Source organism: Zingiber officinale, chromosome 6B (assembly GCF_018446385.1).
Source record: "Zingiber officinale cultivar Zhangliang chromosome 6B, Zo_v1.1, whole genome shotgun sequence".
Classification (NCBI taxonomy): domain Eukaryota; kingdom Viridiplantae; phylum Streptophyta; class Magnoliopsida; order Zingiberales; family Zingiberaceae; genus Zingiber; species Zingiber officinale.
Genome location: NC_055996.1, coordinates 132,367,285 through 132,439,373, shown reverse-complemented (window position 1 = coordinate 132,439,373; position 72,089 = coordinate 132,367,285). Strand labels below are relative to the sequence as shown.

At 38.4% G+C, this 72,089-nt stretch overlaps 1 protein-coding gene and 1 long non-coding RNA gene across 2 annotated transcripts; one reads left to right on the top strand and one right to left on the bottom strand.

Annotated features, from left to right (window-relative positions):
* Positions 1–25,933: 25,933 nt before the first annotated feature.
* On the top strand, positions 25,934–26,155 carry LOC121990680. Its single transcript, XR_006114663.1, has 2 exons — positions 25,934–25,983; positions 26,049–26,155. It is a non-coding gene; the product is annotated as an uncharacterized LOC121990680 (long non-coding RNA).
* Positions 26,156–29,644: 3,489 nt separating this feature from the next.
* LOC121989576 (UDP-glycosyltransferase CGT-like) lies at positions 29,645–31,412 on the bottom strand. The gene has a single exon (XM_042543701.1). It carries the CDS (start codon positions 31,336–31,338, stop codon positions 29,941–29,943), a length of 1,398 nt encoding a protein of 465 aa, XP_042399635.1. The 5' UTR covers positions 31,339–31,412; the 3' UTR covers positions 29,645–29,940.
* Between the last annotated feature and the right edge of the window lie 40,677 nt (positions 31,413–72,089).

Sequence of the window (72,089 nt, the reverse complement as noted above, 5' to 3'; positions counted from 1 at the left end):
AAATGTTGTCTACCCTTGTGCCTACTAGTACCGTGTCAAGTGTGTCAATGTGTTTGACCAGACATTGACTTGAATGAAACTCAATTGTGTAACCCGTATCACACAATTGGCTTACACTTAGGAGATTAAAGGTCATCCCCTTGATTAGAAGGACATTTTTGATTTGGAGACATTCGGATATATGAATATCTCCAACTCCTATCACCTTAAGACTACCATTATTACCAAAGGACACATTACCTCTATTTTTGTTTTGAAGGGTAGTAAAGAGTGACTTGTCCACGGTCATGTGCTTGGAGCATCCACTATCAACAAACCAAGTTGATAGATGCTCCCCCTTGACAAATGCCTACAAGACACGAAAGATAGATGCTTTAGGTACCCAAATCTTGGGACCTAGTGCATCTACAATGAAAGACCTAGGAACCCATGCCTTGGTCACACCCTTCCTAGTCTCATGAACCCTAGAAGCATGTGATTTATGAAATTGGGTTCTAGACACTAAGGAAATGAAACTAGACTCCTTAGGTTGATATCCTAACCCAGCCTTGTTGTAGACCGTCCTTTGGGCATTTAGAATCATATCTAAGGCCTTAGAGCTAGTTGAGAATTTCTCAAGCATTTTCTTGAGTTTCTCAACTTCACTCTTTAGGGCTTTGTTTTCATCTTCAAGAAGCTCTTGATGTAGGTCATCAACCTCATCTTCCCTAAGAGTCTTCAAGTGTTCTACTTCATCTTTTAATGATTTAATTTCTGTTTTTGATTTCTTAAGCAAAGTAGATAAATGTGCAATAGTTTTATAGCATTTTTCTAAGTGAGGAGAAGTTACCTCTTCATCATCCGAAGATGATGAAGCCGCGGCTGATGTATCACTTCTGGAGTCCGATTCCTCCCTTGCCATGAGCGCTAATTGGCGAGTGCTTTTCTCCTTCTTCTCTTCCTCCGATGAGCTTGAGGAGGATTCATCCCAAGTAGCTTTTAGAGCTTTCTTCTTCTTGGCCCTTTCCTCCTTCTTCTTGAGTTTTGGACACTCGCTCCGATAGTGTCCTTTCTTGCTACACTCATAACATGTAACATTAGTCTTATCAACATTTTGATCAATATACTTACCTTTCCCTTTGTATCTCCGGCTCCTTCTCATGATTCTTCTCACGAAGTTGGCCATCTCGCTTGATGATGATTCACCTTCATCATTGGACTCGGAGGAGGATGAGGATGTAGGAATTTCTTTCTCCTTCTTCTTTTCTTTCTTCCTTCTTCCATCCTTGCTCTTTTCTCCTGCAACTAATGCAATACCTTTCTCTTTTTGACCCTTGTTAGCAAGTTCATGAAGTTCCATTTCACAAAAGAATTCATCTAATTTAACCATTGAAAGGTCCTTGGAGACCTTGTAGGCATCTACCATAGATGACCACAAGGCATTCCTCGAAAAGGCTTTGAGAGCGTACCTTACAAGATCGCGATTCTCTACGCGTTCATCTACGGAATGAAGACCATTGATGATCTCTTTGAACCTTCCGTGTAGTTCACTTACCGTTTCATTCTCCTTCATGGTGAGATTTTGTAGTTGGTTTAGGAACAAGTCTCTCTTAGCGATCCGAGAGTCTCGGGTTCCTTCTTGGAGCTCGATGAGCTTGTTCGACAAATCTTTTGCACTCACAAATGGACCTACCTTGACAAGTTGATCTTTGGCTATCCCACATTGTAGAGTGACCACCGCCTTGGCATCGGCTTGTCCTTTGCGAGTTTGCTCGGCGAACCACCTTGACGATTCTAGTTCCTTACCTTCTTCGTCCTTCGGAGGTGTGAACCCTTCCTTGACCAAGAACCACATGGAGATGTCGGTCTTGAGATAGTACTCCATACGACTCTTCCAATATTGGAAGTCCGCTCCGTCGAAGTAGGGTGGACGATTGGTGCTAAAACCTTCCTTCATAGCCATCTTCTTGCTCTTTAGGGTGTTAATCCGGATGAAGAGCGCCTTGCTCTGATACCACTTGTTAGGACCTTCGGATGGCTAGAGAGGGGGGGGGGTGTGAATAGCCTCCACTAAAAACTCAATCAATTCCTCACAAAAGCTTGTTAGCACAGCGGAAATAAACAAAAAGAAAACTGATGCAAGGAAAGAAACACAACACACAGCTTACACAAATATGCACGAGGTTCGGGGATAACTTGCCCCTACTCCTCGGCGTGTCCGTAAGGTGGACGATCCCTTGATCTTTCGGTAGATCACACCCCGGACAAATTTCGACTAAGTATTTCTCCTTCTCGGTGGAGTAACCTCTCCACAAAGTCACAGAAAAGATTTGAAATGAAGCACAAGACTTACAGAGTTCAGTGGCCAAAAGAAATTAACAATTAAACTTACAACCACGAAGCAGAACGCAAAGACAGAAGGGATTCCTCAGCCAAGAGCTCAACAACACAGCACCCTTGCTTCGGTCGACAGAGAGTTTCAAAAATCTTACCAAACCTCTCTTCTGTCTTCTTCTTATTCTGCTTTCTCACTGTCTTCAGCCAAGCCGAATCACTGTCACCTGTATCGAATCACTGCGACCAACTCAGACGTCGCCAATCACTCTTCCTCCTCATCTGGTTCTCTGAACTCACACCAATACCATCCATGGTCTTCACTGGTGTCTCTGAGCTCGAACCAATAAGCAAGAGTCAAGCTGTTGCCAACTGATCGCAGCCAGTGAACGTTGACGCTCCAATTGTACCATTTGCAGCGAAACACAGTAGAAAGAGCATTTGGTCTTATTCTTTTGATGGAGCTTAATTTGAAATTAAGCACTAACACGACACCTGCAACCTGTAACTCAAAAATCTCACAGCAGATGATTTGATCAGGTGAATCAGAAATTGCAGAGAAACAGCAGAAGACAAACGACATTGTTGTGGATCGGTCAACAGACTGATCCATAGCCTTCCGGACCGATCAGGACACACCCTGATCGGTCTGGGATGATTCTGATCGGTCTGTGGACCGATCAGCCCTATCGCTCTGAATCCCATCGCATCCTTCTGATCGGTCCAGGTCCCGATTAGATAGCCCACAGATCGCTTCTGTGTGGTTACTGATCGATCACGAGACCAATCAGATAATCCACAGATTATTTCTGTGTGGTTACTGATCGGTCACGAGACTGATCAGATAATCCACAGATTGCTTCTGTGTGGTTACTGATCGGTCACGAGACTGATCAGATGACCCAGGTATCACTGGATCGGTCGACAGACCGATCCAGTCAACCAAAGTATCACTGGATCGGTCAACAGACCGATCCAATGTCTCTGTGTTAGTTTTAGAGCTTCCCAGCCCTAAACCCTAACGTCTTCCTGGTCCAGAGAACGAGCTACCGAGCCCTCTCTGACCTAGTCCGAAGAACGAGCTATCGAGCCCTCTCCGACTTCGTCCGGTCTAGAGAACGAGCTACCGAGCCCTCTCTGACCTAGTCCGAAGAACGAGCTATCGAGCCCTCTCTGACTTCGTCCGGTCCAGAGAACGAGCTACCGAGCCCTCTCTGACCTAGTCCGGAGAACGAGCTGCCGAGCCCTCTCCGACTTCGCGTGCCAAGTATCCGTGCTTGGACTTTTCCTCTCCACATGATCAACCTTGATCATTAATTAGTCTGAGTTTAATTAATATCTGATACAAACTTAAATCAGTGTCAACATCAAAACAACAGTCAGGTCAGACTGTATTAACACAAAGTGCAAAGATTAACCTCAGATGAACAGTGTCTGAGGCGCCTCCATGGAGCTTGGAGGCGCCTCGGGTGCAAAACCTGAGCTGGCTGCGAAGCAAGCTTCAAGGCGCCTTGGATAGGCTTATGGCGCCTTGAACAAGTTGATGAAGGCGCCTTGGAGAGGTTGGAGGCGCCTTGAACAGGATAGAATTCGACCAGGTCGGTTCTGATCCACGCGGGTGATGCGGCCAGCCTGGAGGCGCCTTGGAGGGGTTTAAGGCGCCTTGAACATCCTTTATAAGAGGGGTTCGAGTAGCAGCAAGTTACAACGAAAAAAAAAGCTTCCTAGTGCTGTGTTCTGCTCAAGTATTGCTTCCGAAGTGCAGTTGCAACATTCCGACGACCCGGAGCTCAGATCTTTCTACCATTGTTGTCAGTATAACTTTAATTACAGTTACATTTGTAATTAGTTTGTAATAATTATACGAGCTTATAGTTGTTGCCCACGGAAAGCGATCAAGGATCACGGGCCTTCGAGTAGGAGTCAATCAAGGCTCCGAACGAAGTAAATCCTCCTATCTCTGTGTGCTTGTTCTTTGTTTACTTTCCGCTGTGTTTTTACTCGAGTGTTTTACGAATCGAACGAAATAGCCGCGAGCGCTATTCACCCCCCCCTCTAGCGCGTCTCGATCCAACAATTAGTATCAGATTGGGGTCACTTTGAACTAGTGCAACCACCATTCAAGCATTTTTCGTGCCTTTCATTTTTTCCCTCCAAAATTATTTTCGAAAAATTCATTTTCATCCTTTCACGGTTTATTAGTATTGATAAAATATTGAATTTGGAAAAATTTGAAATAATATTTTTTAAATATTTTTTTAATAATATTTTATTATTTTTTCTCGAAACTGGTGAACTTCTATTTCTATCCTTTCATACCGCACTGCTAATCCAGGATCAAGCCCTGGTACATTTTTTTTGCTATTTTTTGTGTGCAAGGTTATTTTAAAATGACATTCCAAGAAGGATTCTGCATCGTCCGACCGCCGCTCTTTTCTGGTGAGAACTTTGGATATTGGAAGAACCGGATGGAATACCACCTCAAGATGCAAGTTGAGATGTGGATCATCATCCAGACCAGACTCGAACTTCCACATGACGACACCGGAGAACTTATCTCATGCATCAACTGAGATTCTAGCACAATAAAAAAAGTTGAAGTCGATGTCAAAGCAACCTGCATGCTACAATGTGGCCTAACCAATGAAGAACTGAACTGCATCGGCCCCTTCGCAAGTGCAAAAGAGTTGTGGCAAAAGTTAATGGAACTACACGAGGGAACTTCCGACGCTCAAGTAAGTAAGCATAATTTAATAAATGATTTATTTGAATTAGATGAGCAGAATAATACTACTTCAGCCGAGGAAGGTATTACGATGGTTGAAGGTACAAGTAAGACAGCGGAAAAGATATGGTCTGAGTCTTCAGATGAATCCGGGTCCGACGGAGAAGAACCGACGAGCTTCCTCGCTCTACCAGTACTAGCTATCGTGGCGGAAACTGAGTCCGAGTATGAGTAAGAAACCGAGAGCGAATCCGGGACTGAGTCTGATCGAAGCCACGAATCCGCATTCGTTTCCGAAGGACCAAAATCCACTGTAAGTTCACTACTCGCAGAATTTCAATTAGATAACCTGCATGAATTATTACCTTACTTAGTAAAAAAGTTGGCTAAATCCAACGTCCGGGTTAAGTCGCTCCAAAAGGAGGTAGCAACCCTTAAGGAAGCGACTGACTCGAGCTCTTTAACTGAGTCAGTTCAAATTGGAAGTTCAACTCAAGTCCAACAACTTGAGGAAGAAAATTCCAATTTGAAAGCTCAAATTAAAGAACTCAAGGACACGTTGGAACGGTTCACCTTGGGCTCAAGGACACGTTGGAACGGTTCAAATTAAAGAAGATCAAGATTTTAACCTGGTTACAACCAAGAAGGTTGTTAATCCAGGGCAGTAGAAAAAGCGCAGTAGAAAAATTCTCCTTCTCTGAAGGCGGAGAAGCATTTTACACTTTGGAAGCTCAGAACTATTGCTAGGAAACACTACACAGTTGATTGCTTGAGTTGTTGTTGAATTCCTAGCTCTAGAGGCCTTTATATAGGCCCTGGAAATCTTATCTCGAGAGTCCAAGGTGCCTCCAACAGGATTCAAGGCGCCTCCAACTCAATCTGCGGATAAAACTTTATCCGCAGCGCAAACGGTCAAACTGGCCTGCTCAAGGCGCCTTAAACAATCCATTCAAGGCGTCTTCAATGTGTTTAAGGCACCTTCAATGTGTTTAAGGCGCCTTCAAGGTTCCTGCTACAGTAATTTCTGCTACAGTAACTTCTAGCCTCTTTTGACTCCTTTTCTTCTTCACTTTGTCTTCTGAAGCTCCGTTTGTTTGGGTGATTTCGGCCAACCGAAATAAGGCTCACCCGAACCCAATTTCCGGCCTTCTCCTCGAGCAGCCTTCCGTCCCGGCTTCACGTCCCTCGAACGCCGCGCACGCTCTTCACGCCCACCGGAGTACTCTTCCGCAGCTCTCTCGTCCTTCGGACGCACCGAGCCCGTTGGCTCCCTTCCCGTGCCGTCCTTCTCGCTAGCTGCGTCTTCCACTCGACTTCCTATGTTCCTAAGCTCCTGTACACTCAGACACAGGGATCAAATACAGCAGGACCTAACCAACTTGGTTGATCACATCAAAACTACCACGGGGTCCAACAAGAAAGTGGTCAATCATTTATCCTATACAGGGTTTTCATAATTATGCATAGAAGAATACATCTTAATCGGTGAAGGAGGGAAAGGCCTCCTAGGGAAGCTCCTTGAAAAGGCAGGTATGATCCAAAAAGTCGTCAGGAAGGGTTGATCGGAGAAGGCCTTTCTCGTGAAGCTGACGCACGACACCCACACCACCATAGCATATCATCCGGTCAATGAGGGAGCATATGTTCTTCCCAAACTTGGGGGAGACAAGGTAGGCAGCCTTATAAGCTTCCAGGCGCATAGTTTCACCTGCCCGATATTCTGTCAGCTGCCCCTTAACCTTATCTGCATCCACACGGACCAGGGACAGGTCTTGTCAAGTGGCAGCTACCTCATTGGTGATTTTGGATAGATCCGCTTGCAGGGACTTAATGGTAGCTTTGCCGACTTCCCATTGTTTCTGAAGGGCGGCCTCCAGATCGGTATTTGCAGTAAGGTTAGCCTGGGTGGTGTCCAGGTCTTTCTTCAAAGTATCATAGGAGGTCTGAAGATCTTTCAGTTGCTGAGAGAGGGTGGCCACTTCCACTTCTTTTGCGTCTAGGTCGTTTAAAATCTGAATCTGTCGTAGCCCTTCAGAGTTGAGTTTAGACTCGCTCGTCTTCAAAGAAGCCTCCAGGACCTTTATCCTCCCTGTCTCAACCTGAGCCATGCCTCAAGCAACTTGGGTCCTTTCTTCGACAGTCTGAAGGAGGGGAGGCGATGAAGTATTCGAGGGGATCGGATTGAGAGTGTGGCTAGGGGTCTTAGGTAATTCTAACTCCCGAATATGATCCCTTAAGGACTCATTTTCTTGCTGGAGATCCGCCATATATTAGGATATGCTCAGACCACTAACGCAGACCTAGGAAATGCAAGAGAAGATCAGTAATATCTCAAAAGGCATGCAAAGATAAGAAGAAGAACCAGAGAAGACTCACCAATAGCAGTCGTTGTGAGAATGAGTCCGCTAACTCTAAGGGGGAGCCTTCCGAAATTTCTTCTGCAATGTGTTGGTGCGGGAAGCATCCGACGATCGACCGTTGTTTTGATAATGGCAAAGGAATTCAAAGTTAAGTTGTTTTGTGATCTAATGCACTTAATTGAGTGTTTCAGGAAAGTCCTAACTGCGGTTAGGCAGGTAGAAAACCCTAGGGGTAGTAACCCTAGGTCATAGGGGGTGGTAACCCTATGCGGAAAGTCTTGGTGGGTCGAGAGCTTCAGGCAAAAGTCCTAGGGGGGGTAACCCTAGGTAGAAAGTCCTGGTGTCGCGAACCAGGTGAAAGTCTGGACTAGCCGGGAAGCGGAAGTCCAGTAGAAAGACCGAAAGCTCCGAACGCTGAGCAAAAGTCTAGTCGATCTGGAGGATCGCACTGGCATCAGGTAAATCTCCTGAGTGGAGTAGGTGAGGACTCGTTCCCTGCAGAGGGAACAGTAGACATCGGGTCGACCTAGGGTTTCCGATTGGAAATCCGAAGTCAGACCCGGACAGTCCGACGACTATCAAGTATATTTATCATATTATCCATGTGCTAATTTTGTTTTGCAGGGTTTTGTGTTTGGGACTAACACAATTTGCAGGAACAAAGGAGCATCTTTAACCTCAGATGAACAGTGTCCGAGGCGCCTCCATGGGGCTTGGAGGCGCCTCGGACACTAGCCGAAGCCAGCTGTCCCGAGACACTGGAGGCGCCTTGGACCAGGCGTTGGAGGCGCCTTGGAGCAGCTTAGAGGCACCTTCAGTGGGATAAGGTGAGACCAGATCAGAGCCGATCCATGCATGCGACTCGACAGCCTAGAGGCTCCTTGGACAGGCTTGGAGGCACCTCCAGCACTGTTTATAAGGGGACTTTGAACAGCAGCTCAAGAAAACGATTTCCAAGCCTTCTTTCTTCAACGTGTTGCTCCAAAAGACGCCCGGAAGTGCTGCTACAAGATCCTGACAACCCGAAGCTCCGAAATACTGTTCTTGTCGTCGGTATAATTAGTCTTATTGTTGCTTTCACTTAAATTGTACTTTAAAGCTGTAATTCTTCTTGCGATACTATAGTTGCTGCCCACCGAAAGCGGTCAACGACCGCGGGCCTTCGAGTAGGAGTCGAGATAGGCTCCGAACGAAGTAACCTCTCGTGTCTTCTGTGTGTTTGTGCATTTTACTATTTCCGCTACTTTATTTTACGAAATCGACTGTGAAAGCCACGAGCGCTATTCACCCCCCCTCTAGTGCTTTCGATCCAACAATTGGTATCAGAGGGGGGTCGCGTTGACCTGGTGTAACCACCAATCACGCAATCTTTTTGTGGTATTTTCAGTTTTATGGAGTCAATTAGAATTAGCTTAATAGGTATATTCTAATTAATTTTTTCGAATCGGTTTTTGCTCGAGATTGGTGCAACACCACTCGAGTTTCGCAAATTCTTAACTTTACTTCCCGCACTGCTAATCCAAGACATAGTCTTGGGATATTCCTTTTTTCTTCTTTTTGTTGTTGCATATCGCTAATGGCCCAACAAGAATGGTTCAGCACCGTTCGCCCCCAACTTTTCTCCGGAGAAGACTTCGGATATTGGAAGGGGCGAATGGAAACATTTCTCAAGACACAGTTCGACACGTGGATGATTATCAAGACTGGACTAGAACTGTCATCCGACGAAGACGGCAAGCCGACATCCTACGAAAAATGGGAACCGACCCTAATCAAGAAGATGGAAGCTGATGCCAGAGCAACCTGCACCCTCCAGTGCGGACTGACCAAGGAGGAACTCAACAGAGTTGGACCATTCTCCAGCGCAAAAGAACTTTGGGCGAAGCTGATCGAACTCCACGAGGGCACCTCCTGTTGGTGCGGTTAGCACTAACGGTCTAACTCAGGTTTTGATGAATGACAAATCAGGTTAAGTTAGGTTTGTTGTTGTCTGACACTTTAATCAAGTGTGCAGGAAAAGTCCAGCTAGGTCGACGGACTGACCGGATAGCTGGCAAGAAGTCCAAGCGGGTCGACGGGCTGACCGGACGCTTGGCGAGAAGTCCAGCTAGGTCGACGGGCTGACCGGATAGCTGGCGAGAAGTCCAAGCGGGTCGACGGGCTGACCGGACACTTGGCGAGAAGTCCAGACGGGTCGACGGGCTGACCGGACGTCTGGCAGGTAAGTGATGGAGGGGAGTGACTGCGAGGACGCGTTCCCGGGTAGGGAACATTAGGCGTCGATCCGACTTAGATCCATTTCGGATATCTAAGTCGAGATCGTGACTAGATTCCGGTCTCGGAAAGACGGAATCTAAGTCATACTTTGCTCATCTATAAAACTGTGCTAACATTCTTTTGCTGCAGGGTACATTTGCCTCGGACTAACCTTTTCTTGCAGGAGAAGGACTTTCTGGAGAAGAGGGGTCCGGGCGCCCGGAAGGCAAATTTCATCCACCAGGACGACGTTGAGCACATTCCAGGCGCCCGGAAGGGATTCAGGCGCCCGGGACAGCATATAAAAGAAGCCCCAGGCAGGAGCTTCAAAATCAATCATCAACTGAGAACTTTCGACCGCTGGTCCCACTGCTCTACGTTCCTGCGACGCTAACAAAGCTCCGACAAAGTGCTTCTTCATTTTTGGTTAATTTTCTTGTCGGTATTACTTTGTTTCATTAAGCATTTCCTGTATTCATTCTGTAATTATATTCGAATTGCTAGTGATTGCCCAACGAAAGTGGTCAAGGACCACGGGCCTTCGAGTAGGAGTCGTCACAGGCTCCGAACGAAGTAAAAAACAACTGACTTTCTTCTTGGAGAAGGGTTATAGATTCATCATGCTTTATCTTCAAATAAGTGATAAAGTGAGTCTGACTCTCCAGATCTAAATGAGCCTTATGCTTTAAGGTCGCCTCAACCCGAGTCCGGGACTTAGCGGCTAGCCAAAGTTCTTCCATTTCTCGACGAAGAGAAGACTGAAGGTCCCGGTTCTGTGTCATCTCAAATAAGGCCTCATCCTTCTGGGCAAGTAACTGAGTCAGATGAGTGAGCTGTTCGCGCAAAGATAACACTTCATCAGGATTCATGGGGGATCCCATGATGTGAAGGAGTATAAGGAAAGCATAAGGGTGTAAGAGGAGTTAGCTCTTTTTAAGGAGAAGGATGCGAAGGGTCACCATTTAGGCGCGTAGCGACATACAGGACATAGTATCACATTTAAGGATGTGCTACCTATCCTAAGATCTGGGAATTGATGCAGCAGCAAAGACGGTCGTGCAATGGCTCAACATCTAAGGACATGGTAAATTCCCAAAAGCCTCGGGAAGGGAGGCAGTAGTTAAAGTCGCAGTGGCAAGGCTAAGTGAAATTGGAGTCTGGTCTAGTCAGTCGGACCTGAGCCTCCTTCGACTAGACTTGGGGGGAGGCTTGTGATACGGTGCATAAGGGTGGGGCCTGATCGTTAGAAGTCAAAAGGACGGGACAGTCAGAAGTCAAGGGAACGTGACAGTCAGAAGTCAAGGGAACATGGCAGTTAGAAGTCAAGGGGATGTGGCAATCAGAAGTCAAAAGGACGTGGCAGCCAGAAGTCAAGAGAACGTGACAGTCAGAAGTCAAGGGGATGTGGCAATCAAAGGTCAAGAGGATGTGGCAGTCAGGAGGCAAGGAGATGTGTCAGTCAATATGCGGAGTAAGACTACCCCTAGGCCATCCGGCATATAAGGTCAGGGCAGGATCTACCGGTCAGGAAGCCAGGTCTGCTGCAAGAAGTGTGATCAGGACCAAGCCCGACTTGGCTTTATCGATCGAGTGTTTTCAAACTAGCCTATGTCAGCAGACTTGTCATTCTCGGTCGGGTCTGAATCATAAAGGTCGACCAAGAGGGACTCTGGTCGCGCCCTTCCGTCTATCCATTCTATTCATCAACACTCAGCAGATCAACCCGAGCTATTTCGATTGCACCCACGCAAGATAGAAGGTGCTACGCAACAACAGGTTAGGGAATCATAACTACCTGTCAGAGAATATCTGCTGCATGTCAGGGAATATGTCAGTGGTTGGGGTCATCCGTAAATAGAACCTTCCTCCAATCTATAGGAGAAGACCACATGTCCTCCACCACTCGACAAGTCTTGCCACCCGACACCCTTTAACAGGGCTCAGTCTCCAAAAGGTACGCACTGTCATATAAAAAGGGGCGTCCTCTCCCTTGCATAGGTACTCTCACTCGCACACTTGTCGTCTACTTTTCTTCTTTCTTCGTACACTATTATACTGGGGAAAAAGTGCCTAACTTGAAAGTCGGAGGGCCTGCTCCGGGGACTTTTCCCTGGTTCTTGATCTCTAACGTTCTGTGTGCTTGTCTGAGTGTGTGCAGAGTTCTCGTACCCCATATATATATATATATATATATATATATATATGCATGGTTCTTGTAGGATTGGGTAATTCGTGATCTCTCTACTACATATTGGTAAGAAGAGTACAGTGTCGTTATCCAATCCCCTATGGAAGATCTGTGCCTATTGCTTTTTCTCCGGATCACCAGATACGTGAATGACACAAAGACGATGTCAATTCCACTCTACTCAGGTTTATCCTCTAATTTTAGCAATTCAATTTTATTGCACTGTAATTTTTGATAATACTAGATCTTGAGCATGTTTTCTTTTATTTGAGTTAATACAGATTTAAAATTCACGTTTAGAAACTAATGCATCAATTGGTATCAAAGCTACATGTCGTTTGATCGATCTTATAACAATAAAGTTAGGATTTTTATCGATTTTCTATGTTTTATGTTAAATTTTGATCTAGTGCAAAACAATGTTTAATCGTCAAAAAATAGATAAGAAAACCTAGGATTAGGCTTTAATCAAGTTTTTCATATTTGTCCATAAAGAAAACAAAAAACAACAGCAATCACTGGTATTTTTTGGGATAACCGTAGCGTTTGATCCGAAAATTGGATTTGCATCGACATCAGTTGACTGTTATGATTTAGCAATCCACTAATACGCCTATAAATTATGAACTAAATGTTTTGCAATCGATTTGGGACTTGATTGAGTTATTACCAGTCAATTGTCATTAAGTAGAAATTGACTATTGACGTAAACTCGGGCACAGAAGGTTTCATAATAAAACAGAGCACTCCACTGATTACATTAATCAATTTCCATACAACTGGAGTTACATAAGGTTTATTAATTGATTAGTGAGTTCGACCACTTTTGTTGGAAAATTGATTTTGAACCAATTAGTGTGTGAATGAGAAATCATCATATGGATTGGTGACATGGCTTAATTTGGATCTTTAGATTAAGATGGACAAATCAGATTCATCCAAATGAGAAAGTATAAGTGTCCCTTCGGATGGATTAATCTCAACCATTGATTTCAAAAGGAAGACATCCAAATGAAGTGGGATTGTGTCTCTTGGGAAGGAATACAATCTAGATCATCCAATTCAAGTTGGATAGATGAGATCTAATTGATTTAAGAGATTCTTTTACCCCCCTTCATTTAGTATAAATAAGATCTCTCACATTCTTATTTCATTCATTCCATTTCAAACCAAAGCAAGCATTGCATTCCATAGTTACATTTGGAGAGTTCAAGAAACTTCTTTGGTTCGGAGGTTTTGTCATTTGTAGTGCTGCTCTCACAAGATAATTTCATTCTATCTACGGAGATGATTGTCGTGTTCCATGAGAAATGTGTGTGGAGCAAATTTGTATTAAAGAGATAGAGCTCAACTCCAGTATCAACTTTGCCAAAGCAGTGTTAGATTGTCATTTTGCCCACGCTCAAAGTACACCACCACCAGATCGAATAATTTTAAGACGAAATTTTTTATACAATCTTGATGGATTCATTATCAACGACTTCTATTCCATCAATGCATGGCGAGAAACCGAAGAAGTTTACAAATACTGATTTCAAGTGGTGACAGTAAAATATGTTGTTTTATCTAACCACATTGAACCTTGTGAGGTTCTTAAGTGAAGATGTCCCCTCCATATATTAAGGCGAGACTAATAAAGGAAAGAGGACGACATATAATGCTTGGGAACATAGTCACTTCTTATGTCAAAATTATGTCCTCCAGTTCACTTTGGGTAACTAGTCCGGTCTCACAGACTTTTTCCACCTGCCACGAGGGATAAATCGAGTTGCCGCCCATTGACCAACCCAGGATCCTCACCCCATACAATACCATCTTCGTCATTGAGTTCTAACCGTAGTAGCTTAAGAAGCCTCCCACCAACTCCCACGGGCTTAGCTGAGTTGGTAAGTGGCAGGTTGATTGCCACATAAGGTATTAGGGTAGAATCTTGGGATTAACAGAGCTTATATCCCTGCAATTCATGTAAATTCTCCCCATCACTACAAAAAAACATAACTTTGGGGACAAAAGTTTGGAACGAAAATAATTCGTCCCAAAATTGGGACAAATTTAGGGTCGAAAATAAATTTCGACCCAAATAACCAACAAAACTTGCAACAGACAAAATTCGTTTCAAGTTTGCAACATAAAAAAAATTCGTTGCTAAATTCGTCCCCAAATCTGGAACGAAATAAAAATTTGTCCCAAATTTAGGGACAAATCCTGGATTCGTCCCAGATTTGGGAACAAATCGAGAATTCGTCCCAAATGTTGGGACGAATTCCTGAATTCGTCCCAAATTTTGGGACGAATCCAGGATTCGTCCCAAAACTGAAAATAATTTTAAATAAAAAAAATCAAACACCTAAGGCCTAAATATGGACCTAGAGACATCGGAATTTGATGAAATAAGTTTCTATGTGTTTGTATCGTTGAGCTAATCGTAAATACGTCATCATCCATAATTTTTAATTAATATTTTCAGCGATTTGAATTTTTAACACCCAATTAGGTCAATTTGAGATTAAAAAATTCCAAAAATATATATATTTGGTAAAAAATATTTTTATTGATATATTTATGATCAGGATAATGATACGAGTACATAGAAACTTGTTTCATCAAATTCCGATGTCTCTAGGTCCGTATTTAAGGCGTCCAAGTTTGTTTTTTTATTTTTTAATAAATAAAATTTTGGGACGAATCTCTGGATTCGTCCCAAAGTTTGGGACGAATCTAGGATTCGTCCCAAAACTGAAAATAATTTTAAATAAATAAAATCAAACACCTAAGGCCTAAATATGGACCAAGAGACATTGGAATTTAATGAAACAAGTTTCTATACGTCCATATCGTTGAGCTGATCGTAAATACGTCATCATCCATAATTTTTAATTAATATTTTCAGCGATTTGAATTTTTAACATCCAATTAGGTCAATTTGGGATTAAAAAATTCCAAAAATATATATATTTGGTAAAAAATATTTTTATTGATATATTTATGATCAGGATAATGATACGAGTACATAGAAACTTGTTTCATCAAATTCCGATGTCTCTAGGTCCGTATTTAAGGCGTCCAAGTTTGTTTTTTTATTTTTTAATAAATAAAATTTTGGGACGAATTCCTGGATTCGTCCCAAAATTTGGGACGAATCCAGGATTCGTCCCAAAACTGAAAATAATTTTAAATAAATAAAATCAAACACCTAAGGCCTAAATATGGACCTAGAGACATCGGAATTTAATGAAACAAGTTTCTATGCGTCCGTATCGTTGAGCTGATCGTAAATACGTCATCATCCATAATTTTTAATTAATATTTTAAGCGATTTGAATGCTTAACACCCAATTAGGTCAATTTGGGATTAAAAAATTTCAAAAATATATCTATTTGGTAAAAAATATTTTTATTGATAGATTTACGATCAGGATAATGATACGATCACATAGAAACTTGTTTCATCAAATTCCGATGTCTCTAGATATATATTTTTTAAAACATATATAGGTTGATATTAACAAAAAAGGTGTTTGTAGTGAATAATTGTAAATTAGTGTCCGAAAGCTTAAATATGGACCTAGACATCGGAATTTGATGAAACAAGTTTCTATGCATCCGTATCATTGAGCTTATCGTAAATACATCATCTTCCATAATTTTTAATTAATATTTTCTGTGATTTGAATTTTTAACACCCAATTAGGTCAATTTGGGATTAAAAAATTCCAAAAATATATATATTTGGTAAAAAATATTTTTATTGAGAGATTTATGATCAGGATAATGATACGAACATATAGAAACTTGTTTCATCAAATTCCGATGTCTCTAGGTCCGTATTTAAGGCGTCCAAGTTTGTTTTTTATTTTTTAATAAATAAAATTTTGGGACGAATCTCTGGATTCGTCCCAAAACTAAAAATAATTTTCAATAAATATAATCAAACACCTAAGGCCTAAATATGGACCTAGAGACATCAGAATTTAATGAAACAAGTTTCTATGCATCCGTATCATTGAGCTGATCGTAAATACGTCATCATCCAAAATTTTTAATTAAAATTTTAAGCGATTTGAATGTTTAACACCCAATTAGGTCAATTTGGGATTAAAAAATTCCAAAAATATATCTATTTGGTAAAAAATATTTTTATTGATAGATTTACGATCAGGATAATGATACGATCACATATAAATTTGTTTCATCAAATTCCGATGTCTCTAGGTATATATTTTTTAAAACATATATAGGTTGATACCAACAAAAAAAGTGTTTGTAGTGAATAATTGTAAATTAGTGTCCGAAAGTTTAAATATGGACCTAGAGACATCAGAATTTGATGAAACAAGTTTCTATGCGTCCGTATCATTGAGCTAATCGTAAATACATCATCTTCCATAATTTTTAATTAATATTTTCTGCGATGAATTTTTAACACCCAATTAGGTCAATTTGGGATTAAAAAATTCCAAAAATATTTATATTTGGTAAAAAATATTTTTATTGATAGATTTACGATCAGGATAATGATACGAGTACATAGAAACTTGTTTCATCAAATTCCGATGTCTCTAGGTCCGTATTTAAGGCGTCCAAGTTTATTTTTTTATTTTTTAATAAATAAAAGTTTGGGACGAATCTCTGGATTCGTCCCAAAATTTGGGACGAATCCAGAGATTCGTCCCAAACTTTGGGACGAATTCCTGGATTCGTCTCAAAATTTGGGACGAATCCAGGATTAGTCCCAAAACTAAAAATAATTTTCAATAAATATAATCAAACACCTAAGGCCTAAATATAGACCTAGAGACATCGGAATTTAATGAAACAAGTTTCTATGCGTCCGTATCGTTGAGCTGATCGTAAATACGTCATCATCCAAAATTTTTAATTAATATTTTAGCGATTTGAATGTTTAACACCCAATTAGGTTAATTTGGGATTAAAAAATTCCAAAAATATATCTATTTGGTAAAAAATATTTTTATTGATAGATTTACGATCAGGATAATGATACGATCACATAGAAATTTGTTTCATCAAATTCTGATGTCTGTAGGTATATATTTTTTAAAACATATATAGGTTGATATTAACAAAAAAGGTGTTTGTAGTGAATAATTGTAAATTAGTGTCCGAAAGTTTAAATATGGACCTAGAGACATCGGAATTTGATGAAACAAGTTTCTATGCGTCCGTATCATTGAGCTAATCATAAATACATCATCTTCCATAATTTTTAATTAATATTTTCTGCGATTTGAATTTTTAACACCCAATTAGGTCAATTTGGGATTAAAAAATTCCAAAAATATATCAATTTGGTAAAAAATATTTTTATTGATAGATTTACGATCAGGATAATGATACGAAGACATAGAAACTTGTTTCATCAAATTCCGATGTCTCTAGGTCCGTATTTAAGGTGTCTAAGTTTGTTTTTTTATTTGTTAATAAATAAAATTTTGGGACGAATCTTTGGATTCGTCCCAAACTTTGGGACGAATTCCTGGATTCGTCCCAAAGCTAAAAATAATTTTCAATAAATATAATCAAACACCTAAGGCCTAAATATGGACCTAGAGACATCGGAATTTAATGAAACAAGTTTCTATGCGTCCGTATCGTTGAGCTGATCGTAAATACGTCATCATCCAAAATTTTTAATTAATATTTTAAGCGATTTGAATGTTTAACACCCAATTAGGTCAATTTGGGATTAAAAAATTCCAAAAATATATCAATTTGGTAAAAAATATTTTTATTGATAGATTTACGATCAGGATAATGATACGATCACATAGAAATTTGTTTCATCAAATTCCGATGTCTCTAGGTATATATTTTTTAAAACATATATAGGTTGATATTAACAAAAAAAAGGTGTTTGTAGTGAATAATTGTAAATTAGTGTCCGAAAGTTTAAATATGGACCTAGAGACATCGGAATTTGATGAAACAAGTTTCTATGCGTCCGTATCATTTAGCTAATCATAAATACATCATCTTCCATAATTTTTAATTAATATTTTCTGCGATTTGAATTTTTAACACCCAATTAGGTCAATTTGGGATTAAAAAATTCCAAATATATATATATTTGGTAAAAAATATTTTTATTGATAGATTTACAATCAGGATAATGATACGAGTACATAGAAACTTGTTTCATCAAATTCCGATGTCTCTAGGTCCGTATTTAAGGCGTCCAAGTTTGTTTTTTTATTTTTTAATAAATAAAATTTTGGGACGAATCTCTGGATTCGTCCCAAAGTTTGGGACAAATTCAGAGATTCGTCCCAAACTTTGGGATGAATTCCTGGATTCGTCCCAAAATTTGGGACGAATCCAGGATTCGTCCCAAAACTAAAAATAATTTTCAATAAATATAATCAAACACCTAAGGCCTAAATATGGACCTAGAGACATCGGAATTTAATGAAACAAGTTTCTATGCGTCCGTATCATTGAGCTGATCGTAAATACGTCATCATCCAAAATTTTTAATTAATATTTTAAGCGATTTGAATGTTTAACACCCAATTAGGTCAATTTGGGATTAAAAAATTCCAAAAATATATCAATTTGGTAAAAAATATTTTTATTGATAGATTTACGATCAGGATAATGATACGATCACATAGAAATTTGTTTCATCAAATTCCGATGTCTCTAGGTATATATTTTTTAAAACATATATAGGTTGATATTAACAAAAAAAAGGTGTTTGTAGTGAATAATTGTAAATTAGTGTCCGAAAGTTTAAATATGGACCTAGAGACATCGGATTTGATGAAACAAGTTTCTATGCGTCCGTATCATTGAGCTAATCGTAAATACATCATCTTCCATAATTTTTTATTAATATTTTCTGCGATTTGAATTTTTAACACCCAATTAGGTCAATTTGGGATTAAAAAATTCCAAATATATATATATTTGGTAAAAAATATTTTTATTGATAAATTTACAATCAGGATAATGATACGAGTACATAGAAACTTGTTTCATCAAATTCTGATGTCTCTAGGTCCGTATTTAAGGTGTCCAAGTTTGTTTTTTTATTTTTTAATAAATAAAATTTTGGGACGAATCTCTGGATTCGTCCCAAAGTTTGGGACAAATCCAGAGATTCGTCCCAAACTTTGGGACGAATTCCTGGATTCATCCCAAAATTTGGGACGAATCCAGGATTCGTCCCAAAACTAAAAATAATTTTCAATAAATATAATCAAACACCTAAGGCCTAAATATGGACCTAGAGACATCGGAATTTAATGAAACAAGTTTCTATGCGTCCGTATCGTTGAGCTGATCGTAAATACGTCATCATCCAAAATTTTTAATTAATATTTTAAGCGATTTGAATGTTTAACACCCAATTAGGTCAATTTGGGATTAAAAAATTCCAAAAATATATCAATTTGGTAAAAAATATTTTTATTGATAGATTTACGATCAGGATAATGATACGATCACATAGAAATTTGTTTCATCAAATTCCGATGTCTCTAGGTATATATTTTTTAAAACATATATAGGTTGATATTAACAAAAAAAAGGTGTTTGTAGTGAATAATTGTAAATTAGTGTCCGAAAGTTTAAATATGGACCTAGAGATATCGGAATTTGATGAAACAAGTTTCTATGCGTCCGTATCATTTAGCTAATCATAAATACATCATCTTCCATAATTTTTAATTAATATTTTCTGCGATTTGAATTTTTAACACCCAATTAGGTCAATTTGGGATTAAAAAATTCCAAAAATATATATATTTGGTAAAAAATATTTTTATTGATAGATTTACAATCAGGATAATGATACGAGTACATAGAAACTTGTTTCATCAAATTCCGATGTCTCTAGGTCCGTATTTAAGGCGTCCAAGTTTGTTTTTTTATTTTTTAATAAATAAAATTTTGGGACGAATCTCTGGATTCGTCCCAAAATAGTATTCGTCCCAAAACTAAAAATGATTTTCAATAAATAAAATCAAGCATCTAAGTCCTAAATATGGACCTAGAGACATCGGAATTTGATGAAACAAGTTTCTATGCGTCCGTATCGTTGAGCTGATCGTAAATACATCATCATCCATAATTTTTAATTAATATTTTAAGCGATTTGAATTTTTAACACCCAATTAGGTCAATTTGGGATTAAAAAATTCCAAAAATATATATATTTGGTAAAAAATATTTTTATTGATAGATTTACGATCAGGATAATGATATGAGCACATAGAAACTTGTTTTATCAAATTCCGATGTCTCTAGGTCCATATTTAAGGTGTCCAAGTTTGTTTTTTTATTTTTTAATAAATAAAATTTTGGGACGAATCCAGAGATTCGTCCCAAACTTTGGGACGAATTCCTGGATTCATCCCAAACTTTGGGACGAATTCCTGGATTCGTCCCAAATTTTGGGACGAATCTAGAGATTCGTCCCAAAACTAAAAATAATTTTCAATTAATAAAATCAAACACCTAAGTCCTAAATATGGACCTAGGGACATCGGAATTTGATGAAACAAGTTTCTATACGTCCGTATCATTGAGGTGATCGTAAATACGTCATCATCCATAATTTTTAATTAATATTTTAAGCCATTTGAATTTTTAACACTCAATTAGGTCAATTTGGGATTAAAAAATTCCAAAAATATATCTATTTGGGAAAAAATATTTTTATTGAAAGATTTACGATCAGGATAATGATACGAGCATATAGAAACTTGTTTCATCAAATTCCGATGTCTCTAGGTTCGTATTTATTCCTTTTAATTTTGTTCCTCTTTTATTTAAAAAAAATTAAATTCTGGGACAAATTTCTGAATTCGTCCCAGATTTTGGGACGAATCCAGTATTTGTCCCAAAATTTGGGACGAATCCATGGATTCGTCCCAATTTTAGGGACGAAATTGGGAACAAAAAATGTTTGTTCCTAAAAACCCTAGATCTACACTTCTACCCGATTCTTTTTCCCTTCCCTGATCATTTCTTTCCTCTCTCTCCCCCGTTCCCCTTTCCAGCTGCGATTTCCTGGATTTCGGCCGCATCTCCGACCGGCGACGGCGTGATCTCCGACGATCGGCGGTGGAGGGTTTTCGTGTGGTAAGCCCTCTGCTCTCTGATCTCTCTCTGTCTGCGTCGCGGGGCTGCTTGCCGGCGTGCGTTGCCTGCGTGCAGGCGCTGCCTGGCCGCCGCCAGGCGCTGCCTGGCCGCCGGTATGCGCGCGCATGGCCGCCGGCGCCAGGCGCGTGCTGGCCGCCGGAGCCAGTCGCGTGCATGGCCGGCGGCGGCTGCCCGCTGGCTTGCGATGGCTGGACGACGTATGGCTGCCGCCGTGCACGCACCTTCTTGAATTTAAGTTAATTTTCGAAATTTATTGTCTTAATTGATAATGTTATTTGTGCAGGTCTTATTTTGGCGTGATCTCAGTGTAGTTGAAAGGAGCTGTATTTGTTGACCTCTTTTCGGTATTCTTAAGATCATTATTATGCATTTAATAGTTTGTATATAAAGTTAGCTTTAAATAATTAATTATATTATAGTTGATTAATTGCGTTCCTTATTTTTGATTAGCTGTTGTTTTTGTTTTGTCTTCAATGATAAGATTTGTCTATAGTAACTTTTAATAATGTTTAACTGAATAGTTGAATTCAGGTAAAATGCAGAATGAGCGAAGTTGGATGTATAACAAAAATTTTCCTAATCGTCAGGGGTTAACTCCTGAGTTTATCACTGGACTCAGGCAATTTTTAAATTTTGCATCTACTCAAATTATGTATATGGATGGCAAGAAGATAAGGTGCGCGTGTAGAAAATGTCACAATGGAAAATTTTTACCCACCGACAAAGTTGAAGAACATCTTTGTAGATTTGGTTTTACTCCGAATTATTATAATTGGACAAGTCATGGCGAACCTCGTTATATGATGAGGATTATGGACGGAATTTTCAAGCCTCTGCTAGTGGGGATCAGAGTTATTATGAACAATTCAATCCATATCAGAGGATGGTAATTGATGCAAGTTGTCAGAATTATATTCCCGAGACGCTTGGTGCAAGTTCTAGTTTTCCTCCAACAAGTGAACAAATGTTTGCCACTAATACATTGCCGTTGGAGGAGCCTGATGTACCAGGTCTGGATGAAATTTATTACAAATTTCAAGAAGTATTGAGTGCTGCAAATGAACCATTATATTCCGGTTGTGACAGTCAGACTAAATTATCTCTCACATCCAGATTATTAAATATAAAGGCAGATCATAATATGTCGCAAGATTGTTTTAATGATATTGTTCAAACGTTTGACGATACATTGCAACGTGATCACAATTTGCCTCTTGATTTTTACAGTATGAAAAAACTTGTGAAAGATTTAGGTCTTCCAGTTGAAAGAATTGATGTTTGCAGAGATGGTTGTATGTTATATTGGGGAGATGATGCAGATGTAGAGGTTTGTAAATTCTGTAATCAAGATAGGTATAAGACAACCAGAAGGAGTCAACAACGACGTAAAGCACACAGCCAGTTGTTTTATTTACCTTTAACTCCTAGGTTACAAAGATTGTATGCATCAAAGGCAACTGCGGAACACATGACTTGGCATGCAACTCATCAAATAGAAGAGGGTTTAATGTGTCATCCATCAGATGCAGATGCGTGGAAAAATTTTGATAGAACATATCCAGATTTTGCAAAGGAGACTAGAAATATTAGATTATGTCTTTGTGCTGATGGATTTGCTCCGTTTGGTAAATCAGGAAGAAATTATTCTTGTTGGCCAGTTATCTTAACGCCGTATAATCTTCCACCTGGGATGTGCATGAAAACACCTTATATGTTTTTAACATTGGTTGTACCAGGTCTGCAAAATCCAAAGAAGTTAATAGATATTTATATGCAACCTCTGATAGCAGAACTTAAACAACTATGGGATGAAGGTGTTCCTACATACGATGTTCATTCTAACCAGATGTTTATACTGAAGGCTGCTCTTCTTTGGACCATAAATGACTTTCCAGCTTATGGTATGCTATCAGGTTGGAGTACTGCTGGGATCTTGGGATGCCCAATATGTATGGAGAGATCAAAGTCATTCAGATTGAAACACGGAAAGAAACCAAGTTATTTTGATTGTCATAGGCAATTCTTACCCACAAATCATAAGTTCAGAAAGAATAAAGATGAATTCACAAAAAATAGGATCGAAAGAACACTTCCGCCATTGAGATTGACAGGTCAAGATATTTGGTACAGAGTGCATCACTTTCCCTCTGTTATTGAACAACCATATGGTACAACATATGAATATGGGAGTACACATAAATGGACTAAACGAAGTATATTTTGGGATTTACCGTATTGGTTTAGTCATTTGATACATCATAATCTCGATGTAATGCATATTGAGAAGAATGTTTTTGATAATCTGATAAATACTGTGATGGATATCACCGGAAAAACAAAAGACAATCTCAATGCAAGAAAAGATATGCGACTCATATGTAAAAGACCCACTCTTGATGTCGATGAAAATAGTAGAGGACCAAAGCCAAAGGCAATTTATACATTAAATAAGGATCAAAGACGTGTCCTATGTGAATGGTTGAAATCTTTGAAATTTCCAGATGGGTATGTCTCTAACCTTGGAAGATGTGTCGATATGAAAGAATGGAAGTTAATCGGTATGAAAAGTCATGATTGTCATATCATAATGTAAAGACTGATTCCTATTGCTTTTAAGGAACTCTTACCACAATTTGTATGGGGAGCGATTACGGAGTTAAGTATTTTCCTACATGATATTTGCTCAACAGTTTTGAGACATTCACACATGGAGAAGTTAGAGAGAGATATTCCAATCATTTTGTGCAATTTGGAAAGAATATTTCCACCCTCTTTTTTTGACTCCATGGAGCATCTTTTGATTCACTTGCCATATGAGGCCAAAGTTGGAGGACCCGTCCATTTTCGGTGGATGTATCCATTTGAAAGGTAGAGTGTCTTATTTGTATAATTCAACTATTTGAATACCAAAAAAAAATACTTCTACTCCTGGATCATTTATATATATATATTTAATATAATTTTATATATCTTCAACAGATTCTTATATCATTTGAAGAAAAAGGTGAAAAATAAAGCACGAGTTGAAGCCTCTATTGTTAATGCATACATTGTGGAGGAAGTCACCACTTTTGCATCATATTATTTTGAACCTCATGTTCAATGCAAAAGGCGAAGAGCGGACAGAAATGATGAGGGTCCTATTGATCCAAATGTTACCTCATTTTCAATTTTTAACTACCTTGGTCGACCAAGTGGACCATGTAAACAAAGATACTTAACTGGTAAAGAATGGCGAGCAGCCCAAACATATATTTTACTAAATTGTCCAGAAGTATCATCATATTACGAGTAAGTATATTTTTTTATTTATTTTTATTATTTTTTCAATTGTTTGTGTAACAATATGTTTTTTTGAGTAGGATATTTACCAACTTATATTCTGAATTATCGACACAAGAGTTCGATCGATTTTGTGAAGAAGAATTTGCTGCATGGTTTAAATCATATGTAAGTAAATAATCTATATTTTGTTGATACATATGCATACTTTTAACAATTTGTGTTTTGACCTTAGGTTCAAGCTAATCAAGCTCACCTTGAGCAAGAATGGCTAATCCATCTGTCATGGGGTCCAAATTCATGCGTACGCACTTGGCCAGCATATTTCATAAATGGATATAATTTTCATACTCAAAACTATGGAATGAGCAAGAATACCATGAATAGTGGGGTGTGCATATCGTCATCCAATGAAGGAGGTGCAAGCAGTGATTTTTATGGTTTGTTGGATGAAATTATAGAAGTAGAATACCCAGGACCACAAATGCAAGTTATATTATTTATGTGTCGCTGGTTTGACCCTGTTAGAGGGATGAAAGTGCATCCACATTATAATTTAGTTGAAATAAATCATAAGAGATTTTATAAGAGATATGAACCATTTGTGTTGGAACAACAAGCAATTCAAGTATTCTATTCTTCATATCCGAGTTTGAAACGCGATAAGATTGATTGGTGGGATGTTTGTAAAACTAAAGCACGAAAAAAAATTGAGGCACGTTGGGAAAATATTGCATATCAACAAGAGGAAGTTTCAAACACCTTTCAGACTGAGGAATATATTATTCCAACTTTACGAGATCCCACCGGTGTAGTAATCAACGTAGATAGAAGTGAAATTGATGATGATGATGAGGAGGAGGAGGAGGAAGGAGAGGAGGAGGAAGAGGAGGAGGAGGAGGAAGAGGAAGAGGAGGAGGAAGAATAAGAGGAGGAGGAGGATGATAATGACAATGATGACTTTGATTTTTGATGATGGGTAAGTTTTGTTAGCTTATTTAAAGAAATTTTCCATATTTTTTTGTATATACTGTCTCTTTTATAATTTGATTTACTTTATCTGTTAACACATTGTATTTGTTCCTACAGTTTATCAGAGGTCACATTTCATAAATTTCCCCTCCACCCTTTTCCATAATATTTACATAAAAATGGTAAGTTTTTAATTATCCTTTGTTTTGTATCAGATCTGTAATTAACTTTATTAAATTATTGAAATTTTCAGCATATATTTCGACGTGGTGGACGTAGACGGCGACCACAGGACCAGACACATCCATCACCTGCCAGTGAACCTATGCCACCCCCTACTCAGGCAAGCCCATCCCATGTGTCTTCTCCACCGGCATCATATTCCCCTGCCAGTGTACCTATGCCACCCCTTCATCAGCCGGGTCCATCTCATGTCCACTCAGATATGCGGGAGGCACCCAGAGCAGTTACCTGTCCACTCAGATCCTCCCGACTCAGCAAGAAACTCATTTGCTGAGTTTAGGAATGATAGAGCTCCTTTAGTCCCCATCGGTGATTCGTAAGTACTATAAAATATTTTATTTGTTAGACCTTTCTTAATTATTTAACATCGTTATTTTGTAATTTAATGCAGCTTTGAAAATCCGGTACAAGTTGTTCGAGAAATAAATAGAATTGTGAACAACCATTGGGGAGGGGATTCTTTGACATATTCAAGCACTCCATCAGCCACAAAACAACTTTGGTGGAGCGAGTTCAAAGTATATTTTCTTGAGTTTACTTCAATATTATAGTGATTATATAATAAAATAAATTTCTATTTCAGCGCTTAAATAATTGGGACCCGAATGACGAAATGGAGATACGAAGAATATTTAAAAAGAAATGTGGCGATCACATTAGACATGTATTAAGCCACGCAAAGAGTCGGGGGAAAAAGCCAAACTTCATCACTGAAGAAAATTGGGAGAGGATCACTATATTTTGGGCAACGGAGGAAAGTAAACAAAGGAGTGACCTTAATAGAATGAATCAATCTCACAATTCTGGTGACTCAAGTGCTATATATGCGGGAGGCTCCATTAACATAGATGAGCATAGACGGAGAATGATAACTGTTTCACTCTTTCATAAATTTTTAATATATATCAAATTATTTTATTATTTGAAATAATGTTTTTTTAGACCAAGGAGACAGGGAAGGAGCCTTCTTTCATTGATACTTTCACTCGCACTTTTAAAAAAAAAGATAATACATGGAGTGGGGCGAGAGCAAAAGCAGTCAAGGTAATATTTATTTTACCTTAATATATGGTTTAAATTTAATTAGTTATCTATCATTATTATCTTAATATTATATGTGTTTCTATTATATCTAATCAATATCGTATGTGTTTTATAAAACAGGAAAAATATGATCAACTCGAGCTAGCTCAAACATGCTCACAAGCTGGTATCGAGAGTCAGGGGTCTGAGGAGTCTGTTGGCAATAATTTGAGTTTATGGTTAGAGGCCAGTGGAGGACCAAAAGGGGGAAGAATATTGGGGATGGGTTCCTTGAGTAGAACCCAAAGATTAGTTGGAACTTCTTCCTCCACATCAGCACTTACGACCCAAATAAATACCTTGACTGATGAGGTTAGCCATCTGAAGGAAATAATATCACAAAGAGACCAAGAAAGGGTGCAAAGAGACCTAGAACGGGCTAATTTGGAGAAAGATATTAGAGATATGCGCCGACAACAAGAATTAATCATGAAACACCTTCAGTTGAGCTCCGCTCAAAGTCAAAATCCTCCCAATGACGACGATGATGATGCCTACGATGATAACGATGATGGCGGTGATGATTTTTGATGATTTTAATAATGTATGATGAATTTTTTTTCTCATGTTTACTGCTTTACACATTAATCAATGGTTTTTTAACTTTTCAACTCTGCCATTTGTAGGTTAAGTCTGTTGTCTTCTTGCACTATTCCATTGTCAATGTATGAGATGACTTATCTTTGACGTAGACTAATCTATATGATTCTTAGTTGTGTACCAGTAACAAAATTAAAGCATAACTAGGCAATATGAATGGAGTCTCTAATACTCTAACTTTATTTTTGTCCTGATTTGATAATGTTGTTTGTGCAGGTCTCAATTTGGTGTGATCTCACTGTAGTTGAAGACAACTGTATTTGTTCACCTCTTTTCGGTATTCCTAAGTTCATTAATATGCATTTACTGATCTATATATACAGTTAGCTTTAAATAATTATGTTATAGTTGTTTAATTATATAAAGTTAACTTTAAATAATTAAGTTAAAGTTAGCTTTAAATAGTTGTTTATTTGTGTTCCTTCTTTTTGATAAGCTGCTCTTTCTTGTTTTGTCTTCAATGATAATGATGCATAAAAGTTCTGAATTTGATATATCTACAATCTCAAAACTATATAAATACATAAAAGTTCTATATTTCATCTAGAATTACATCATACTATTCTAAAATTCTTTACTAGATAACGATGCATCCTTCTACTTTAATATTTTGTAAAGAGTTGTTAAAAATGTGCTAAAGTTATTCATATGAAATTGTCAACTAGTTAACACAATGAAAGGAACAATTATTTTAAACATCCTTTAGTTTACATTAAATACCAACCAAAGATAAAACTATAAATTCAACAAATTAAAATGAAAAATAAAGTTAACTAAGTGAGAAATTTGAACCCTAATACCATACTTCACAAGATCTCTCTCTTTCTCTCTATATTATGTGCCAATTATATTAGGTTGTATCATAGTTACGATACATGTATTTAGTTTCAAAATAATTCTTATAATTTTATTTACCGTTGCTATGACATGGATGATTCATATCGTTGGTAAATATGACTTTTATTAGAATTAGGGCTTTTATTAGAATGTTTAAGGAATTTCACATTTATGTTTTGTTTTTAATTATTCTTTTTACATGGCTATATCGTATAATATTTACAATCTTTCTTGTTACACATAATCTAGTTTATTTGTTTGTTGTTATGTAGGCAAAGGAGATTTTATGGGGATCAAAGATTTTGTGGCATACGAATATGACTTGGGTTGATGTGTTGGGGATCAAAGTTATGTATTCTTAGTGTTGTTAGATGGATGATGGACTTGGGTTGTTGAACTTGTAAACTTTGTTGAACAAGATGGATCTTGTATGTAAACTTTGTTGAAATCTTTATATTTCTTGAATTATGAGTTGATGTTAAATTAGGATGTGTTGAATGTTAAATTAGGATGTGTTGATGTTAAATTAGGATGTGTTGAATGCATATTATTTTTATGTATTTGGATTGTATTGCAGAAATAAATTGAAGCTGGAAAAAATATTTGATATAGGGACGAATTTGGCAACGAAAATGAGTTGTCCCAATTCTATCGTAATTTGGGACAAAATTATTTTCGTCCCAGAATTCGTCCCAGATTATGGGACGAATTTTGGGACGAATCCACAAAATTCGTCCCAGATTTTGGGACGAATTTTGGGACGAAAATTTATCATATGATTATAAAAAAATTTGGTAAGTTTTTGTTGCCAAATTCGTTGCCAATTTTGCAACAAATTTATTTTTCGTTGCAAAATTAGGAACAAAAATGGCAACAAAAAATCTGCGACGAATTCTGGGACAAATTAATCTGGGATGAATTTTGGGACGAATCACAAAATTCGTCCCAGAATTCGTCCCAAATTTCGTCCCAGATTTTGGGACGAATTTTGAGACGAAAATTTAATCAAAGAATTTGGCAACAAAATGTTGCCAAATTCATTGCCAATTTTGCAACAAATTTATTATTCGTTGCAAACTTAGGAACAAAAATGGCAACAAAAGAAATTTTGTCACCGAATTTGTCCCCAAATTCGTTGCAATATTAGGGACAAACTTGGCAACAAAATATAATTTGTCACCGAATTCGTCCCCAAATTTGTTGCAAAAATAGAGACAAATTCATTCGTCCCCAAATTCGTTCCTAAGTTTGCAACAAAAATAGTTTTCGTTGCTATTTTTTGCAACGAATTTGGGGACGAAAATTTTATTCGTCGCCAAATTCGTCCCCAAATTCGTTCCCAAATTTGCAACAATTCATAATTCGTTCCAAAAGTTGGCATCAACCATTTTGGGACGAAAAAATTTTCGTCCCAATTTTTGTCCCTAAAATTTTTGCAACGAATTTTTTTTTAAAATTCGTCCCCAATTTTGTCCCAAAATGTCTTTTTTTTTGTAGTGTCATCTACCACTTCTCTTCTCAGTCATCATGATTTATCTTCTTCATATTGATCTTGAGATAAGCTCACGGGGACATTAGAGACGAATATATTTACCTTTTATCACACCATCCAGTGCCGCAATAATAGCAATAATTAAATTGAAAAAGGGACAAAATAAATTTAAGTAGTAGAAAATAATCCTACTTTTTATTGATGATACACTGAAAACCTAACATAACATTGTGGCAAAAGGTAAGCACAATCACCCCGGCTAATTTATCTCCGAATCAACACAGAAAAAATAAATTACGGACAACTACTAACATGAAAACCTAACATAACATGCCCAATGAAAACAGATACTAAAATAACTTCAACATAACGATCTATTCTACCGTACCGTAGTTGTTGACTTATTTAATTAATGCAAGCACCCTCACCCGCGAAGTCTCTTCTCGTGGATCGCGTGACACCATCAAAGCGTTAAGCTCTCGGTGAAGTGCGTTAGCTCTTGGTAGGAGGTTCCTCCGACGTCTGCCGCCGCGGCTGCCATCGTCGTGGCCGACGCCCTCAGCCCCTCCGCGGCCATCAGATCCTTCAACCGCTCGCTTATCTCCTCGGCCTTTATGGGCTCTTCTGCCTGCCAGCTCCACCCTTCCACCCAAATCCCCAATCCGCCCCGCGCCACCGCCGCTGCGCTCACCCTCTGGTCGCCGCCCATTGGCCACCCCAGGATCCTCACTCCGTACAGTGCCGCCTCAACCACTGAGTTCCAGCCGCAGTGGCTCAAGAAGCCTCCCACCGCCCGGTGCCGCAGTATCTCCGCCTGCTCTACCCAATCCTTCACCACCATTCCCCTGTCCTTGATCTTAGCCAGGTATTCCTCCCCCAGTAGCTCCTCCAATCCCACCTCCACTTCCGCCCGATCCACCACCTTGCTCTTCACCACCCACAGGAATCTCAACCCGCTCCTCTCCAACCCGATCCCTAACTCCCTTATTTGCTCCGCCTGCATCCCCGTCCGGTTCCCAAAGCTCACGTACACCACCGATCTGTCCGGCTGCCGATCCAGCCAAGCGAGCGTCGCCGAGACGGACTCCCCTTCCACGCTCATCTTCGGTACCGGTAGGAGCGGCCCGATCGCCAACACCGGGGGCATATCGGGGGTCACTTTCCCCTCATTGAGCGCCGCGAGCGCTTCGGGCTCCCACGCATGCAAGGTGTTCACTAAAATGCCGTTGGCTTTGGGGAGCGCTTGCCCGTTCTCGAGGAATTGCTTCGCGAAGAGCTGGTTTTGGTCGTGCAGCACCACGGGGACGCTGGATTTCGGCACCCTCCACACCCCGGGGATATCAATGTCGCCGACGCCGAAAGTGTTCTTCGTGGCGAGGTAGGTGGGAAAGTAAGCGCAGAGCGCGAGCATCGCGGCGCAGGAGATGAAGAGGATGTAGCTGGGGATTCCCATTTCCGCGACCGCGGGGAGGTAGGAGGACGCCACCGAGATGTCGACGATTGCGGCGGAAACTGGCGGCGAGGCGTCGGCGAGAACGCGCGGGAGCAGATGGGCCGAACGGCGGATGGATTCGAAGCGGAGGGTGAAGGGGTCGGCGCAGTTGAGCTCGGATGGGTCGAGCAGTGGGAGGTGGAGGTCGAGGCGGCGGACGCCGGGGAACGCGGCGAAGAAAGCGTCGACGTGGCGTTCCTCCGCGGCAGAGACCGTGGGATGGGTGGTCAAGAGGGAGACGCGGCAGTCGCGGGCGGAGAGCTGGGCCGCGAGGCGCAGGAAGGGGTTGAGGTGACCCATCCCGGAGCTTGCGAGGAAGACGATATGGGGAGTTCGCCGGCGGTCGGCGTACGGCTGCGGCTCGGTCATCGTTGTATGATCGGCGATCGCGAGCTTGTTTGGTGGAATGACTTCGACAACAATAGCATGCAATATAAAACAATGCTCTTGGACGAGCGAATTAAAGCTTCCTGATGGTCACAAAGGAGATCTAACGGCATTGGTGAGTCGAAGAAACTTTCGGGTACAGTAGGTTGTTGTACCTAACTACCGGTACGTATTCATTGCCATTTTCTTGTATTTAGATCTGGAATCCAATGGTGTTGGATCTCACCTAAAATAGAATATTACTTTCAGAGATACCCTCCGTACTAATCTTCAAGTTTGTTACAGAAGATTTTTTAGCTTAAGAATATTGGCTGTCTTATATACGACCTCAATGAGCACTTCCTAGTTGATTTTTTTTTTTTTTTTGACAAAATCAGATCGATCATTTTAAAATAAATTTGAATACTCGATACAAGTAAAAAAAAAAATTATTGAACCTGTGCCGATGCCCCACGTGGGTTTGAAATGACACACCTCGCCGAGTAAATTAAACTCGATAAAATATTATCCTCATTACTTTTACGGCTGAGTCTCGGTGATCGTTGGATTAGATCGCGAGCTTGTTTGACAATGGTACATGGGCTGGCACTGTAAACCTTTGCGGTGGGGTGAGTGTCGGTGAGTTAATGCTTCCGGGTAGTTGTAAATAGAGAGTTGCTTTTCCCACCCTCTTCTGACACATCCCCTTCCCTGCCTCACTCCAAAAATTACACTTATACCCTTTGTCATTTTTTTTTAATTTTGTTTGTTTATTAACAAAAAAAAACAAACAAAATTAATAAAAAAAATTGTTGGGGCCTGCCAAATTTTTTTTTAGTTTTATTTATTTTTTTATTGATTTTTTTTTTAAAAAACAAAACTAATAAAAAAAATGTTGGGGCGGTAAAAATTTATTTTAGCTTTGTTTATTTTTTTTTAAATTTTAGTTTTTTAACAAAAAAAAAACAAAACTAATAAAAAAAATATTGGGGGCGGCAAAAAAATTGTATTTGGGGGTGTGAAAATAAAAAAATATTTGTTTTTTATTGTTAACAAAAATATAAAACCAATTAAAAAAAATATTGTTTACACAAAAAAATTATTTTAGTTTTGTTTATTTTTTTATTAGTTTTGTTTTTTTTTAAAAAAAACAAAACTAATAAAAAAAATATTGGGGCCGGTCAAAAAAAAAAATTGTGTATTGGGAGTGCGAAAATAAAAAAATTGTTCGCTTTCTTATTATTAACAAAAAAAAAAAAAAAAAACCAATTAAAAAATAACAAATAACAAATAAAGCATAAAAGGGTATAAATGTGAATATAATTAAATCTTTGGTGGGGCCAAGGAGGTGAATGTATCAGAGAAGGTGGGAGAAGCAAATTACTTGTAAATAACTTTTGGAACGGAAATCCATGGTGTTGGATTTCACCTTAAATATAATATTACTTTTAGATTTTATTTATATACTAGTATGATCGGATTTCACCTTAAATATAATATTACTTTAAGATTTTTTTTTATATACTAATATGATCGTGCACACACGGTGCGTGTGTAATATAATAATATAGTAATATAATAATATATAAATTATTTGAGCTCCAGCAATAAATTACTGTAATGAACTTCCCTATGAAAAAAATTATTTTAATTTAATATTATACTTATCTTAGTAAAAGAAACTAAGAAAAGTATATTTTTTAACATTGTCGGCTTAAAATATTTATAGAAGCTTCTTTGATCATGGTGTTATCAATTCTAAGATGTGGGACTAAAGAGAATTTTATTTTTTTATATAAAACAACCAGAGAAAATTAATGATGAGAAAAATTCATAATAATACGTCGTAGCTGAGTCTCAAACTCTAGATCACTAATTGTTTCGCTGGTGGAATTACTAATAAATCTTGGAATTATTTTTAGTATGAATAGAAAAAAGGGTAGTAACGTAAATTCATTTTAGGCTTCACCAAAATTAGTTAGTAAAGAGAGGATATTTTTAATAAAATAGTAAATCATGGTGTTATCAATTCTAAGATGTGGGACTAAAGAGAATTTTATTTTATTTTATATAAAACAACCAGAGAAAATTAATGATGAGAAAAATTCATAATAATACGTCGTAGTTGAGTCTCGAACTCTAGATCACTGATTGTTTTGCTTGTGGAATTACTAATAAACCTTGAAATTATTTTTAGTGTGAATAGAAAAAAGGATAGTAATGTAAATTCATTTTAGACTTCATCAAAGTTAGTTAGTAAAAGGGGGAGATTTTTAATAAAATAGTAAAATATAACGTAAGGACGATCTTTTTTTTATTCATCTATTAAATAAATTCAAAACATAATTTAAAAATATTTATTAATCGATCTTATCCTCTTATTCTAGACATAACTTATTAATTGTTGCTGTATGCAGACATGGTGCCTGTCTTTGTTTACACTGACAGGTCGTGGACAAAGATTCGTCATGGCAATCAATTTAGAAATATTAAATGGTGTAATCTGATAGGTTAGAATGATTTTTTTTTTAAATTTTAAAATTATTATTAAAAGTATCGAAATAATATCATATTTTATGAGCTAATGATATGCTTTCTTATTTATTTCTATATTTAATTTTAAAAATAATACCTAATTAATTTTTATTAATAATATATAATGAATTTTTAATTAACTTAATTAATTTTTTAATTAGATCAATTTATTTTCTAGCCAACTGGATTTACCGATTTTTATTTTTATACAACAATAAGCGTAAGAGAGGAAGGCGTGCCCCGAACAATGAGAACCATGTTCAATTTTGATAAACTAAAGAATTAATCCGAGCGGCTGATCTAAGAATTGAACATCGAATATTTTTTATTTAATCTCTACGATTGATGAAATTTTTTTTCCAAGAATCAAACTGGATCAGTCATCCCAGCTGAGTTGACGAAAATTCGATACCTGATGACAAATAACAACAAAGAGTCGAACGCGAGGAAGAAGAGGCAGGAACTTCATTTAAAAAGCAAGATCAGAGTTCAGATCCTATCAGTTGTCCGAAGGCCCGCAGCTTTTCAGTGACCATGGATAAGAAGTTGATTGAACGATTATAACATCCTGAGAAACCTAACTCGGATTAGCCTGCCATCAATTCAGAGTTTGATGATTAATATTGGGTTTAGTTGCCGTCTTGCAGATATCATGACGAAAGGTCCATTTCTCACGCATGTAAAACCAACCAAGCCACGTGTTCTACAAAGATCATCGAGTTCGCCTTCGGACAGAAAGAGGTAGTTGCTCGAAGCCCCCGGGTGTCAAACTGTAGACTAAAAGACCTTTATTTTCCATAGGTAGGAATATAAATACAAAAGATCGAATCAGAAGAATATAACACATCAAGCAAAGTAAGCTTTGGAGCCATAGGTGTCTGGTTGTTTGTAATGCACTTGTGCTAACATGTTTTAGCATTACATTACGCATGGAAAGGGTGGACCTATCGAGGCTTCTATTCATGTCTGTATCATTATAATGCACAATAAATATGCATTCTCAAAGAAAAGTGTTGGTAATGCACTTGTGACTATTGTTGGTCGGATAATAAACTCAAATCTCATGAATTCCTACTCGATATATATTTTTTAAAAAGATCACTTGAGTTGCAGAAAACAAAGGGAAAAAAAATATTAGTATTACACTTAGTATTGTTGGTGCGGAAAATATTCGACAGTCGAACCTATATTTTGATTATGTCAAAGGGTTCAAAGTTAGGTTGTCTTATTATCTAATAAGTTTGATGAGATTACAGGAAAATCCTAAGTGTACTTAGGCAAAAGTCCTAACTGCGGTTAGGCAGATGAAAAACTCTAGGGGGTGATAACCCTAGGTCCTAGGGGGTGATAACTTTAGGTGAGGAAAGTCCTAGCTGCGGTTAGGCAAAGGGAAACCCTAGGGGGAGGTAACCCTAGGTCCTAGGGGATGGTAACCCTAGGTGAGGAAAAGTCCTAGCTGCGATTAGGCAAAGGGAAACCCTAGGGGGAGGTACCCTAGGTCCTTGGGGGTGGTAACCCTAGGGGGAAAGTCTTGGCGGATCGAGGGTTTGGGCAAAAGTCCTAGAGTCGGGGACTCTAGGTGGAAAGTCCTTGTGTCACGAACTAGGTGGAAGTCCTGGTGTCACGAACCAGGTGGAAAGTCCTGGTGTCACGAACCAGGTGGAAGACTGGACGGGTCGTGGAGCGGATGTCCAGTAGAAAGTCCTGAAGTCTTGGGCGCTGAGCAAAAGTCCAGTCGGTTTAGAGGATCAATCTGACAACAGGTAAATTCTCCTGAGTGGAGTAGGTGAGGACACGTTCCCCGGTGAGGGAATAGTAGGCGTCGATTCGACCTAGGGTTTCCGGACGGGAAATCTAAAGTCAGAACCGGACAGTCCAGAGACTGTCAAATACTTTATTTATCATGTTTATATTGTGCTAACTTTGTTTTGCAGGGTATGGTTAGTTTTTGAGACTAACGTATTTTGCAGGAAGCGAATTGGGCACATTTACCTCGGATGAACAGTACCCGATGCGCCCTCCATGGAGCTTGGAGGCGCCTCAGAGTCACTTGCAAAGACGGCCTTGCACCAAGGCACGAGGGCGCCTCCATGGAGCTTGGAGGTGCCCTGGACACTAGCGCGAGGGCCCCTTCCATGCAGGTTGGAGGCGCCCTCAGGCGGCTAAGTAGCGACCAGTTCGAAGCTCATCCACGTTGCAATTTCCGGGGGATTGAGGGCTCCCTCCATGGTGTTGGAGGCGCCCTCCACGGGCTACTTAAGCCCAGTTCGAGCAAGAGCCAAAAAATAATGAAATCTGACAATCATTCTTCCGTGTGCTGCTCAAAAATCGATCTGACAAAGCTGTGACTCAACCCCGACGACCAGAAGCTTCAAGTTTACTATTATATTTCATCCATTTTTGTTAAAAATAAACCTTATGCCTTCATTTTTTCCCTCCAAAACTATTTTCGAAAAATTCATTTTCATCTTTTCACCATTGGTTGATATTAGTGAAATATCGCATTTTTAAAAGTTTGAAATAATATTTTTTTAAATATTTTATTAATATTTTTTTTGAAATTAGTGAATTGTTATTTTTATCTTTCTCCCGCACTACTAATCCATGACCAAGTCTTGGAACATTTGTTTTTATTTTTCTTTGTGTGCGAGATTCCTTTTTAATGGCCCACCAAGATGGGAAAAGCACTGCATGCCTACCACTCTTGTCTAGTGAAAATTTTGAATACTGGAAAAACCAGATGGAACACCAACTGAAAACCTAAGTGGAGATATGGACCATAGTTCAAATCGGATTTATTCTCCCCACTGAAGAAGGTGTATCCATTGCCTGTGATAAGTGGGATGCACAAACAAGAAGAAAATTCGTGGCAAATGCAAAAGCAATATATACTCTCCTATGCGGATTAACAAATTCAGAGATTGATCGAGTTGGAAAGTTCAACAATGCTAAGGAGCTTTGGGAGAAGGTAATCGAGCTTCATGAGATTCCTTCAGAACCAGAAGACCAAGTCAAAACTGAGTTCGAATCAGAGTATGAATCTCCAGAGTTAACCTTCGAACCAGACTAAGAAGAATCGGATCAAACCGATTTCATAGCACTGATGGCCAAAGAAGAGATAGTTGAATCTGAGTCCGAATTCGAGATGGCAATAGTCAAAGGGGAGAATCCTATCATGGATCTAAAAGGTAAAATTGTAAATTCAAATTATAAATTTCATATAACCTATTTTAAGTGTAGGGAGAGAGGGCACTATAGAAACAAGTGCCCTACTCGTAAGATTCGTCAGGCACAACCGGAGAAGAAGGAGAAATTGATCCGGAAAGGGAAGAAGCACATTGAATCCTCCAAGTGCAAACGAATGGGTCACTGCAAAAGTAAATATCTAGAAAGAAGACCTAAAAATTCAGGGGGAGAAATCAAGATAAGTAAATTTACATTACATGAAAATCTAATTTTTGCAACGCATGTTTGTCCCCTAACTAATTCCGCTTACTCTAGTATAGATTTCCCTAGAAAATTAGATATGCATGCTAATAATACAATGAATAAATTTGATTCAAATTTAAATAAGAATAACTCAAAATTATTTAATAAATATAAGAAATTAACTTTTAGAAAAATAGAGAAACAAAGTAATATTTTAAAAGATAAAATATATAAGTTAGAAAAGATTATTAATAATTTAACTAATCCACAAGATCTAGACTTGGGTTACAAGTCTAAGGTAAAACTTAAACCCTACAAACCAAGCTATAATCAAGTACCTTTTAATTATAAAACAAAGTTAAATAAAATCTAACCTAAACTAAATTAACTCTAACTCAAATCTAAACTTAAATAAAATCTAACCTCAACTAAAATCTAACCTTAAATTCAATTAACTTAGATCTAAACTAAATCAAATTAAAACTCAAATGATAACTTAAACTTGTTAACTTAACTAATAAATTGCTTGACTTGGTTGATCCATGCAAATTATCATGACCATGCATATGCTAAATTGATAAATGTCAATCATGATTATTAATTGTATAATCTAGGATGGTTAGATAAGGACCTAGGTTTGATTCACACTTGACTAGTTAGACCTAGGGATTTCAGAAAGAAAATTAAATATCCAATTTATCTGAAAGGCTTAGCTTTATCTAGAAGTGGTGGATGATCTCATACCCAAGAAGCTTAGTGTCTTGCCACAGCCTGGAAGCCAATCATTAAAATAGTTATTTAATTGACTAACTGTAAAATTTAAGTCTAACTCAAATGTAAATCAATTCTTAGATGATAATTTAAATTGAAAATTAAATTAACCATCTCGCAAATCTATTAAGGCTCCCTGATTGAAAATCTAGAAAAGGATGAGATGAACCTAGGTTTAAAGTAGTTAATCATACCCAAATTAATTAATTCAATTAAGTTAACATAATTAATTTCAAAATGTTAGTCTTAATTTCAAAATGTTAGTTATTTTTAAATCATAATTAAATTATAATTATTTTTAAATTATGATTAATTTCAAAATCATTATTTTCAAAATAATAGTTTCAAAATCATAATTAATTTTAATAAAAGTATTTGATTATTAATCTTTAAATCATAATTAAATTTCAAATTATTAATTCTTAGATTTTCAAAATCTTAATTATTTCTAAATGATAATTAATTTTTAAATCATATTTAATATGTAAGATTATAATTTTAAACTTAATTAACTTTTAGTATATTTTCAAAATCTTCAAAATTTTAAATGTTTACTCTTATTTTAAAACTTGAAATTCAAACTCATTGAAAATTCAAACTTATCTAAATTTCAATATTTTTTAAATAAAGTTAACTCCGTCTCACACCTACTCATAAGCTGAACATGCTTGATAACCTAGAATAAGTGAGATGAAAAATTAGGAAAATAAATAATAACTTTTATATTTTTTTATTTACATGCTTGGACTCTTGGACCCTAAAAATTTATTTTGGCATTAATTAAGGGGGAGTGCAAAGAAATTTAAAACATTAATTTTTATCTTTATTTTCTTAAAACATTGTTTTTCAAAGTTAAACTTTTCAAAAAGTTCAAAATATTTCTAAAAAGGAAGTTTAATTTTTTGTAGAAATGAATTATCTTTGACAGAAACTAAGTATTTGCTAAAATATTTTCAAGTATTTTTACAAGAAAATATTTTTAAAGTTAAGCTTTTATCAAATTTTTTCAAAGCTAAGTTTTGAAAGATAAGTACTAAATTTATCAAAGTCTTTTTAAAAGCTAAGTACTAAATTTATCTAAGTATTTTTTAATCTAAGTATTTTCAAAACTAATAATTTAGCTAAGTTTTTCTTTGGAAAGCCTATGAGAGTTTCAAAACTTACGTTTATCTAAGTTTTTTTTTTTTTTGAAATAACTAAGTATTTTCAAAAAATCTCTACTTTAGCTAAGTTTTTTTAAAAGAAATTATTTTCAAAGCTAAATTTCGCTGAGTGCTACACTTCAGGGGGAGCTTAAAGTTAAAAAGAATAAATTTTTTTACAACCCTCTCTCTACTTAGTATGCTTTTTTGATTTATGTCAAAGGGGGAGAGAGAAGTCAAAATTAAGAAAGTTAAGAATTTAAACATAATTTTTATAAAAGGGGGAGCATAAGGGGGAGAACAAAGTTTTTTTTATTTATGCTCATGATACTTATGCTTAAATTTATTCATTTTATTGTTATGTTTTACTTAACTTTGAACCGTGTTGCCATAATCAAAAAGGGAGAGATTGTTGGTGCAGGAAGCATCCGATAGTCGAACCTGTGTTTTGATTATGTCAAAGGGTTCAAAGTTAGGTTGTCTTGTTATCTAATAAGTTTGATGAGATTACAGGCAAGTCCTAAGTGTACTTAGGCAAAAGTCCTAGATGCAGTTAGGCAGGTGGAAACCCCTAGGGGGGGTAACCCTAGGTCCTAGGGGGTGGTAACCCTAGGTGAGGAAAAGTCCTAGCTGCGGCTAGGAAAAGGGAAAACCCTAGGGGGAGGTAGTCCTAGGAGGTGGTAACCCTAGGCGGAAAGTCTTGACGGGTCGAGGGCTTCCGGCAAAAGTCCTAGAGTCGGGGACTCTAGGTGGAAAGTCTTGGTGTCGCGAACCAGGTCGAAGACTGGACGGGTTGTGGAGTGGGTGTTTAGCAGAAAGTCCTGGAGCCTCGGGCGCTGAGCAAAAGTCTAGTCGGTCTGGAGGACCAGTCTGGAAACAGGTAAATTCTCCTGAGTGGAGTATGTGAGGATGCGTTCCCCGGTGAGGGAATAATAGGCGTCGATTTGACCTAGGGTTTCCGGACGGGAAATTCGAAGTCAGAACCGGACAGTCCAGAGATTGTCAAATACTTTATTTATCATGTTTATATTGTGCTAACTTTGTTTTTCAGGGTATGGTTAATATTTGGGACTAACGTATTTTGCAGGAAGCGAATTGGATACATTTGCCTCAAATGAATAGTACCCGAGGCACCCTCCATGGAGCTTGGAGGTGCCTCGGGGTCACTTGCAGAGACAACCTTGCAGCAAGGCGCGAGGGTGCCTCCATGGAGCTTGGAGGCGCCCTGGACACTGGCGCAAGGGCGCCCTCCATGCAGGTTAGAGACGCCCTCAGGCAGATAAGCAACAATCAGTTCGGAGCTCATCCATGCTGCAGTTTCGGCGGGATTAAGGGCACCCTCCATGGTGTTGGAGGCGCCCTCCACGGGCTACTTAAGCCCAGTTTGAGCAGGAGCCAAAAAATAATGAAATCTGACAATCATTCTTCCGTGTGTTGCTCAAAGATCGATCCGACAAAGCTGTAACTCAACCCCGACGACCAGAAGCTTTAAGTTTACTGTTCTAAGTCATCAGTATAATTTTATTTATTACTTTAATATTGTAATTCAAAACTATAATTTTTCAAACTGATAGTGATTGCCTAAAGTAAATGTTCAACGAGCATGAGCCTTGGAGTAGGAGTTGCCACAGGCTCCGAACCAAGTAAAACCCTTGGTGTATTTCTATGTTTGTGTTTTATTATTCTGTTGTGTATTACTCAAAGTTTTATGAGACGAACATGAAAACCACGAGCGCTATTCACCCCCCCCCCTAGTGCTTTTCGATCCTACAAGTACCAATTATGAGATGATTGTAAATGACTTCCTTTTGTATTATATTTCATTAATTAATAAAGGCAAAGTTGGTTATTATATTTATTTCAGTTCAGTTCCAAATGAATAAGTATAATAATATCTTAGGGTAGTATGTTCTATTCTGCAATATATCAATTAGTTGAATTGATAGTGGGATATTGTAGATATACATAGAACACTACTCTAAACTATTCTCAGTCAAGCATTAATATACAAGGATAATATTAATGCACTGAGACTAGCATGTAGGTCAATGGATGACTTAATCTCACAAGTCATGGATATGAGATATTAGGTTGGCACATGGATATATATTAGAGAATATGTATTGAATGACCCACCATGAGATGTTTCATGGATCATTATATGAGTGTCATAAACATTCTCATGTGACTATTGGTATGAATAGACCTTAGACCTGAAGTCACTACAGTTCCCTACATAAGGAGTTGTGTACTTTAGTATCGCCAAACGTTACCTGTAACAGGGTGGACTATAAAGTCGATAAGTGAGTATGCAATGAGTTATGCGGAGGGATGTGAGTGATGTAGATGAGATCTATCCCTTCCATATGATGGAAGTGATATCTGTGGGCTCCTTGATTAGTAGGACACAAGAATGCATGATCATGCTAAAATGAGTCAATATGTGATATTAAGCTTATTTGTTTTAGTGTGTCTACTTAGAGATCAAGAAACACAAAGATTGATAAGAGGATAACACGATCTATGCTTCATTGATTAATCTAGATATCAAGAATAGAAGGACCAAGTCATACAAGAAAATAGCCATGGAAAGGTTAAATCGGATCTCTACTTTCTCGTTACTTGGGTAGCAATGATTTCTTGCTAGATGTCACTCATTGCTTGTGTATCTAAATGTTGATTTGGATACATTACCAACGTTATGAAAACCTATTGTGTCACATACAAAGAACAAGTAAATTTGGAGATGGATTTATATGATGGATCATTAGATTAAGTCTAATTTGAATTGGACTTATTGAGTTAGACTCAATTGGATCCAATTATTGGATTGAGTCCAATTCAAGTTAGACTCATTGAGACAATTTAAATGAATTAAATGGTGATTCATTGAATTCAAAATTGCATGAGAATCAGTGAGTTAGACTCATTAGATGAACTTGAATTCACTAAGGAAGATGAATGGTCAATTTTGAACCATTAGATTGAATGGTCAATTTTGAACCATTGGATTGGAAGACCAAAGGGAAAAACCCTTTGGTATTCATAAGATGGATATAAATATTATTTATGGATAAAATTTTCATGAGATGAAAAATTTTTAGTCTTCTTCTTCCACCTTCTTCCTTCTCTTGGCCAAAATCTTCTATCTTGGTTGCTAGCACAACCTTAGGTGGTTGTCTTCTCCACTTTGTGAATTAGTGAGACAAATGAAGGCTTGTTCATGTGGATACCGTTAGAGGCACGGACGCGTGATCGTGCTGAGATCCTAGCTGTCGGGAGTTCGAGTGCACGTACCAAAGGTATAACTCCCTACTTCATGTAGAAACTTAGTATATGATTTCCTTTCGCATGGATCTTCTGAAAGGAACTTGTTTTTCCGATGCGCCTGCTGTGTGTTTAGCTCAAGAGTTCCTTACAAAAAGAGAGACAGAGAAAGATAATAATCGTGCCCTTGTCATAAAAAAGTGTTGGTAATGAAGTCACGAAATCACGTCCTTGTCGTAAATGCAACAACTCATTGAAGCGGTTGTAAAAGCATGTTGGTTGGTCCTATAAAGGAGGGGTTGAGCAAGCTTCAAACATAGAACCCTCATACGTGCTTCAACGTATCCAAACGACTTTCCGACTGCTCTAGGCTCCTGCTACGAAGTTGCTGCGCTCGACGACTGCTCCGAGGAGTTCCGATCGCGCCCGGTAGACAGACATCAACACGAAGTGCTTCATCTTTTGATCCTTAAAAGTGTTGGTAAAAATTCCTTTATTGTACTTAATTATTATAAAAGGCAAGTGCAGTGTGTTGCACTTGGCTTTATTCTTATTGTACTCGATTCTCTCTTCCCGGGGTACCGAAAGAGGTTTTTAGTGGATTGTCCATCGATAGGTCCGCGGGACCTGGGCCTTGGAGTAGGAGTCGCCGAAGGCTCCGAACCAAGTAAAAACCGCCTATGCTATTTTTGGTGTTGCTTTTCGTATTTACTTTCTGCTACGTACACTCGTGTTTTAAAAATCGAAAAGAAGTATTTTTCAAAACCACGTGATTCACCCCCCCCCTCTCACGTGCGTCACGATCCAACATTATTTAGAGAAGACAGAAAATCGACAATGAGAAAATAAAGACAGAAAAAGAAATAACACTTGTCGGAGAGTCTTCGCAGTGTCGTAGGAGCACAGGAGAGCAGATCGTCAGTTGTTCGTTGTTTGCTCCATGCTTCACCCTCCTTACATAGGAGGCTCGGGGCGCCCTGATCTCTTCCAGGCACCCTGAATGTGACGTAGCCAAGTCAACCAGGGTGCTTCATGTGGTGAGACTCGTTTGGGGATAAAACTTGCCTCCGGGCACCCGGGTCACTTCTGAGCGCCCGGACCTTCGGGCGCTCTGATCCCTTCCGGGCGCCCGGACCCTTGTTCTCCAGAAATTTTCTTCCAACAAGAAAATGTTAGTCCGAAGTAATGTAAATTATATATCCTGTAAAACAGAGTTTTAGTACAATTTACAATAAAACAGAATAGTAATTAGATTCTGTCTCCTAGAGATCGGAATCTAGTCACGATCTCGACTTAGATATCTGAAATAGATCTAAGTCGGATTGAGGCCTAATGTTCCCTTCCTGGGAACTCGTCCTCACAGTCACTTCCCTCTAGTGACTTACCTTAACTTACCTGCCAGACGTCCGGTCAACCCTTCGACCCTTCTGGACTTCGTGCCAGCTATCCGGTCAGCCCGTCGACCTAGCTGGACTTTGTGTCAAACGTCCGGTCAGCCCGTCGACCCGTTTGGACTTCATGCTAGCTATCCGGTCGGCCCGTCGACTTAGCTAGGCTTCGTGCCAGACATTCAGTCAGCCTGTTGACCTGTCTGGGCTTTGGCTACACACTTAATCAGAGTGTTATATAACAAGAGAGAATATAAACACAAGTCAGATTAACTTGGAGGAGTTTAAAAAACATAGAAAACTCTTGAAATTTTTGTTTTAAGCTTTATTTTTTTTATCTTTTTCAAACATAGCTAAGTTTGAAAACCAAATTTTCAAAAGTAAGTTTTAAAATACCTTTTTAAACATAAGTTTTATGAAGACAGTTTTGCAAAAGTAAAATTTTTAACCCAAGTTTATCAAATTTCAATACTAATTTTATTTACTTTCAAACTAAGTTTGAACACTTTTCAAACATAAGTTTATAAGTTCCAAATTTCAAAACTAAGCAGATAAATATGATTTTCAAAATTAAATTTGAAAAATCAAAATTTTAAAATAATTAAGATCTAATTTTCAAAACTTAGTTTGAAAAATCTAATTTTCAAAACTAAGTAAAATATGATTTTCAAAACTAATTTAGATCCAATTCTTAAAAACAACTTAGTTTTATAAGAGTTAGTTTTAAAATATAGGTTTATCAAATTAGAATTGCAAAAATAAGTTAGATTTTTCAAACATATTGTAAAATTTTTTAAGAAAATATTTTCCAAAAGCTAATTTCAAAATAAAGGGAAAATAGATGCAAAAATAATTATTCCTCCCCCTGAACCTGACATACAAAAACAATTGTCTAACCAATTAGTTACTTACTGACTATCAGAAGATAGCAGCTTTCACTTGGTTAGTCAGGTTAAGTTTAATTTTAATCAGTTAGTGTTTGACTAAACTGAATAACTTGACCTGATTAATGTTTTTTTTGTATTTAATGCCCAAACTTATGTCGATGCACTGAAATAAGCATCTTAAGTCCAGACAATTTGCCTATGCATCTCACCCCTTTTTATGTTCGACAAACACAAACAAGAGAATCCTAAGGTATTGGTGAGATGCTCAAGTACTAGCCCTATAGGTACATGTTTTCAAGGGGTTAATCTAGTCTAAGGCTAAAACTATTTTTGAAATTCTAAAAATTGAAAGTTTTGAAAACATAAAAAATTGTTTTACCCTAGAATTTAGAAGCATTATTTTTTAAAACAGTTTTTGTAATTTAAGAGTCCTAGTCTATTAAACACATCAAAATAAGTCAATTTCAAAGTCGAGATATAACTAAGTCGAAGTAAATCAGAATAGCATAATTCAATATCTAGGTCAACGGTCATGATAAAATACAAATAATGATGAGCAAGTCAATCGAGATGATGAGGAGGGTGGTCCAGTCCCCAAAGAACGTAACAACTCTATCATCTCAGTATGATGGGTCCAGTCATCCTCTCGGGAGCTGGATAGATCACGTCGAAGGTCGGAGATCTCCTGTCTCACGTCTCGTCGCAAGTCGGAGACCTCCTGTCATAGGTCGGTGACCTCCTGCCGCATGCCGCGATGAAAATCAAAGACCTCCTGACGGAGACTCGTCATGGATAGCTCGAGTTTGGCAACTCGGACGCCAAGAGTGCGAGGAGTAGGACGTGGTGCTCAACCTGGAGGTGGAGGTGGTACCGGGGCCGGAGCGTCCTCGCCGAATAATGCGACCATACACTCATCCTGCTCTGCCTCCTCCTGGGCATCTGGGTCCGGCTGGTGTTGTGCCCCCCTCCGCCAAGATAGCACACCCTCGTCATCTATATGGACACCTCCTAAAGAGAAGTTCCTAGATCCTAGGATGTCGAACTCAGTCATGACTCGGATATTGCCTCGGGTGACGTCAATATGTAGAGAGGCGAAATATGCTGTCAAAATGTGACAATACTACATATGAACTCAAGCGTTGGTGGTGACTCTAGTTGAGTAGATAATAGTCTGAAAGATATGTAAACTAATGTCTATGTCTAATCTATGGAAAAAGGCATACAAGAGAAACTAATGAAATGAGTGCATCATCACTATGTCATGAGTGGACAATGGCAGGATGCAGAAGACTAAAATCCTATAGAGTATATAGTCATGAACTCGAAGGGATACTAACCTAAACATAGTCAGAGTGGGTATTCCCCAAAAAAGCGAGTAAATCGTATCCAGAGAGATGTGTGAATAAGAATCACCAAATGGTAAATCCCTAGGAGGGTAGCACTGAAAAGTGCATGTAGATGGTCGTAGCTCTAAAAAGGTCTGGATAATGGTAGGGGATAGCGTGATATCAGTACCGACTACCCTAGTAGTATAAGTAAGATCATCTGCCCTCACTAAGTTGTTATAAAATTCAGCACATAAACTGATGTTTACTAAACTGATACAGTAAATAAGGTTCTGTAAGTTATAGTGGTTAATGACCTCTACAGTTGGAATACAGGAGCGTAAGAAGAACTGTCTGTCTAAGCACCTAGTCCTGATAGGCATATAGATGGTAGACTCAAACCTAATCCTAAGTTCATCAGTAGGGAACCTAGGGTTAGCACTAGCAGTAGAGGACCCAACACCAGATCTAGAGTGTTTCCTAAATTATTAAAAAAAAACTATACTAAGCATAAATTCTAGAAGTGAAATATTTAAAACGTTAGGGGGAAAAAGAAATTTACCGAGGCATCGTGAATAATATTTTTAGAGATGACGACCTCGGTTTACTCGCAGCAGCGTAATAATCGAAAAGGAGGAAAAGTTTTAATTAGTAATTCCTCTCTTGTTAATGCTCGAAGAAAGCCTTTGCAAGAAATGAATAGGTGAGGTGCAAGAGAAGAGGGGCGCCTTGCCCCCCTTTTTATAGGGAGGTCCGGGCGCCCGGGGTTTAGTGGGGGCGGAGCGCCCGAAGTACCTTCCGAGCGCCCCGGATTGCTATACCAAGGGCGCCCACCACTGGTTTTTGATCGGCTAATTTTTTTTAAAAAACTATTTTTAAAATAATTTTTAAAGGAATTTTTAAAATAATTTTCAAATGAATTTTTAAAATAATTTTTTAAGTTTCTAAAATGATTTTTAAAACAATTTTTAATTTTTTTAAAAAATTATTTTTAAAAGAATTTTTAAAGTTTTTTAAAATAATTTTTTTTAAAAAAAAATTAAATGATTTTTAAAAGACTTTTTAAATTTTTTTAAAATGATTTTTAAAAGGATTTTTTTAAATAGTTTTTTCCAAATGATTTTTAAATAATTTTTTAAAATTTGTAAAGATTTTTTTAAAATGATTTTTAAAAGAAATTTTAAAGGTTTTTTAATGATTTTTAAAAGAATTTTATTTAAATGATTTTTAAAAGAATTTTTAAATATTTTTTTAAATGATTTTTAAAATAAATTTAAAGTAATTTTTTTTAATTTTTAAATAATTTTTAAAGTTTTTTAAAAGAATTTTTAAAATTATTTTTAAAATAATTTTTTAAAATTATTTTTAAAATAAATTTTTAAAATAAATTTTAAAATGATTTTATAATAATTTTTAAAGTTTTTAAAATGATTTTTAAAAGGGTTTTTAAAATAATACCAATTTTAAAATAATTTTTAAAGTTTTATTAAATGATTTTTAAAATAATTTTTAAAATGATTTTAAAATAATTTTAAAAATGATTTTAAAATAATTTTTAAAGTTGTTAAAATGATTTTTAAAATTTTTAAAATAATTTTTAATTTTTTTTATAAATTATTTTTGAAATAATTTTTAAAGTTTTTTTTAAAATGATTTTTAAAAGAATTTTTAAAATAATTCTTTAAAAGAATTTTCAAAATAATTTCTAAAACATTTTTTTAAATTGATTTTTAAAAGATTTTTTAAAGTTTTTTTAAAATGATTTTTAAAAGAATTTTTCAAAATTTTTAAAATAATTTTTATTGTTTTCTTAATGATTTTTAAAAGAATTTTTAAAGTTTTTTTTAAAATAATTTTTAATATGATTTTTAAATAATTTTTAAAGTTTTTAAAATATTTTTCAAAAGAGTTTTTAAAGTAATACCAATTTTAGAATAATTTTTAAAGTTTTTAAAATGATTTTTAAAAGAATTTTTAAAATAATACCAATTTTAAAATAATTTTTAAAGTTTTTAAAATGATTTTTAAAAGAATATTTAAAATGATTTTTAAAAAAAATTTTAAAATGATTTTTAAATAATTTTTTAAAAATTTTAAATGATTTTTTAAAATTTTTAAATGATTTTTAAAAGAATTTTTAAAGTGATTTTTAAAAGATTTTTAAACGGATTTTTTTTTAAATTTAATTTAATTTAATTTATTTTAACTTATTTTCAATTAGATTTAGTTCGATTTGATTCGATTTGTTTCGATTTCATTTGATTTGAAGTTCTTAGTCATCTCATCCGACCTATATTTTCAATTAGGGAAACCTATAATTTTTGTGAGATGAATTAGGTTGAGTTTTAGGATTTGGTTTAACTTTGTGTTAGATTTAGGTTTAACTTTGGGCTCAACAAATAGGTATTTTTTGGATAAACTTCTGAATTATGGTGAGTCACTTGGACATCATTAAAGTAACCATGCCTTCGAGGTTTTCCAAATAGTCCTATCTAGGGGAGTAAATGAGTCAAGCCGCTCGTGAGCTATTCGAAACTCGATTCAATAAAAGCTCGTTTGAGCTCGTTTAATGAGGCTTGTTAAGATAAACAAACCAAGCTCAAGTTTCATAATATTCAGCTCGTTAGCTCGTGAACATATTCGTTAAGCTCATAAATCAACTTTTAAATAAAAATAATAATAGTTTTGATATTGAATTTTTAGATTTTACATTCTACTTAAGAAAAACATAGACAAATATATTAAATTTATTTATTAGAATAAAATTATAAATTTTAACAAGAATATTATAATTGTTTAAAATATATAATTTAGTTTTTAATGAATATTTAAATTTATAATTTATATTTATTAAGCTTGTTTAGGCTTGAGAAAAGCTCGAATATGCTCGCGAGCCATGAATATATTCGTTAAATAAAGCTCGAGCTCGGCTCGATTATAAATGAGTCAAATTCAAACATCCAAGAGTTCGGCTCGGCTCTATTGGTACAGCGGAGGCCAACAAGAGGGGGGTGAATTGCCTGAAAAAATAAAAACTATACCCTCCTCGTGTTTTCAACTCAAAAAATGCAATAGCAATAATAAAATAACTGAAATAAAGAAATAGAAATAAAACAGAGACTCAACAGTTAACTTGATTATAACTAAGAAGGTTGTTAATCCAGGGCGATAAAAAGTACACTAGAAAAAGTTTCCTTTACTGAAGGAGGAGAAGGAGAAGCCTTTTACACTCTAACAACTCAGAACTATTGCTAGGAATGAATCTAGGGTTGATTGAACAATTGATAAATAATTCCTAACTCCAGGGGCCTTTATATAGCCTCTGGAAATTCTATCTCGGATGTTCAAGGCGCCTCCAATAGAGGTCCAAGGCGCCTCCATCGAGTGGGTGGATAAAACTTTATCTGAAAGCTTAACGACCACTTTGGCCAGGTCCGACGCACCTCCAACAAGCATTGAAGGCGACTTCAAGATGAAGGCGCCTTCAAGTTTTGATGAAAGCGCCTTGAGCTTGAATTCCAGCTCACTTTTTCCTTCTCTTTGACTTCCGAAGCTCCGTTCTTTTGGGTGATTCCGGTCAACCGAAATAGGGCTCACCCGAACCCAATTCCCGGCCTTGTCCTCGAGCAGCCTTCCTGTTGGTGCGGGAAGCATCCGACGATCGACCATTGTTTTGATAATGGCAAAGGAATTCAAAGTTAAGTTGTTTTGTGATCTAACGTACTTAATTGAGTGTTTCAGGAAAGTCATAGCTGAGGTTAGGCAGGTAGAAAACCATAGGGAGTGGTAACCCTAGGTTATAGGGGGCGGTAACCCTATGCGGAAAGTCTTGGCGGGTCAAGAACTTCAGGCAAAAGTCCTAGGGGGGTAACCCTAGGTGGAAAGTCCTGGTGTCGCGAACCAGGTGAAAGACTGGACCAGCAGGGAAGCGGAAGTCCAGCAGAAAGTCCGGAAGCTTTGAATGTTGAGCAAAAGTCCAGTTGATCTGGAGGATCGCACTGGCAACAGGTAAATCTCCTGAGTGGAGTAGGTGAGGACGCGTTCCCGATAGAGGGAACAATAGGCGTTGGGTCGACCTAGGGTTTCCGGTTGGAAATCCGAAGTCAGACCCGGACAATCCGATGATTGTCAGTTATATCTATCATATTGTTTCTGTGCTAACTTTGTTTTGCAGAGTTTGTGTTTGGGACTAACACATTTTGCAGGAACAAAGAAGCAACTTAGACCTCAGATGAACAATATCTGAGGCGCCTCCATGGGGCTTGGAGGCGCCTCGGGTGCTAGCCGAAGCCAGCTGTCCAGAGACGCTGGAGGCGCCTCGAAGGTCACTGGAGGCACCTTGGACCAGGCATTGGAGGTGCCTTGGAGCAGCTTGAAGGCGCCTTTAGAGGGATAAGGCGCGACCAGATCAGAGCTGATCCACGCGTGCGACTCAGCGGCCTGGAGGCGCCTTGGACAGGCTTGGAGGCGCTTCCAGCACTGTTTAAAAGGGGACTTCGAGCAGCAGCTTGAAACAACAACACACTGTTGGATCGAGACGCGCTAGAGGGGGGGGTGAATAGCGCTCGTGGCTAAAATCATTCAATTATCGGAATCGTAAAAACTATCGGAGAAGTAACGCAGCGGAAAGTAAACAACCACACAGAAAGACAAGAGAATTTACTTCGTTCAGAGCCTGTGACGACTCCTACTCGAAGGCCAGCGATCCTTGATCGCTTTCCGTGGGCAACAACTATAAGTTCGACAAGAGTACAAGTATTACAGTTAAGTATAATGAAAAAGTACAGTTATACCGACGACAATATCGTAATCTGAAGATTTCGGAGCTCCGGGTCGTCGGTGTCTCGTAGCAGCACTTCGGGATCGTCTCGTGAGCAGCTTGTAGCAGAAAGATCGCTTGGAAGTTGTTGTTCAGAGCTGCTGGTTGAAACCCCTTATAAAGGGTGTTCAAGGCGCCTTCTACTGTTCACCAAGGCGCCTTGAACAGCCGAGTCAGCCGCGGAGATCAGCACAGACTTGGTCGAACTTCATCCAGTTCAAGGCGCCTTCAGCCTACCCAAGGCGCCTTCAACCTTCTGCGCTGGCTTTTCCTGGTTCGCACCCGAGGCGCCTCCAAGCTCCATGGAGGCGCCTCGGACACTGTTCATCCGAGTTGTAACTTGCTCCTTTGTTCCTGCAAAATGTGTTAGTCCCAAACACATACCCTGCAAAACAAAGTTAGCACAGAAACATAATGAATGATAAAAGTTTTGACAGCATTCGAACTGTCCGGGTCTGACTTCAGGTTTCCAACCGGAAACCCTAGGTCGACCCGACGCCTATTGTTCCCTCTACGGGGAACGCGTCCTCACCTACTCCACTCAGGAGATTTACCTGTTGCCAGTCCGGTCCTCCAGACCGACTGAACTTTCCGCATTCCGCTTCCTGGCTAGTCCAGACTTTCACCTGGTTCGCGACACCAGGACTTTTCACCTAGGGTTACCACCCCCTAGGACTTTTGCCTGAAGCCATCGACCTGCCAAGACTTTCCGCATAGGGTTACCACCCCCTATGACCTAGGGTTACCACCCCCTAGGGTTTTCACCTGCCTAACCGCAGCTAGGACTTTTGCCTAAGTATTACTTAGGACTTTCCTGCAAGCTCCATGAACTTTGTTAGATAACACCACCACTTAACTTTGAGCCCTTTGCCATAATCAAAACTCAGGTTCGATCATCTGGTGCTCACTGCACCAACACACACAAGCGATCCTTCTGCGTCCAACTGCTAACGAGTTCATCCCGAAGTGCTGTGATGACATACCGACGACTCGGAACTCCAGATTTTGATATTCTTACTGTCGGTATTATTTTCTTTTATAGCTCTAATTGTAATAATCTTGTAACAATCTTTCGAGCTTATAGTTGTTGCCCACCGAAAGCGGTCAACGACCGCGGGCCTTGGAGTAGGAGTCGCCACAGGCTCCGAACCAAGTAAACGACCATGTTCTTGTGTGTTTTAGCTTTATTTCCGCTGCGTGTGTCACTCCGATAGTTTTACGAATCGAACGAAATAGCCACGAGCGCTATTCACCCCCCTCTAGCGCTTTCGATCCAACACTTCCTCCCCGGCTTAACGTCCCTCGAACGCCGCACATGTTCTTCTCGCCCACCGATGTACTCTTCCGCAGCTCTCTCATCCTTCGGACGCACCGAGCCCGTCGGCTCCCTTCCCGTGCCATCCTTCTAGTTAGCTACGTCTTCTGCTCGACTTCCTGTGCTCCTAAGCTCCTGCACACTCAGACACGGGGATCAAACACAAAGCAGGACTAATCAACTTGGTTGATCACATCAAAACAACCACAGGGTCCAACAATCTCCCCCTTTTTGATGTGCATCAACCCAAGTTCAAGTTAGGGTAAAAATAGACAAAAAGTAATTAAGTAACATGTTAATCATAAATTTACAATAAATAAAATTACAATTATTTAATTAAGAGTTAAACAGAATTTTTCCAAAAATATTTAAACTCAGAGTTTAAACTCTCTCTCCCCCTAAACTTGTACCTATCTCTCCCCCATTGATCACAGTAAAAACGGGGTAATAATAAGAGAATATGAATTTTTAGAATATTCCAAAAAAAATTCTAGGTAAACTGAATTTTTTTATAGAATTTTTCAAAAAAAATTTCTAAGTAAACTGAATTTTTAGAATTTTCCAAAAAAAAAAAGATTTTCTAAATTAAAATGAATTTTTTGAATTTTCCAAAAATTTCTAAGCAAAAATGAATTTTTAGAGTTTTCTAAGAAAGTGTTTGAAAAACTCTCAAAGTATTATTTAATTCTAGTTTTAATACTTTTTCAGAAATTAAACATTTTAATTCAATATTTCAACTTCCAGGTCGTGGTGAGACACTAGGCCTTCTTGGTTATTGGAGCAACAACCACTTCCTTAGACAAAGCCTCATAAATAAATTTTAACGTTTAACTTTCTTGCTGAAAGCTTTAATAATAAGAAAAATTTATTCTAATAAAGCTTTTGGAACCCAATAGAGATTCCTTCCTACTGGATTAATCAGAAACTTAGGGGGTACATAATTCTTGAGAATTTTTCTGAGTTGACCCTGATGCTTTCTTATATACCAATTCAATTTTTCATAAATCTTAAGTTTTGATTTTTGAAAAACATTTGTTTTAAAACATGAATCAATTTTCAAATTTTTAATTTCTAATTTTAAATTATCATTTTCTGATTTCAATTTATCCAAAATTCTATTTAAGTCAGCATTCTCTTTTTCTAATTTGAATAAATCTTTAGAAAGAGACTTAATAAATTGAAAGGACTGAGTCAGGGTTAGATTACGTACCTTATCTCACTTGATGATATTCCCCCTTCATCGTCGCTTTTTCTTCTGATGATCCTCCCCCTTCATCTATGCTCATTTTTTAGCTTGACTCTTCTTCCAACTGATGGTTCGCCATTAGCGCTAACCCCGTGAAGGCTTCAACTTCGGATTCGGAGGACGAGTCTGAGAACGTGGCCTTCAGGGTCTTGAATCTGGAGGATTCTGGCTTCTTGCACTTTATCTTATCCTTCTCTTTCTCCTTTTTCTTTAATTTTGGGCAGTCATTTTTGATGTGCCCTTCTTCGTTGCAATTGTAGCAACGAACCATTATTTTTCTTTGCTGATGCCTCTTTGTCTGTGATCTAAATTTATTAGAATTAAAAAATTTATTGAAGCATCTTGCCAATAGTGCCGCTTCGGATTCGTCGATCGAGGCTTCGGAGTCAGAACCATTTGCTCTTGCTTTCAAAGTAATGTTCTGACTTGTCTTTTCTACTTCAATGGGCTCTGCAATTCGAGATTCATGAAGTTCAAAAGTTGAAAATAGATTTTCTAAAGTACTTACCTCGAAGTCCTTAGAGATGTAGTACGCATCTACTAAGGACGCCCATTCTTGAGTTCTAAGGAAGGCGTTAAGCGCGTCTCGGATTGAAACTCGGTTTGTTACCGATTCTCTGAGATTGCTGAGTTGCGTGATCAGCTCTTTGATCATTGCTTGGAGTTGCGCTACCTTCTCGCCTTGGTTCATCCGGAGGTTCGTAAGTTGAGTCCGGAGGATATCGCGTCTTGCAAGCTTCGCTTCGGATGTACCTTCGTGAAGCTCCAGGAATTTTTCCCAGAGGTCTTTCGCGGAGTCGTAGCTTCCGATCTGACTTACCTCTTGTGGTGGCAGCACGCTAAGCAGATGGAACTCTGCTTTTCCGTTGGCGATGAAATCGGCTTGCTCCTTTTTCGTCCAAGTGTATTCTTCCTTATCTTTTGGAACTGCATAGCCATATTTCATGATTAAACAAATATCAAATTCTGTCTTAAAAAATACCTCCATCCGATGTTTCCACGTTGCGAAGTCTCCGTCGAATTTCGGGGGATGAATTCTTGTTCCGACCATCGTATTGATCTTTTGTCCTTCAGTCGGCGGTTAGTCCTTCTGAGACAGTCTGGCTCTGATACCAATTGTTGGTGCAGCGGAAGCCGGCAAGAGGGGGTGGATTGCCTGAAAAAATAAAAACTATACCCTCCTCGTGCTTTCAACTAAAAAAATGCAATAGCAATAATAAAATATCTGAAATAAAGAAACAGAAATAAAATAGAGACTCAGCAGTTAACCTGGTTACAATCAAGAAGGATGTTAATCCAGGGCGATGAAAAGCACACTAGAAAAAGTCTCCTTTACTGAAGGTAGAGAAGCCTTTTACACTCTAACAGCTCAGAAATATTGCTAGGAATGAATCCAGGGTTGATTTAACAATTGATGAATAATTCCTAGCTCCAGGGGCCTTTATATAGCCTCTGGAAATTTTATCTCGGATGTTCAAGGTGCCTCCAATAGAGGTTCAAGGCACCTCTATTGAGTGGGCGGATAAAACTTTATCCGAAAGCTCAATGGACACTTTGCCCAGGTCTGAGGCGCCTCCAACAAGCATTGAAGGCGTCTTCAAGCTTTGATGAAGGTGCCTTGAGTTTGAATTTCAGCTCACTTTTTCCTTCGCTTTGACTTCTGAAGCTCCGTTCTTTTGGGTGATTCCAGCCAACCGAAATAGGGCTCACCCGAACCCAATTCTCGGCATTCTCCTCGAGCAGCCTTCCTCTCCGGCTTAACGTCCCTCGAACGTCGTGCATGTTCTTCTCACCCATCGATGTACTCTTCTGTAGCTCTCTCATCCTTCATACGCACCGAGCCCGTCGGCTCCCTTCCCGTGTCGTCCTTCTCGCTAGCTGCGTCTTCCGCTCGACTTCTTGTGCTCCTAAGCTCCTGCACACTCAAACACAGGGATCAAACACAAAGCAAGACCTAACTAACTTGATTGATCACATCAAAACAACCACGGGGTCCAACAGGCTCGGCTCGATTACACCCCTAGTCCTATCCACTGAACTTATTACAAAATTTTGGTCTAACTAGTTAAGATCCGTAAAGGGTAGCTTCGGTTAGTTCCACTTAGCCAAATGCACCAGGTCGAAACCATATCTTCCTAGACATGCATAGACTAAGCTTCCCCAACGTACTATCATCCAAAACTTCACCAGTACCGTTGGTCAAGTTAAACTATTTTCCCTTTGAACTAGTCCTAATTACCTTGTAGGGCAGCTTGATTTTGGTTACCCTATCGGGTAGATTATTTTTGGAGGTGCCAGCTATTCTGGAGCCTCCCCCTGAATTATTAGCCTTTATTTTTTATTTTTAGTTCTTGGTTTATGTCTGTTATTTTTATATTTATAATTAACTTATTGATATTCTAAGTTTTGGTGAGTTTTAAAATATTTAGATTTTGAATTTGTTGGTCTAGATTTGTATTTTGATTTTTGATTTTATTTATTCGACTTTACATAATATATTTTTTCTTTGAGTATGTAATATTGATTAAGTCCTACTTGCGTGGTTAAGCACGCTTTCAGAACCCAAGCTTTACTTGATTGTTTGTGTTGGGTTATTAACGATTTAAATGTTTTATTTGAATTTGACTTGTAGCCAAGTCCGGTTTTGTTGTAAATTGTCTTTTGATTATTTAAAATTAGATCTAAATTCTTGGATCTTGTTGTAAATTTCTCTAAAAGATCTTTTAATTTATTAATTTCTGTTTTTAGTGTTAGATTTTCTTTCTCAAGTGTTAGGTCTTGAGTTGGATTAGAATTTGTGAATTGTTCCTTGAGGTTTTGGTTTTCCTCAAGGAGCAATTTATTTTCATTTTCTATTGAGATTAGTTTTCTATTTAAACACACAATATATAATTTTAAAAAACTTTTTATTCAAACTAGAGTATATCTCTTCGAGGCCTTTGGAAATGAGTACGGACTCGTGGCTCAATTCGGGTTCGGACCCGTCTTCCGATTTGTCCTCCGATTCTGCTTCACGAGCCATCAGTGCGAGGTGACTCTGGTGCTTCTGATTTTCGGCCTCCGATTCTTCTGAAGACGAGTCATCCCATGTCGCTTTGAGAGTCTTCTTCTTGGTTGTCTTCATCTTGTCGCTCTTCAATCTCGAGCACTCGTTCTTGTAGTGTCCCTTCTTGTTACACCCGAAGCACGTTACGTTCCTTGGTTCAGTTGGAGAATTGATCTTCTGTAGGTCCTTCTTGCTGAAGCTCTTCTTCCTCCTGGTGAACATTTTCCTTACCAGGTTCACCAGGTACTCTTCATCTTCAGAATCCTGGTTAAACTCATCTTTAACCTCAGGCTTATTTTTCATCCTTTCCTTGGAGGAACCTACAAACAAGGCAACACCTTTCTCGGTCCTGGCGTTAGTTTGCTCCTGCAATTTTAATTTGCAAAATAGTTCATCTAATTTTAACTTAGATAAATTTTTTGAAATCTTGTAGGCATCCACGATAGATGCCCACAGGGTATTACATGGAAAGGCATTCAGTGCGTACCTGATCAGATCGTGATTCTCCATTTGGTGGCCTATCGCGTAGAGTCCATTGAGGATGTCTTTGATCCTCGCATGTAGTTGACTTGCGATTTCTCCTTCCTGTATTTTAATATTAAATAACTTATTTAAAAGGAGATCACATTTCGTTACCTTGGCGTCATTTGTTCCTTCATGTAGCTCGATCAACTTGTCCCATAGTTATTTCGTATTCTGGTGCGGTCCTACTCGGTTCAACTCTTCCTTCGTCAGTCCGCATTATAGCGTGTTGAGTGCTTTAAAGTATGTTGATGATTTTTTCTTCATGTCTGGAGTCTACTGTTTCGGGTCCAGTGGAATTCCAGAGTTGTCGACCGGCACCTTGTAGCCTCTAGTTGTTGGTTAGTCCTAGGAAAACGTACCGGTTCCACTGTACAAAAATTTTTGTACAAGTGTCGAACCTTTCCTTAAATAACCTATTATGTTATTTAGAAGTTAAATTAGGAATTGCAGACGAAACTTAACATCATTGATTCCAAATTTAACTTATCTGTTCTTAATGGTTTAAATTTGAATCGCAAGCGAAACTTAACACTATTGATTCAAATCCACCTATGTTATTAATTTACAAAATTGGCTTTCAGGACTACATGGCGAGGCACATGACCTTCTTGGATATGGGAGCAACCACCACCGCTTAGTCAAAGCCTTTTAAGGAAAACTAATATTTAATTTCCTTAAATAACTCTAGGTTAACTAAAAAGAACAATCGAATCACAAATTCGAAAAAGAAGAAAACACAAACTCGAAAAATTATTTCGAAAAACTAAATCTAATTGTCTCTTGTATTTAGAATTCTTACAAAGAAAATAACTAGTATGATGCGGAAGAAAATTACTAGTTATACCTTCTCTTTGTAAGCTAATGACCTCGAGATCTTCTGCCGTATTCCTCGCCTCGCCTTGGACGTCGTGTGGGCGACGATCCTCCAAGATGAACACCACCCAAAAGAGCTTCTCCTCCTTGTAATATTCGGCCACCACCACCACAATTGAAAAGAGAGCAAAGGGAGAAGAGAGGGAGAGAGGGGTCGGCCGCCAAGAGAGTCTCCAAGCCAAAGAATAAGAGTTGTGTCTCATGAAGCCCCCTCACCCCTTCTTTTATATTACTTGCCCAAGGCAAATAAGGAAAAACTTTTTACAAAAAATAAAATCATCCAAGAGTTTTTCCTTTTTCCTTTTTATTTTTCATTTTCTTTCCTCTTGATTGAATCAATCACCAATTTTAATTTTGTGATGATTTTAATTAATTTAATATGGTCGGCCACTTACTTGGGCACCAAGCAAGGTGGTCGGCCACCTCATCAAGGGGAAAAAAGAAATATATTTTTTATAAAATTTTACAAGAAAATTCTTATAAAATTTTACCAGCTCTCTTTCCTAAAGTAGGACTTAAAAAAGGAAAGTTTCTAAAAATTAAAACCATGTTTTAAAATTTAAAAACTCTCTTATAAAATTTCCTTTTTTAACATGATGATAGAAAATTTTAATTTTAAAACTTATCTCCCTTTTTTTTCTTAAACCATGAGGATGGTTAAAAAAGAAAAGTTTTAAAACTTTTAAAACTCTCTATTAAAACATGTGGCCAAATTCAAATAAGGAAAGTTTTTAAAATTAAAATCTCTCTTTTAAAACTTATAGTTTTTTTAAAAGAGCAGATTTTAAAAATTTAAAACAACCCTCCTATTTGAATTATTCTTGGCCGGCCCCTACAAGCTTGGTCACCAAGCAATAGGGCCGACACCTATAAGAGGATGTGGCTGGCCATTGCTTGGTCACCAAGCAATGGTCTAGCCCCCTTCTTGGACACAAAGAAGAGTCTTACATTTGGATAGACTTGAGGCTATAATGAGGCTACGACAGGGACCTAGAGGAGAAATTGGTTTTGGCCTTCCGATGAGCTTGAGTATCCCGTGCTCGCCCCGAACACACAACTCAAGTTCATCGATAACAACTCATTCCACTAGAGAGTTATTACCGCACTACAACACCAATCCCAAATTACATTATGGGCTCCTTCTTATTATGAGTGTGTTAGTCTCCCTGTGTTTAAGATTACGAATGTCCACTAATTAGGTAAGTTACTGACAACTCACTTAATTAATATCTAGCTCCAAGAGTAGTACCACTCAACTTCATTGTCATGTTGGACTAAGTCCACCTGCAGGGTTTAACATGACAATCCTTATGAGCTCCTCTTGGGGACATTCTCAACCTAGATAACTAGGACACAGATTCCTTCTATAATCAGCAACACACACTATACGTAATATCATTTCCCAACTTATCGGGCATATTGATTTATCGAGCTAAACCTCACCCTTTGATAAGTCAAAGAAATAAATATTAAATATATGTGCTTGTTATTATATTAGGATTAAGAGCACACACTTCCATAATAACCAAGATTTAGTTCTTTTATTAAGTCAGTACAAAAAGAACTTTCCTAAATGGTCCTACTCAATACACTTAGAGTGTATCAGTGTAATTTATTAATCAAGGTAAACTAATACTTAATTACACTACGACTATTCCGATGGTTTGTTCCTTTCCATCTTAGTCGTGAGTAACTATTTATAATTTATAAAGAACCTAGAACATGATCTTCTGAGTGTGACACCACACTCCATGTTATCTACTATATAAATTAATTGAACAATTACATTTAACAAATAAATGTAGATATTGACCAATGTGATTCTTTTATTTCAAAAATAAAAGTTTACAAAAGCTAGGCTTTTAGTATACACTCCAAAAATCTCCCACTTATACTAAAAGACTAAGCTGACATATCTGTTGTCATACATCTGATTCCCATTCCTTCCACATGCCGATCGAAAGCTTTCGCCGGAAGGGCCTTAGTCAAAGGATCTGCCAGGTTATCTGCTGATGCAATCTTGGCGACAACAACTTCTCCTCGCTTGACGATGTCTCGTATCAGGTGGTACTTGCGCTCTATATGTTTACTTGCCTTATGGGCTCGTGATTCCTTCGAGTTTGTAACTGCACTGCTATTATCACAATAAATTGTGATGATCTTGGGCAAACCAGGAATCACATCTAAGTCCATTAGAAAATTCCTGAGTCATACAACTTCTTTGGCTGCCTCAGAGGCTGCCACATACTCAGCTTCCATGGTTGAGTCCGAGAAGTATTTCTGCTTAACACTCCTCCATGCAATGGCTCCACCTCCTAGAGTAAACACATAGCCTGATGTAGACTTACTGTTATCCCTATCTGATTGGAAGTCCGAATCTGTGTAACCCACAGGGAGCAAATCGTCTGCTTGATAAACTAGCATATAATCTCTAGTCCTTCTCAGGTACTTCAATATATGCTTTACAGCAGTCCAATGTCCTTGTCCAGGGTTACTCTGATATCTACTGACCATGCCCACGGCAAAACAGATATCTGGTCTCATACACAGCATTGCATACATAAGTCTTTCTACAGCCGAAGTAGGGACTGCCTTCATTTCCTCCATCTCCTTTGATGTCTTTGGAGACATCTCTTTAGATAAGGCTACTCCATGCCTAAAAGGTAAGAAACCTTTCTTGGAGTTCTGCATGCTAAAACGAGCAAGGACCGTATCTATATATGAAGCTTGAGATAAGCACAACATTCTTTTCTTGCGATCCCTTATAACTTTGATCCCAAGAATGTGTGCACATTCTCCTAAGTCCTTCATATCAAATTGTTTGGACAACCATACCCTTACGTCCGATAATACCTTGACATTGTTGCCAATTAACAAGTTATCATCTACGTATAGTACAAGAAATACCACCATGTTTCTGTTACACTTCTTGTATACACAAGACTCATCCGGACACTGAATAAATCCATATGATTGGATTATTTCATTAAACCGGATGTTCCAAGATCTTGAAGCTTGCTTCAGTCTATAAATGGACCGATTGAGCTTACACACTAGATGCTCTTTGCCTTTTTCAATAAATCCCTCTGGTTGCTTCATATGGATGTTTTCTTCAAGACTTCCGTTAAGGAAAGCTGTCTTGACATCCATTTGCCAAATCTCATAATCCATATGAGCGGCAATGGATAAGAGTATCCGGATAGACTTAAGCATAGCTACTGGCGAAAAAGTCTCCTCATAATCGATTCCCTCTTTCTGAGTGTACCCTTTCGCAACAACCCTTGTTTTGAAGGTTTCTACCTTCTCATCTGTCCCTCTTTTCCTTTTGTAGATCCACTTGCATCCAACGACTTTTACACCATCAGGTGGTTCTACAAGCTCCCAGACCTTATTAGAGTACATATACTCTATTTTAGAATTCATTGCCTTTTGCCAAGATACTGCATCTATATCTTGGAGTGCTTCATCATATGTCCGGGGATCAGGTTCATGTTTACCCGGGATCAAGTCCGAAGACTCTCCCAAAAACATGAATCTCTCAGGCTGCCTTACAACCCTCCCACTACGACGAGGCACCGTCTGTGGTTGTGTATCATGTGTGACACGTGTTGCAGTCTCTTGTGGTACTTCATCTTGTACTGTTGGTACTGAAGTAGACGTGTCCTCTCTAAGTTCTTCTAAAACAATTTTGCTACTAGGCTTCTGATCCATTATATAGTCTTCTTCTAAAAATTGGGCATTGGTGCTAACAATGACCTTCTGGTCTTTATGACTATAAAATAAATCACCTTTCGTTCCTCTGGGATAACCCACAAACACACGAACTTCTGTACGAGATTCTAACTTATTAGCATCTGGTTTCAGCACATGTGCTGGACTACCCCAAATCTGAATATGTCTTAAACTAGGCTTTCGCCCATTCCACAATTCTGTGGGAGTAGAAGATACTGATTTAGAAGGTACTAAGTTCAGAATGTGCGCTGTCATTTCCAGAGCGTATCCCCAAAATGAATTTGGTAATTCTGAATAACTCATCATCGATCTAACCATTTCCATAAGAGTCCTATTCCTTCATTCTGCCACACCATTCTGTTGGGGTGTACCAGGTGCGGACAATTGGGATTGAATCCCGGCCTCTGATAAGTAATTCCTAAACTCTCCTAAGAGGTATTCACCACCACGATCAGACCGTAGTGTCTTGATACTTTTACCTAGACGTTTCTCCATATCAACCTTGTACTCTTTGAACTTATCAAAACACTCAGACTTGCGGCGCATCAGGTAAATGTATTCATATCTTGAATAATCGTCTATAAAAGAGATAAAATATTCAAAACCACCTCTAGCCTGGATAGACATAGGATCACACAAATCAGAATGAACCAATTCTAACGCTTCTTTGGCTCTATACCCGTTGGCCTTAAAAGGTCTCTTGGTAATTTTACCTTCCAAGCAAGATTCACATGTTGGAAAGTTTTCCAACTCTAATGGGCCCAAGAGTCCATCGGCTACAAGCCTTTGAATCCTACTTAAGTTAATGTGACCAAGCCTTAGATGCCAAAGATGCGTTTGGTTCATTTCCGAAGGTTCTTTTCTCTTATTAGAGTTAGAAGATGTGTTATTAATTTTCATATTTTGCTTTGTGGGAGAAATTGGATTTAAAGTATATAAATTGTCAACCATTGTACCAGAACAGATAATCACTTTATTTCTCTTTATAACCACATTGTTACTAAAGGAAACTGAATATCCATCCAAATACAGTTTAGAAACTGAAATTAAATTCTTTCTAAAACTGGGTACATAAAGACAATTTCTTAAAACCAATTTTCTATTCCTATCAAATGATAAGTAGACGTCTCCCACTGCAACAGCCGCCACCTTAGTAGCATTGTCCATGTAGACGGTAATCTCTCCTTCAGTTAGTCGTCGGGTTTCCTGGAACCCCTGCAAGGAATTGCAGACGTGATCAGTGGCTCCCGTATCTACACACCAGGTGCTGGTAGATAACACCGCTAAACATGTTTCAACAACTAGAGTATAAGATTTACCTTTATTGTTCTGATTCCTACAAGGACAGTCCGCTTTCCAATGTACAGACTGCTTGCAAATGAAGCACTTGCCCTTCGACTTCTTCATTCCAGCTTTCTGTCCTGTACTCTGAGGTTTATTCACCTTCTTTGCTGAAAAGACCTGTTTCTTCTTCTTCTTGCCTTTCGACTTAGAAGTAGAACCATTTTCAGCATAGTGAATCTGAAAACTGTGATGAAATATTCCTTCTGTTGCCTGTAGTTCTGTCAGAAGTTCCGACAACGTATACTCTCTTTTGTTCATGTTATAGTTCAGGCGGAACTTCTCAAAACTTCTAGGTAGCGTTTGGAGAATTATATCGACCTGGGTTTCCCCATCGATTTCTCCTCCAAGGACTTGTATTTCATTCAGATAAGCCATCATTTTGAGGATATGATCCCTTACGGGTGTCCCCTCAGATATGGTGGTTGTAATTAATTTTCTCATTGCCTCTTGCCTAGCAGTCCAACTCTGGTGCCCAAAGAGTTCTTTGAGATTGTTCATTATCTCATAAGTTGTTGGTAAATCTTGATGCTGATGTTGCAATACATTTGACATTGATGCCAAAATGTAACACCGCACCATCTCATCAGCTTTTACCCATTTCTTATGATACTCAATCTCCTCTGGGGTAGAGTCACCGTCAGGTGCATCAGGGCAAGCCTTAGTCAGTACAAACTTATAGCTTTCAGCAGTAAGGACAATGTCCAGGTTTCTTTTCCAATCTATGTAGTTGGGTCCAGTAAGTTTGTTCTCTTTCAGTATAATGACTAGTGGGTTGAAAGTCATCCTAAGAATCATAAAAATAACTTTGGTCAGGACTCTAAATTTAGAATAATATTGATTCCTCAAACAATACTATTTTAAATTAATCAACACCTCAAAACACCGTGAATTTTGTATGCCACGATAGTGTGGACGTATACAAATTCAACATTTGTAAAAGGAGGGTGTAACCCATTAATTTTATTATCTTGTCAACCTAACTTTTTGACAAATAAAATTAATAGTTGGTTTCCTTCGGTCACACAAATAATAGCAGTGACTCCGATGGGGAGGATACTATTAGACGTGCCTAAGTGTATACCATTACTTAACACTAAGTCCATTAATAAGATTGTGCCCCTTCCGATGGGGAAGATCACACGCTCTTAATTAATTTCCTATAGTCATCCAAAATGGAAGTTTGATCTAGTGATCTGCAAACAAACTCATCCGATATGGAGGAAGGCACTCAGAGCCAACGCGCAAGTTTGTTTGCATCACTTACAAACCAGTAATGGAGACCGTGGAATTTATTAAAATAAATCCCTCTCCCACTTAGTTATTTAAAGTGAGGAATTTTAAACTATCCTAGTATTCATCACATGCATACACACACATCACAGTAAATAAAAGCAATAAATATGGAAATTATTTTCCAACTATTATGGCCTTTTTCTGTTACTGTCCTCCATGTGCTCCAACCCTAGCTGCTGCCATCTTTAGCCACCACCATCGGGTCGAGTCGTCGCATCCATCTTGCTTCTTATTTCGCTGCGCCTCTGGTGCTCTAAAAGTACCACGCCTCGCAAGAATCCGGTCCGCGACAAAAATATAATTTTACATATATCGATCCTATATTCCACGAGGGAATGTACATGTAATCTAAATCGAAAATAAAATTCTAAAAATAATACAACTCCTGCTATATTTGATACATACAATCATGCACACAAAATAATGCCCTTGGCATGTCCAAGGTTCCAATCACACACAATATCTAAATGTCATAATAGTTGGAGCCTGCAACCAAAGAGTTAGCACATCCTACTATTATCCTGCCTTAATTATGTATGACATGTGCATAACCTATTTGAATTCTAAAAATACACAGAGGCAAACCCTAGCTCTGATACCAATTGTTGGTTAGTCCTAGGAAAACATACCGATTCCATTGTACAAAAATTTTTATACAAGTGCCGAACCTTTCCTTAAATAACCTATTGTGTTCTTTAGAAATTAAATTAGGAATCGCAGACGGAACTTAACATCATTGATTCCAAATTTAACTTATCTGTTCTTAATGATTTAGATTTGAATCGCAAGCGGAACTTAACACTATTGATTCAAATCCACCTATGTTATTAATTCCCTTAAATATTAATTTCCAAAATTGGCTTCCAGGACTGCATGGCGAGGCACATGGCCTTCTTGGATATGGGCGCAACCACCACCGCCTAGTCAAAGCCTTTTAAGGAAAGCTAATATTTAATTTCCTTAAATAACTCTAGGTTAACCAAAAAGAATAATCGAATCATAAATTCAAAAAAGAAGAAAACACAAACTCAAAAAACTATTTCGAAAAACTAGGTCTAATTGTCTCTTGTATTTAGAATTCTTACAAAGAAAATAACTAGTATGATGCGGAAGAAAATTACTAGTTATACCTTCTCTTTGTAAGCTAATGACCTCGAGATCTTCTGTCGTATTCCTCGTCTTACCTTGGACGTCATGTGGGCGACGATCCTCCAAGATGAACACCACCCAAAAGAGCTTCTCCTCCTTGTAATATTCGGCCACCACCACCACAATAGAAAAGAGAGCAAAGGGAGAAGAGAGGGAGAGAGGGGCCGACCACCAAGAGAGTCTCCAAGCCAAAGAATAAGAGTTGTGTCTCATGAAGCCCCCTCACCCCTTCTTTTATATTACTTGCCCAAGGCAAATAAGGAAAAACTTTTTACAAAAAATAAAATCATCCAAGAGTTTTTCCTTTTTCCTTTTTATTTTTCCTTTTCTTTCCTCTTGATTGAATCAATCACCAATTTTAATTTTATGATGATTTTAATTAATTTAATATGGCCGACCACTTGCTTGGGCACCAAGCAAGGTGGTCGGCCACCTCATCAAGGGGAAAAAAGAAATATATTTTTTATAAAATTTTACAAGAAAACTCTTATAAAATTTACAAGCTCTCTTTCCTAAAGTAGGACTTAAAAAAGGAAAGTTTCTAAAAATTAAAACCATGTTTTAAAATTTAAAAACTCTCTTATAAAATTTCCTTTTTTAACATGATGATAGAAAATTTTAATTTTAAAACTTATCTCCCTTTTTTTTTTCTTAAACCATGAGTATGGTTAAAAGAAGAATGTTTTAAAACTTTTAAAACTCTCTATTAAAACATGTGGCCAAATTCAAATAAGGAAAGTTTTTAAAATTAAAATCTCTCTTTTAAAACTTATAGTTTTCTTTAAAGAGAAGATTTTAAAAATTCAAAACAACCCTCCTATTTGAATTATTCTTGGTCGGCCCCTACAAGCTTTGTCACCAAGCAATAGGGCCGACCCCTATAAGAGGATGTGGCCGGCCATTGCTTGGTCACCAAGCAATGGTCCGACCCTCTTCTTGAACACCAAGAAGAACCTTACATTTGGATGGACTTGAGGCTATAATGAGGCTACGACAGGGACCTAGAGGAGAAATTAGTTTTGGCCTTCCGATGAGCTTGAGTATCCCGTGCTCGCCCCGAACACACAACTCAAGTTCATCGATAATAACTCATTCCACTAGAGAGTTATTACCGCACTACCGCACCAATCCCAAATTACATTATGGGCTCCTTCTTATTATGAGTGTGTTAGTCTCCCTGTGTTTAAGATTACGAATGTCCACTAATTAAGTAAGTTACTGACAACTCACTTAATTAATATCTAGCTCTAAGAGTAGTATCACTCAAATTTATTGTCATGTCGGACTAAGTCCACCTCCAGGGTTTAACATGACAATCCTTATGACCTCTTGGGGACATTCTCAACCTAGATAACTAGGACACAGATTCCTTCTATAATCAACAACACACACTATACGTAATATCATTTCCCAACTTATCGGCCATATTGATTTATCGAGCTAAACCTCACCCTTTGATAAGTCAAAGAAATAAATATTAAATATATGTACTTGTTATTATATTAGGATTAAGAGCACACACTTCCATAATAACTAAGATTTAGTTCTTTTATTAAGTCAGTACAAAAAGAATTTTCCTAAATGGTCCTATTCAATACAATTAGAGTGTATCAGTGTAATTTATTAATCAAGATAAACTAATACTTAATTACACTACGACTATTCCGATGGTTTGTTCCTTTCCATCTTAGTCGTGAGCAACTATTTATAATTTATAAAGAACCGACAACATGATCTTCTGAGTGTGACACCACACTCCATATTATCTACTATATAAATTAATTGAACAATTACATTTAACAAATAAATGTAGATATTGACCAATGTGATTCTTTTATTTCAAAAATAAATGTTCACAAAAGCTAGGCTTTTAGTATACACTCCAACACTAGTGACGCTAAACCATTGGTCAAAATCGGTCTTCAGGTAGACCTCCATTCGCTTCTTCCAGTACTGAAAATCATCCCCGTTGAATAGGGGAGGACGTCCTGTGCCGAAGCCTTCAATTTGAGACATTTTAATATGCACACAAGTAAACAAATAGACACAAAGATCCCAAGACTAGGTCTTGGATTAGTAGTACGGAATAAAATAAAAGAAAACTAAAAACTGAATTAGTATTGTACCAATTCAGATTAATTATGACGAAAATGATTTCAACAAGGTAATAATACCAGTTTGGAATGTGACGAGAAACTGAAAACCGAAGAAAAAGAAATAAACGAGTTTCACCCCCTGTCTGATTGGTTGTTGCACCAAATCAGAGCGGTGCCTGCTCTGATACCACTTGTTGGATCGATGAGTTTCACTAGAGGGGGGGGGGTGATTAGCGATTTAAAACTTTAAACGAGAAAGCAGCGAAAAAGTGAAAACAACAACACGCTAATAAGGGTTGATTTACTTGGTTCGGAGCCTTCAGCGACTCCTACTCCAAGGCCCGCACTCGTTGAGTGCTTTCGTTGGGCAATCACTAATAATTCGAACAGTTATTACAAATTAAGTACAGGAATGATTTAGAGAAGACAAAAAGCCGACAATGAGAAAATAAAGACAGAAAAAGGAATAACACTTGTCGGAGAGTCTTCTTAACGTCGCAGGAGCACAGGAGAGCAGATCATCAGTTGTTCGTTGTTTGCTCCATGCTTCACCCTCCTTATATAGGAGGCTCGGGGCGCTCTGATCCCCTATGGACGCCCTGAATATGATGTAGCTAAGCCAACCAGGGTGCTCCATGTGGCGAGGCACGTTTGGGGATAAAACTTGCCTCCGGGCGCCCGGGTCACTTCCGGGCGCTCGGACCTCCAGGCGCTCAGACCCTTGTTCTCCAGAAATTTCCTTCCTGCAAGAAAACGTTAGTCCGAAGCAATGTAAATTATATATCCTACAAAACAGAGTGTGTAAAATACCGAAAAGGGGCAGATAATAATAAGGGGAATTTTCCGAAATTTTTAGAATTTTTTTGAGAATTTTTCGGAGCTCGTATGGATGAGTTTACGGGGATAAAAAACGAGGCCCGGGAAAGCCTGTTTAGGCTACCCATTTAAGCGAGGAAATGCTTATTTTTATAAATTCCTTTTTCTTTATTTTCCTCTTCCTCGCTGTTTCTTTCTCTCCCGCGCGCCCGACGCCCATTTGCCCTAACCTCCGAGCCGAACTGCTCCTCGTAGGTTCCTTTCTCCCCTCGAGTACAAAGCCACTCCTCGTCCCTGAGCCAATCCTCTTCATCTCCTTCCCTTTCCTCACCGAGCCCTTCTCCCGATCCTCTCCTCCGCATGGCGCCGAGCCTTCTTCTTCTCCCGATCGCGCCACTTCTCCTCCACCCGGCTGTGCCCTAGCTCCCCCCTACCTTCACCTCTTTTTCTTTCTCTCGGCAAAGTCACAGATTTGTCGATTTTCCCCTTCCCTTCTCCTCTACGCGCCGACACTGACCCAGCGCCACCTTGCTCCGCCACTTCACTGAGCCGCGTGCCGATCTCCGGCCACTGTTTTGTCTTTCCCAAAGCCCTAGCATTGTTTCCTTGCTGTGGAGATCTCCAAACGCGCCGAACAGCATCGCCGCCTCCCAAATCCAGAGTCGTGCGCTAACCTTCTACTCTACTCTGTCGCCCTCTTCTTGTCCTCTGCATTGTGCGCCGCCGCCCCTATTGACATGGTGCCCTAGATCGTCGGAAACCGAGAATTGGAGAAGGCGACAACAAGTGACAGTAATCTGACAGTGAGATTGAACGTGATGGTTTAGGGTTTAGTTTTCAATTTTGTGCTCTGTTTCGTGTCCTACCATGAGCAGCACTGTGTTGGGTGGAATGGTTGTGCTAATTGAGGATGGTGGTCTCTGGTTGTAGAGTCATTGTGTCGGCGGTGTTCTGGTCTCCAGCAGCAGCTAATCCTTTCCGGAGCAAACTTCCTTGGTTGTGGATTAACAGGAGTGACTAAGAAGTAAGGTAAGGTGTAGAGCATTTGATATATTCTATAGGTCAAGATTTTGCTTTGATTATTTTGGATAGATGATCATGTGTAGATTAATTCTTGTGGGAAGAATGATGGTAATATGATTAGGGTTTTGCCCTAATTTAGGATTTGAGATTTTATTTATCTATTTAGAAGAATTGTAGCTAAATAAAATATATTTCTATTCGTGACACAGGACTTTGATGTGAGACGAGTATCTCGACATCGTATTTGGATCAGATTGGACTTTTCGATTGGAGGCAGGTACTTGACTTTATGTCATTTGATATGCATAGTAATGTTTTTAACAAATAGCAATGATTGTGTTTCTTATCTGCTTCGGTTGGTCACTACCTGATCTGTTACATGCTTGTTTGTTTACTTGTTATGCACTTCATATTAGTACCTACCTGATTATACATGCTTATAGGGGTAGTGATACAACCATGTTATTTATTATGTTCATGACCTAGGGTTTTTGATACCTTATCTGACCTATGTACCTTAGATCTTCAGATTGATCCATTGATGCTAGGGTACACATTTTATATCTATGGATAGGTTCAGGATATTTTCATGCTTAGTGTCATGCACCATCTTGCATAATTGCATGTTGTACGATAGTCGACTCCATTATTGTTGAGCACATCACCAGTTACATGGATCTGCACACACCACCACTCATGGGTTAGTGGTTTTTATCAGGCAGGGTGTGTGGCAGTTCTGTTATTTGGCTCCGCTGGTCCGATGACTCAGCGTGGTAGCCGGTAGACAGTTATGCTCTGTTAGGCTCCGCTGGTTTAGTATAGCAGCGTGGTAGCCGGCAGACGGTTGGACTTTGTTAGGCTCCGTTGGCCCGCTTATGGGTAGTGCGACGCAACGTGGTAGCCGGCAGAGATTCCTCCCCGTCATCGTGTACCGGGAGATGAGAGCATTGTGCTCCCCCACTTTTGATTTGGGGTAGGAGGATAGGTGTACTCCGACAGCATCCCGTCCACTCGGTCACTCATCAGGAGCAGTGACGACAGAGTGCACGGTTGTCACAGTCCTACCCACTCGGTCTCACCATTGTGTATGAGATGGTTGACTGGCGTCAGGGGTGACCATGTCATTGGCATCATATGTATTTATGCATTTTATGATTGTGTTTGCTGCACTTATATGTTGCATTTGGATGGATGCATATGGTTGACATGCATACAGGATTTTGATACCTCTCGGTTTGACGCCCCTGTTATATTTATACCTTGGTCCTGGTTAGTACAGTTTTCTCCTGCTTGTTTCAGTTGCATTTATCCTTCTTGTATCAAGAGACTGTACGCATGATTAGTGCTGGTTGTTATTTTCTTTATTATGCATATCAGTTGTTACCCACTGAGTGTTGGACTCACACCCTCCTCCGTTGCTATTTTCAGGTTGATGATGTCCGGAGAGTTCCAGTCGCTAGTTCCCTGCAGTCCACGAGGACGTTTGTTGGTCTTTTGGTTTTTCTTTATTAGTCTATGATTAGACTTGTTCTGTTTTGATACTTTGGATCTTGTATGGATTTTTACTTGTCGATGGATTTTTATTCGATATGATCTTCTACATGCCTGCCTGGATGGAAGAAGAGGTAAGTTGACTTTATTGGCGTCGTTGAGTTTTTTTTCTTTATGAGTGTAGTTGAATAGGATATCGATTTTGTGCTTTATGAATGTAGTTGAGTAGGATGATTTGAGATGTTTACTTATCATTTGTTTTAGTTCACTATTTAACTGCGCGGATGGTGTGATTGTTTGCTTATTTATTTGTTGTTATATACATATGTTTCAGTCGTGTTGGCTGTGTATGACTATGTATGTAGAAAAGTTTCAGATTGTCACCTGTACAGGGGAGATGCTGCCGAAATTTCTTCGGACAGGTACTCCCCCGGGGCGTGACAATTTATTTGGTATCAGAGCTAGGTTAGCGATACTTGTTTGTATATCGTGTTATGGATTTCGAGATTTATCTGATACCAATTTATTGGTATCAGGGCAGGTTACGAATACCTACTTTTGGTGTTCTGGATTTTTGGGTTAGCCTAAGTTTGCGAGTAAACTTTGGTACTTATTTTTCGGATTTGTATGGATTTCCATTGGTTTTCTTGTACGGAATTCCGAAGTAAAAGGGGGACTGGACAGCGACGGAACATCTCCAGACGGCAAATTGGTATAAAGGTAATTTTATAGTTTTTATATTTGTAGTGATATTTGTGTTATAACTTAACAGATATGAGGAGATTTACACGTATTGCTGCGAGACATGGTGCTGGACGGTCACGTACGAGGACCTTGGGATCTCTGGACTTGCCAGAGATGCCTACTGGGGTTGAGCCTGTCAGACAGGGACAGACTCAGGATACTGTGGGCGCATCGGGCTCTCAAACCCCGATGGCTCCTTTAGAGGTACCTACCTCGGCTGCACCGGCTGTACTCACCCCTACTGTATTTACGGTACCACCAGGGGTACCACCGACATACCCCGCACCTGCTCCGGTCGAGCCTACGGCATACCCGGCACCACCACCACCTGGACCTACCGTGTACCCTACACCAGCGGCACCTGTGCCCCCAGTACCTACAGTGTACCCAGCAGCACCTACACCAGCGATACCGGTTGCTCCACATCCGGTGCCACTACTTACCGTTCATCCAGCCGCGACCACCTATGCTGACCCTACAGTGCCACCGGCGGCATAT

What these genes read in the sequence shown, in the direction of transcription:
- LOC121989576 (XM_042543701.1), bottom strand. Translation starts at nt 31,338, where the DNA reads ATGACCGAGCCGCAGCCGTACGCCGACCGCCGGCGAACTCCCCATATC.